We start from the raw sequence: 72,089 nt of genomic DNA on the forward strand, positions 1-72,089 counted from the left end.
GCCATTTTTATATAGCATTCGTATACGTTTGTTTTCCAATTTATACTTGTTTCGCCACTAATAATAACAAGTTTTTATTGATGTCAAAAAGAATCATATTCTTTATAAACACAATATTTATTTTTCATATATTTTCTTTATATATGCACATTTCATTCTAAAATATCATTTTTGTTCGACATACATAATATATTGTATCCACACATGTACAATTTTTGTTTAACCAATATAAGATATTGAGTTAATCATTTGTATTTTGACGATAGATTTAAAATTTATCTATATATATCCATATAAGTCTCTGGTAATATATAAAATAGAACCGAGTGTATATATATAATTATTACTACTATATTTATTTCTTAAATAATATATACTTATATATTATTTATATATATACTCTTTATTATATATTATATAATTTCTTAAATAACTCTCTTAATAGCTATTTTTTATTATCAACAATATAAGTTGATATTAATATTGAAAATGTATTCATAATTACATTTTTATATTTCTTTGGTAGACTTTTATGTACTATTATTATTTAATAATACACATATAATATAAATCATGTTAGCCTACCTCCTAAAATTAACGATAAAATTCGGAAACAATTTGTTATTCTATGTACAATAGAAACTTGGCCTTTGTTTCAACGTTATTATCTTTGGGCTTAAAATATTAACCGCGGAGCCAAGTCTCGTATTCAAATAAATGAATAAAGAAACAAATTTGACGGATAATATCTTCTCTACTGACATATGTCAATAGCAGACGGCCGGCCCATTGACCATCCTATAGTAGTTTTTGGACACGCTGTCTCCCATTCGAGTATATTCAATTTACTTTGCCACTCACCCATATAGTGTTCTCTTATATAATAAGACAACGCACTTTTATATTCATTATATGGATATATTGCCTTCCTCATATTTGCCACACCACCTATAGTAGTTTTTGGACACGCTGTCTCCCATTCGGGTATATTCAATTTACTTTGCCACTCACCCATATAGTGTTCTCTTATATAATAAGAAAACGCACTTTTATTTTCATTATATGGATATATTGCCTTCCTCATATTTGCCACACCACCTATAGTAGTTTTTGGACACGCTGTCTCCCATTCGGGTATATTCAATTTACTTTGCCACTCACCCATATAGTGTTCTCTTATATAATAAGAAAACGCACTTTTATTTTCATTATATGGATATATTGCCTTCCTCATATTTGCCACACCACCTATAGTAGTTTTTGGACACGCTGTCTCCCATTCGGGTATATTCAATTCTCTTTGCCACTCACCCTTATAGTATTCTCTTATTTAATAAGAATACTAAAATACTTCTCATATTATAGATGTAATCTATTAACTTGTCAATATCCATACGGTTTATGTATGGTATTGACAAAATCCTATGCATTTGCATAAGATTTATTTTGCCACAATTTATAGTACTAGTGCCGCCCTCACTAGGTATAAATATCTCATTTCGCTAGTAGTGTATGGGGAAATTCTACTAGCTATTCTCATAAATATGTCACTTATATGCCATATCTATACAATTCATGCACTTTTATATGTATATTTGCTATATTATACATTATTATGCCTTATAGGTATTATACCTATAAGCCACATCCATACGATTGCTTAATATAAATATATGTATAATTTTTTATACATATTTTTTTTTTATTTATGTATTGGTTTTTTATTCATATCCATATACTGTATTCACTTTTATATGGATATGATTGGCGTTTTATATAGTATTGACAAAATCATAAGTTTGACCAATACGAGGAGAGGTCCGCCAACGACCACCTCCCTATAGGTGTTTTTGGACACGCTGTCTCCCATTCGACTGCTTACTATACTAGGGGCTACCCGCTCCGTATGATATTCTCTCATATAACAAGAGAAATATTCGTATTTTATGAATATAATCCATTTATTTTTCAATATCCATACGTTTTACTTAGTTTTTTGTACGGTATTGACAAAATCCTATGCATTTGCATAAGATTTATTTTGCCACAATTTATAGTACTAGTGCCGCCCTCACTAGGTATAAATATCTCATTTCGCTAGTAGTGTATGGGCAAATTCTACTAGCTATTCTCATAAATGCCTTCTTTATGCCATATCTATACAATTTATGCACTTTTATATGTATATTTGCTAATATTATACATTATTATGCCTTATAGGTATTATACCTATAAGCCATATACATACGATTTCATTTTTTTATTTATATATGGTTTTGTATTTATAACCATATACCGTATTTACTTTTATAAGGATATGATTGGCGTTTTATATAGTATTGACAAAATTATAAGTTTGACAAACACTTTTTTAAGTCTTTTAGTTAAAATTGTCATTTTTAATTGACTATCTAAACACTAGATATATTTGCACATGGAGCAAAGAGTATAAAAATTGGTCGCGTCACTAATAATATCGCGATACATTTTTACTACCATCAAAATACCACATACGTTTATATGTCCTCTTTATTTAATTTGGTTTCTAAACCTCAGGAATAGTTTTAATTATATGTGCGCTCTAAGTTGAATGAATTTCTTGAATCTCTTTACTTGAATTTCTAAGACTTAAAAATATTTATAAATAGATGTCCTATTGCATAATATTTTTTTATCGCTTCACTTATAAAATAACGATCCTGCCTTTCTACCTTTGAATAAACATTCATATAAACATGGAGAAAAAAACGTTCGCGTCACTAACAGTATGTGACGATAAAATTTTGCTAACATTAAAAGGAACATATTTTTATATGTCAACTCTTAGTTGAATTGGTCTATTGCTTAAGATTCTAGACCTTAGGAATATTTTTATATTATATGTTTGCCAATCTTCGCGTCACTAAAAAGATGACGATTCATATTGTTATTATTAGATGGTCGAGTTGTACTTATATTGATATGTTAATCAAATTGGTCTCTTACTTGAAAATCTAGACCTTAGGAATATTTTTATATTATATGTTTGCCAATCTTCGCGTCACTAAAAAGATGACGATTCATATTGTTATTATTAGATGGTCGAGTTGTACTTATATTGATATGTTAATCAAATTGGTCTCTTACTTGAAAATCTAGACCTTAGGAATATTTTTATATTATATGTTTGCCAATCTTCGCGTCACTAATAAGATGACGATTCATATTGTTATTATTAGATGGTCGAGTTGTACTTATATTGATATGTTAATCAAATTGGTCTCTTACTTGAAAATCTAGACCTTAGGAATATTTGTATATTATATGTTTGCCAATCTTCGCGTCAGTAATAAGATGACGATTCATATTGTTATTATTAGATGGTCGAGTTGTACTTATATTGATATGTTAATCAAATTGGTCTCTTACTTGAAAATCTAGACCTTAGGAATATTTTTATATTATATGTTTGCCAATCTTCGCGTCACTAATAAGATGACGATTCATATTGTTATTATTAGATGGTCGAGTTGTACTTATATTGATATGTTAATCAAATTGGTCTCTTACTTGAAAATCTAGACCTTAGGAATATTTTTATATTATATGTTTGCCAATCTTCGCGTCACTAAAAAGATGACGATTCATATTGTTATTATTAGATGGTCGAGTTGTACTTATATTGATATGTTAATCAAATTGGTCTCTTACTTGAAAATCTAGACCTTAGGAATATTTTTATATTATATGTTTGCCAATCTTCGCGTCACTAATAAGATGACGATTCATATTGTTATTATTAGATGGTCGAGTTGTACTTATATTGATATGTTAATCAAATTGGTCTCTTACTTGAAAATCTAGACCTTAGGAATATTTGTATATTATATGTTTGCCAATCTTCGCGTCAGTAATAAGATGACGATTCATATTGTTATTATTAGATGGTCGAGTTGTACTTATATTGATATGTTAATCAAATTGGTCTCTTACTTGAAAATCTAGACCTTAGGAATATTTTTATATTATATGTTTGCCAATCTTCGCGTCACTAATAAGATGACGATTCATATTGTTATTATTAGATGGTCGAGTTGTACTTATATTGATATGTTAATCAAATTGGTCTCTTACTTGAAAATCTAGACCTTAGGAATATTTTTATATTATATGTTTGCCAATCTTCGCGTCACTAATAAGATGACGATTCATATTGTTATTATTAGATGGTCGAGTTGTACTTATATTGATATGTTAATCAAATTGGTCTCTTACTTGAAAATCTAGACCTTAGGAATATTTTTATATTATATGTTTGCCAATCTTCGCGTCACTAATAAGATGACGATTCATATTGTTATTATTAGATGGTCGAGTTGTACTTATATTGATATGTTAATCAAATTGGTCTCTTACTTGAAAATCTAGACCTTAGGAATATTTTTATATTATATGTTTGCCAATCTTCGCGTCACTAATAAGATGACGATTCATATTGTTATTATTAGATGGTCGAGTTGTACTTATATTGATATGTTAATCAAATTGGTCTCTTACTTGAAAATCTAGACCTTAGGAATATTTTTATATTATATGTTTGCCAATCTTCGCGTCACTAATAAGATGACGATTCATATTGTTATTATTAGATGGTCGAGTTGTACTTATATTGATATGTTAATCAAATTGGTCTCTTACTTGAAAATCTAGACCTTAGGAATATTTTTATATTATATGTTTGCCAATCTTCGCGTCACTAAAAAGATGACGATTCATATTGTTATTATTAGATGGTCGAGTTGTACTTATATTGATATGTTAATCAAATTGGTCTCTTACTTGAAAATCTAGACCTTAGGAATATTTTTATATTATATGTTTGCCAATCTTCGCGTCACTAATAAGATGACGATTCATATTGTTATTATTAGATGGTCGAGTTGTACTTATATTGATATGTTAATCAAATTGGTCTCTTACTTGAAAATCTAGACCTTAGGAATATTTGTATATTATATGTTTGCCAATCTTCGCGTCAGTAATAAGATGACGATTCATATTGTTATTATTAGATGGTCGAGTTGTACTTATATTGATATGTTAATCAAATTGGTCTCTTACTTGAAAATCTAGACCTTAGGAATATTTTTATATTATATGTTTGCCAATCTTCGCGTCACTAATAAGATGACGATTCATATTGTTATTATTAGATGGTCGAGTTGTACTTATATTGATATGTTAATCAAATTGGTCTCTTACTTGAAAATCTAGACCTTAGGAATATTTTTATATTATATGTTTGCCAATCTTCGCGTCACTAATAAGATGACGATTCATATTGTTATTATTAGATGGTCGAGTTGTACTTATATTGATATGTTAATCAAATTGGTCTCTTACTTGAAAATCTAGACCTTAGGAATATTTTTATATTATATGTTTGCCAATCTTCGCGTCACTAATAAGATGACGATTCATATTATTATTAGATGGTCGAGTTGTACTTATATTGATATGTTAATCAAATTGGTCTCTTACTTGAAAATCTAGACCTTAGGAATATTTTTATATTATATGTTTGCCAATCTTCGCGTCACTAATAAGATGACGATTCATATTGTTATTATTAGATGGTCGAGTTGTACTTATATTGATATGTTAATCAAATTGGTCTCTTACTTGAAAATCTAGACCTTAGGAATATTTTTATATTATATGTTTGCCAATCTTCGCGTCACTAATAAGATGACGATTCATATTGTTATTATTAGATGGTCGAGTTGTACTTATATTGATATGTTAATCAAATTGGTCTCTTACTTGAAAATCTAGACCTTAGGAATATTTTTATATTATATGTTTGCCAATCTTCGCGTCACTAATAAGATGACGATTCATATTGTTATTATTAGATGGTCGAGTTGTACTTATATTGATATGTTAATCAAATTGGTCTCTTACTTGAAAATCTAGACCTTAGGAATGTTATATATAAAGGATTAAAAATTCGCCACAAAGCCAAGCAAACAATCAATGCATACAAATAGATTGTTGGTTGAACTTTATATAAGAAGTTCAACACAACAAATAAATTATGCAATTTTATTATCGAATCATCAAGCAAAGGATAAGCTTCAGTGGATCGCAGTATGGCAGCTGCTCAACCACTTACAACACCTTGCCTGTTACAAAAGTCGTTTACAATTGATTCTAGGCTTTGTCATTGTATTAAATAATGCTTTTATATGTAACTAGCGCGGCATCAGGTGATCAAAGATCCTCCCAATTTACTATGTTACAAATTACATTGGCATCACATCCATTGTCGTTTAAAAAGTAAATTATAAACTTTAAATGGTTTAGAAGCCATACAATGCAAATTGCCCCTTATTTATCATTGCAGTCCAGCACGGATACGACCTTAGAGGCGTTCAGGCATAATCCAACGGACGTAGCGTCATACCACTGTTCGCTCGAACAAGTATTGTGCCATTGGTCCGTACCTGCGGTTCCTCTCGTACTACGCAGGAATGCTGTCGCAACAACGTTTTGTCATTAGTAGGGTAAAACTAACCTGTCTCACGACGGTCTAAACCCAGCTCACGTTCCCTTGCATGGGTGAACAATCCAACGCTTGGTGAATTTTGCTTCACAATGATAGGAAGAGCCGACATCGAAGGATCAAAAAGCGACGTCGCTATGAACGCTTGGCCGCCACAAGCCAGTTATCCCTATGGTAACTTTTCTGACACCTCTTGTTAAAAACTCTTTAAACCAAAAGGATCGATAGGCCGAGCTTTTGCTGTCCCTGTGTGTACTGAACACCGAGATCAAGTCAGCATTTGCCCTTTTGCTCTATGTGTGGTTTCTGTCCGCACTGAGCTGGCCTTGGGACACCTCCGTTATTATTTGAGAGATGTACCGCCCCAGTCAAACTCCCTACCTGGCAATGTCCTTGAATTGGATCATACCTGAGTAATTGGAGTTATACCAAATTTTCAAATCAAAAATACATAAATGCACCGTTTTATTAAAGAATTTGTTTGCGATTATATAACAAACTCGTGATACTTTGATCAAGAAGCTTGCATCAAAACCCAATACCATAAGATATAATAAATATATCCGTATAATGGCTAGGAAATGATACACGTTCCATTTAATCAAGTAAGTAAGGAAACAATAAGAGTAGTGGTATTTCATTGGCGATACCAAACCGAGGTCTAATATCTCCCACTTATTCTACACCTCTTATGTCTCCTTACACTGCCAGATTAGAGTCAAGCTCAAAAGGGTCTTCTTTCCCCGCTAATTATTCCAAGCCCGTTCCCTTGGCTGTGGTTTCGCTAGATAGTAGATAGGGACAGGTGTGTCTCGGATCCCTCCGAACTTATTTAACGTGACGTGTTCCGCACTGAAGGGATTACAGCCACGGCATTCTAATATACCCACAAGGGAGTATATAATGCAAGGGTCTGGGTTAAGCGCCAAACCAACGCCCTGGACTAGAAGCTATAGCTATGTACATAGCAACCACCCCAGTAGCAATTTAAGTACTTGCTTGTCGGGCAAGCACTCCCCCTTGCATAGGGGCGAGATCTATCTAAAATCTCTACTGTTCTTTGGGTCGCAGCACCCGAGTTGTATTAACGCAACATCCACGTCGAGCCCGGGGACTCTACCCGCGATATAGGTGTCAACCACAGCCACCACGAAACTCCCACTAGGGGGCCGACCTCAATGAGTAGCCTTGGAGAACCACTCAACCCGTGGCACCGAAATTTCAGGCTCGGTGGGCCTCACCCCTTCAGCTCCGACAAGCTCGGATGGGGCAACCATGTCATATTAGTCGCCTCCTACGACAAGCAATGACAAGCTGTGGCAGTATTCTTCGCCGTTGCCACACGGCAAGGGGGTTTTGGGACTATTGTCCCGGCGCCTGCGGTTCATCCCTCGTCGCTTCCATCCTACGCCTCGAGAAGGCAGCATCAGCAAAAGCTCCTAGGAGACGCATCCGTTCTGGGGTCTCGACTACTCCTGCGACGTTCCATCGTTCTTGGACTCGAACAATGCCAAGGGCATCCAAGTCACGCAAATCGCTATAGAGGCGGCACTCACATAGTACGTGAAGCCAGTCCTCACTCTCCTCTCCACATGAGCATGCGGTTGTGGTGCTGAGGGTTCTACCATGGAGGAAAGCGTTGAACGACCCGTGTCCTGTCAGCAAGAATCCGGCTCTTAAGGTGAAGACAAAGTCCTTCCTCTTGTAGACGAACGCTGCCTCTGGGAAAAACTGGCGAGTCACAAAACCGTGAGCCGCTTGGTCCCATCTGAGTTGCCACTCATTTAGCAGACATTCGTCTAGCAGAGCCATCTTGGATTTCCAGTCCAACACAGACAAGTCCTGTCCATAGAGCCAGTCGCTCTCGTCCAGGGGAACGTGCTTTCTGAGCTTAAACTTCACTGCCATCCTGTGAGCATCTAAATCCATTGGAGGAGCACCAGCAAGCACCTGCAGTGCCACCGTGGACACTGTGCGGCATACCGGTAGGCATCCTAATAGGATGGTCCTCTGGCACGAGGTGAGGAGTCTTAAGGACTTGCCCTTGCTCGCCGCCTTGTACCAGACCGAGGCACCGAAGAGTGCACAGGGGACCATGAGTCCGCTGTATATCGTCCTCTTAGCACGGGAGCTGAGCCCCCAATCGACTCGGAGCACCCGTGCTAGCCCTCCGGCAACTCCAGCCAGCCGATCTCTGAGAGCAGAAATATGCGGGAGAAAGCTCATCCGCTCGCCGACTAAGATGCCAAGGTACCGGCATTTGGTGACGTATGGCAGGCTTGCTCCAGCAAACCGTACCGTCGGTCTCCTAGTGTCTGAAAGATTCCCTTTCAGCAACATGATTGCCGTCTTGCTGGTTGACACACTCACTCCAACCTCAGCTCCCCAGGCTCCCACGATGTCCATCAACTGCTCGCCCTTTCGCTCCAGATCGGCACGGGAATTCCCATCGACGAAAAGTAGCAAGTCATCTGCAAACGCGCTCAGAGCACAATGTGGCTCCAGGCGCTGAAGCAGCACATCCATCAGTAGGTTCCAAATAAATGGACCACTGACGGACCCTTGCGGGCAGCCCCGTGTAACCGACACTGTGGCCGCTTCGTAACTGCTGATGATACTGGCACTTCGACCGGAGAAATAACTTTTCCACAAGTCTATCTCTCGACAGCCGACGTCGATAAGCCGATCCAGCACCGCGTTCCACTCAACATTGTCGAAGGCACCCTTGAAATCAACAAAGATTCCCAGCACCCTCCTCTCGCGGCTGGTGGAAACGGTGTTTTTAGCGTGCATCCACGCATCCTCAACGCAGCGTCCAGGCCGAAATCCAAATTGCCATCTGCAGCCATCCGGTAGCACATCCTTCAGTCGATTCACCATGATCCCTTCCAGCACCTTTCCGAACACTGGCAAAAGGCATATGCCACGATAAGAGGCAGGATCGCTCCTGTCCTTATCTGGCCCCTTTACCAGCGGTATCACTCTCGGGTGTTTCCACTCGGCAGGAAAATATCCTTCCGAGAGTCATCGAGAGTACAACTTCGTCAGGTGCTGAGGGATAGCACGCCATACCTCCTTGACGATCCCACCCGTGATGCCGTCCATTCCCGGCGATCGCCGGCTTCTCAGCTTCGCGACGCTGGTTGCCACCTCGAAGGCTTCGAGGGTCGGTGGAGCAGCAGGAGTTATACCCTCACGCACTGTGGATTCCGCAACAGGGAAGAAGTTGCGGAGGAGTATATCTGCGCAGTCGTGCCATGTCGTAAGTAGCGCGCCGTTCGACCTAAGACATCCAAGATCGGTTGTCTTTTTCCGGCCTCGGCATATTCGGTAGGCGTGCCCCCATGGATCATCCTTGTGCCGTCCCACGAAGTCCCGCCAGTTTTGTTCCTTTGTCATCAGGATAAGCTTCTTATACTGGCCTGAGGCAAGCCTTAATCCAGCGGCAAGTCGCTCAACATCGCCGGTGCCACTCCGACGAGCTGCCTGCAGCCTGCGCCTCAGTCTCCTGACCTCTTGGCGCTTGGTACTCAGTTCAGGATTCCACCATATTACGTTTCCCCTTGCTGCAGGTATCCTGCGCCCTATTACCCTGTCGCACACTTCGTGTACGATGGAGCGAAGGGCTGACACATGATCATCCAACGGCGATTCCTCCAGTTCCTCGAGACATTCAGCTACATCCCTTAGTTCTACTCTGAATCTTCGCCAACTTGCATTGGAGAGCCTCCATTGCGGTACCGGAGCTAGGCTCTCAACGGTACTGCTTGGATCTGGAGTAACCTCAACAGTGATGATGTTGTGGTCACTCAGCTCCCAGAAGTCAACTCTCCATTCGTATGTTGCCCACACACGCGCTGCTTCGTTGGTGAAGGTCACGTCGATATCACTTCTGGAGCGGTGATTATCGAACGTGAACACCTGGCTGGCCGTATTAAGCACACAGACACCGCTTGCGATGATCCACTCGTCCATGTGCTGTCCCCGTTCGCGATTCAGGCGGTCTCCAGAGTTAGCTGGAGTTTTGCTGAACCACATCGGGGAAACCGCATTCGCATCAAGTCCGAGGATTGTCGGTGTCCTGCTGGCTAGCAGCAGAACCGTATCCAGGTAGTCAGTGTAGGGCTGCAGGGCAGCTGAGTACTGGCAGTATACGGAGGACAGAAAAATGGTGCCGTATTTTCCTGTGACACTCACGCACACTCCATAATCCGTCGTCAATGTCTCGATGGGCATGCAGATGGCAGACGGGTCGTCCACGATGATGGCAGCTTTCTTCCTTTTGTCAGCGAAGATTCTCATGCCTCCAGGGAGTCCAGTGAGACGCTTGCCTGCGTCCACATAGGGCTCCTGAATGAGTGCGAACAGGTGGCCAGCATCTCTCATCCGCTTTGCAAGCTCGATGACAGCGCAACGGCCTCGACCACAATTCGCTTGGATGAAGCTGAACATGTTAATGTCTAGCTTGCACCCTGGCTAGCACAGCGCTATATATCGGGCATCCACCCGAGAGCATATAGTGCCCCGAGGGTAGCCCTTTATGGCGGCAGTTACGGCAGTCCACCGCATTTTTGCACTTCGCCGCGACGTGGTCGTTCTGTCCGCACTGGCGGCAGACCTGGTTTTCTCTAGCGTACCGACACTCGCTGACTTTGTGGTCAAAACCAAGGCATCGGTGGCACGCATAGGTGCGCACTTGAGAGCGGCAGCGGTAAGAGAACCACTTGATATACACCCTCCCGCTTTCGAGAACGGCCAACGCCTGATCATCTACTTCCAGCGTCACGTTTATAGTGGCGCTGTTAGCTGCTGACCAGGGCTTGGTCGCCAGGACTACCGCCTTCTGGAACTCCTTCAGCGACATCTCCTCGAAGTTTTTCTCTTTTAACTCCATCATGAACTCATCCGGCGTCACAGTGGTGTCCACATCCTGTACCGTCACCCTGGGTTTTGCGGCAGTGTTTTTGGACACCTTAAGGCCCACCTCAGCGAATTTTGCGGAGGCAACGATTTTCGACATCTCCGCCTGCGATGGCGTGCGAATAATCGCGCCGCCCCGCTTCAACTCTCGCACCTCATGCACTCTGACGCCCAAAGCAGGCGCTACCTCTTTGCGGACCTTGTCCGCAATTTGCCTCCCTGATAAGGCCGGATCATCACATGCAACGACTGCCGACCAGGTCTCCCGGATTTTCCGCGGTGCGGCTACAGGGGCATAGGGGGCGACAGGGGCAGCAGGTGAGGCGATAAGGTGCGCGCCTCTAGCAGCGGCGGCTGCGTATGAGACGGCCGAGGCAACCGGTGCCTGCTTCTTAAGGCGGTCCTCAAGCACTCCAATCCGTATAAGGAGGGCTGCAACAACCTCCTCGTAGCGGTTGGCTACGGACTGCACCTTCACATTTGTGGCCGGGTTGGCATAGGAGACCATGAACATCCTACCGATCTCCGATCGGATGTCCCCCATCTCGGCAGCGACGGCACCATTACCTCTCCACTCCCTATCCGAGAAGGATTTTAGAGGACTGGCTGGTGCAACGAAGGTCTTCTCGTGTTCAGCAGAGGATGCAGCAGCGGCGGGGGCTGCGGGAGCGGCAGGGGCTGCGGCAAGGGCAGCGACAGGGGCAGCGGCAGCGGCAGCAGCAGGGGCAGCGGCAGCGGCAGCGGCAGCGGCAGGGGCTGTCGCAGTGTCAGCGGCAGTTGCATCCAGTGCCATCAACTTGCACCTAGAGGCGTCCCTCAGCGGCGCTTTATTGCGCTTACCTCTGGGTCGTCCTCTGCCCCCACTGCTTCCCCTACTACTAGCACTCTCACTGCCAGAATCTCCAACATCCATTTTGGGTGGCGCCATCCGCCGGTTATCGGCAGTTCCAACCCAAAAGCTTTTCCACCAAGGACTTACCCCTTTATTATCAGCTGGTCGGAAAGCTCTATCAGCTGATCAGCTGATAAAAGTTTAGCAATGACACAAACCGCACAGCTGTTTTAGGCAAAATGTGCCTAAATAAGCCTAACGCCTCTCTCAAGAGAGCGCCTCTCTCGTGACACACGTGGCGCAATGGAAAATTTCCAATGGGAAAAACCCAATTTCACCCAGTTTCACCACTTTTACACAGGGAAAACACGCGCACTGGGTTCGCAGGCACAAAACACGAATTTTCGTGCTGTTTCTAGCTTCGTATCTGGTCTCTATCAGTCAATATTGGCTACACTCGCGGAGCGTACGGAAAACACGTCTGTTCGCACGAGCAATCTAACACCGACCAGTGAGTAGATAGGGACAGTAGGAATCTCGTTAATCCATTCATGCGCGTCACTAATTAGATGACGAGGCATTTGGCTACCTTAAGAGAGTCATAGTTACTCCCGCCGTTGACCCGCGCTTACTTGAATTTCTTCACTTTGACATTCAGAGCACTGGGCAGAAATCACATTGTGTCAACACCCGCTAGGGCCATCACAATGCTTTGTTTTAATTAGACAGTCGGATTCCCCAAGTCCGTGCCAGTTCTGAATTGATTGTTAATTGATAATCGTTATAATTAATAAGAACTAATTGGTTTAACCCAATTAGTATTCTTAAAAATTTTAGCAAGAAAGTTCTACAATTGGCTACGTAACTAAACTATCCGGGGAACAAGTAACTAACATAAATGCTAGAAACTCTATTTACCCAGAACGAGCACATAAACCATGTTATTGTTTCCCCATCAAGCCCGACTATCTCAATCTTCAGAGCCAATCCTTATCCCGAAGTTACGGATCTAATTTGCCGACTTCCCTTACCTACATTATTCTATCGACTAGAGACTCTTCACCTTGGAGACCAGCTGCGGATATTGGTACGGCCTGTTGAGAAGTTTGCGTGTCCCCACCATAAATTTTCAAGGTCCGAGGAGAAAATATCGACACAACAGTATATGTCATGCTCTTCTAGCCCATCTACCATATCTCTCTGCGAAAGACTTCCATGGTAGTACGGCTATAAAACAGAAAAGAAAACTCTTCCGATATCTCTCGACGGCTTCTTTATGGTCGTTCCTGTTGCCAGGATGAGCACGAGGCCCATATTTAATAACAAACGGATACTCAACAGGTTACGGAATTGGAACCGTATTCCCTTTCGTTCAAAATTATTCAAGTATATTAATTTAGCTAGATTTTTTATAATATATATATTTGTTTGGCATTTGTATTTTACTTGAAAATTTTCGGCTTTCGCCTTGAACTTAGGACCGACTAACTCGTGATCAACCACTGTTCACACGAAACCCTTCTCCACTTCAGTCCTCCAAGGTCTCGATTATTCGATTATTTGCTACTACCACCAAGATCTGTACCAATGGCAGCTCCATGCAGGCTTACGCCAAACACTTCTACGCATACCATTGTACCTTCCTACTCACTAAAGTTTCAAAATTTATATTACAAGTAATATAAATCATCTACTTTAGCGGTAATGTATAGGTATACAACTTAAGCGCCATCCATTTTAAGGGCTAGTTGCTTCGGCAGGTGAGTTGTTACACACTCCTTAGCGGATTTCGACTTCCATGATCACCGTCCTGCTGTTTTAAGCAACCAACGCCTTTCATGGTATCTGCATGAGTTGTTAATTTGGGCACCGTAACATTACGTTTGGTTCATCCCACAGCGCCAGTTCTGCTTACCAAAAGTGGCCCACTGGGCACATTATATCATAACCTTGAACTTCATATCAAGAAAGTTAAGGTTCTTACCCATTTAAAGTTTGAGAATAGGTTAAGATCGTTTCGACCCTAAGGCCTCTAATCATTCGCTTTACCAGATAAGATTATTTTATATAATATTAAAATGCACCAGCTATCCTGAGGGAAACTTCGGAAGGAACCAGCTACTAGATGGTTCGATTGGTCTTTCGCCCCTATACTCAATTCTGACAATCGATTTGCACGTCAGAACTGTTTCGGTCTTCCATCAGGGTTTCCCCTGACTTCAACCTGATCAAGTATAGTTCACCATCTTTCGGGTCACAGCATATATGCTCAAGGTACGTTCCAGTTAGAGGCATAAATAATATAAATATCATTATACATAACTATATAGAACGCCCCGGGATTGTGTTAATTAGCTATAAATAGTTAAAAAACTAATCCCATTATTAGTCAAGTTAATTACGCTATTAGGTTTATATCCCAATAACTTGCACATATGTTAGACTCCTTGGTCCGTGTTTCAAGACGGGTCCCGAAGGTATCCTGAATCTTTCGCATTGTTAATCCTACAAGTGCATATAATAAACACAAAAATCAATGATAATTATGCCATTATATAATTCCGAAAAATTAACGCACTGTATTCATATAAATCTATCAGCACTTTATCAAATTAATAACATTTATTCTGTGTTAAAATGCAAGCAAATTAATTTGAATAAACTATAAGTTATATTTTATGATAAATTTGGTATGCTAATAGATTACAATGTCCTTATATGGAAAAAATGCACACTATTATCATAATATTGTTTAAATATTACAATTCTAATGATGAATTTTCCATAACGGATATTCAGGTTCATCGGGCTTAACCTCTAAGCAGTTTCACGTACTGTTTAACTCTCTATTCAGAGTTCTTTTCAACTTTCCCTCACGGTACTTGTTTACTATCGGTCTCATGGTTATATTTAGTTTTAGATGGAGTTTACCACCCACTTAGTGCTGCACTATCAAGCAACACGACTCTTTGGAAACATCATCTAGTAATCATTAACGTTATACGGGCCTGGCACCCTCTATGGGTAAATGGCCTCATTTAAGAAGGACTTAAATCGTTAATTTCTCATACTAGAATATTGACGCTCCATACACTGCATCTCACATTTGCCATATAGACAAAGTGACTTAGTGCTGAACTGATTTCTTTTCGCTCGCCGCTACTAAGAAAATCCTTGTTAGTTTCTTTTCCTCCCCTAATTAATATGCTTAAATTCAGGGGGTAGTCCCATATGAGTTGAGGTTGTGTATAACTTTTATATGCAATTAATTCTTTATATATAATGATAAAACATTTTATTAAATTCGTTATATTAATAATATCTGTATATAAATGGCATTTGTTTGATTTAACGAATCAACGAAGAACAATAATATTGTCAACGGTTTTCTATTTTCTAATCATTAATAAGAGACAATTCTAGATAAATTTTTATGCTAGACATTTCTCAGTATCATTTGATTGAAAAAGAAAATATTTCTCTTCGTTTTTCACATTCAAATTATTTACTAATGTGAGATAATGTTTTTCATATATTTTTTAATATTATGAATAAAATAATTAAATTATTATTATCCAATAATATACCATATGCTTATAAAATTTCATTATAAAATTTGTATAAGCAACTTAATTAGCATAGTCTTACAACCCTCAACCATATGTAGTCCAAGCAGCACTATAAAATTAATTAAAGTACATAACAGCATGGACTGCGATATGCGTTCAAAATGTCGATGTTCATGTGTCCTGCAGTTCACACGATGACGCACAGTTTGCTGCGTTCTTCATCGACCCATGAGCCGAGTGATCCACCGCTTAGAGTTTTATAAATTGGTTTCTTAATTTTGTCAAATATGTTTTTATTGAAAGAAATTAAAAATACACCATTTTACTGGCATATATCAATTCCTTCAATAAATTTATTTTTATACCTAAAACGAATGCTGCGAAATGTCTTAGTTTTATATAACCAATATATATCAAAGTATTTCTTTTTAAATTGCATTTATTGTAAATAAATATATATATATATATATTAATACTTTTTTAGCGATATAAATTGAAATTTATATAAAACATTAACCTGTATAAAACCAGGTACAACATTGTACATTTTAGGTTGTTGCATTATCCAATGTATGCGCATAACTGAGATGAACAATACATATCGCAACGCGTGTATATTATGGTCCATATACACACAGTATTTTAATTGTGTTTATATACAATAATAATTTAATATTATTATTTTAATAATTCGATTTGCTTGTTCGAATTTTTATTTGTTTGTTTTGGCTGCTTATTATTTCTCTCATATGTATTAAATACAATATATAATTCTAATATTTGCATTATTTCGATTTGCTTGTTCGAAATTTCATTTGATCTATATTAGATCATATACATTTTGGCAATTCATATTTTATTTGTATTACTATAATGTATTTATTATAATATAAACAAATATTTTATTAACGGTAAGGATATACAATAATAATTTAATATTATTATTTTAATAATTCGATTTGCTTGTTCGAATTTTTATTTGTTTGCTTTGGCTGCTTATTATTTCTCTCATATGTATTAAATACAATATATAATTTTAATATTTGCATTATTTCGATTTGCTTGTTCGAAATTTTATTTGATCTATATTAGATCTCATATACATTTTGGCAATTCATATTTTATTTGTATTATTATAATGTATTTATTATAATATAAACAAATATTTTATTAACGGTAAGGATATACAATAATAATTTAATATTATTATTTTAATAATTCGATTTGCTTGTTCGAATTTTTATTTGTTTGCTTTGGCTGCTTATTAATTTCTCTCATATGTATTAAATACAATATATAATTTTAATATTTGCATTATTTCGATTTGCTTGTTCGAAATTTCATTTGATCTATAATAGATCTCATATACATTTTGGCAATTCATATTTTATTTGTAATACTATAATGTATTTATTATAATATAAACAAATATTTTATTAACGGTAAGGATATTAAAACATTAATGATCCTTCCGCAGGTTCACCTACGGAAACCTTGTTACGACTTTTACTTCCTCTAAATAATCAAGTTCGGTCAACTTTTGCGAAACAACCGTAACACGCAAGGCGTCACAGTGATCACGTCCGGAGACCTCACTAAATAATTCAATCGGTAGTAGCGACGGGCGGTGTGTACAAAGGGCATGGACGTAATCAATGCGAGTTAATGACTCACACTTACTGGGAATTCCAAGTTCATGTGAACAGTTTCAGTTCACAATCCCAAGCATGAAAGTGGTTCAGCGGTTTACCCGGACCTCTCGGTCTAGGAAATACACGTTGATACTTTCATTGTAGCGCGCGTGCAGCCCAGGACATCTAAGGGCATCACAGACCTGTTATTGCTCAATCTCATTATTGCTAGACGCAATTTGTCCATTTAAGAAGCTAGTGTCCTTATAATGGGACAAACCAACAGGTACGGCTCCACTTATATAAACACATTCAAACACAATAAACATTTTACTGCCACCATGAATGAAGGCTATATAAGCTTCAACACCATAATCCTGAAGATATCTATTTAATATATTTGAGTCTCGTTCGTTATCGGAATTAACCAGACAAATCACTCCACGAACTAAGAACGGCCATGCACCACCACCCATAGATTCGAGAAAGAGCTATCAATCTGTCTTACACACTTATGTTCGGACCTGGTAAGTTTTCCCGTGTTGAGTCAAATTAAGCCGCAGGCTCCACTCCTGGTGGTGCCCTTCCGTCAATTCCTTTAAGTTTCAGCTTTGCAACCATACTTCCCCCGGAGCCCAAAAGCTTTGGTTTCCCGGGAAGCGACTGAGAGAGCCATAAAAGTAGCTACACCCAATTGCTAGCTGGCATCGTTTATGGTTAGAACTAGGGCGGTATCTGATCGCCTTCGAACCTCTAACTTTCGTTCTTGATTAATGAAAACATCTTTGGCAAATGCTTTCGCTTAAGTTAGTCTTACGACGGTCCAAGAATTTCACCTCTCACGTCGTAATACTAATGCCCCCAAACTGCTTCTATTAATCATTACCTCTTGATCTGAAAACCAATGAAAGCAGAACAGAGGTCTTATTTCATTATCCCATGCACAGAATATTCAGGCATTTGAAGCCTGCTTTAAGCACTCTAATTTGTTCAAAGTAATTGTACCGGCCCACAATAACACTCGTTTAAGAGCACTAATGCAGGTTTTTAAATAGGAGGAACATATGAAAAAATACAAGTATCTAAGCACATGTAAGAACTCCACCGGTAATACGCTTACATACATAAAGGTATAGTACTAACCACAATTGTAAGTTGTACTACCCGTATGAAGCACAAGTTCAACTACGAACGTTTTAACCGCAACAACTTTAATATACGCTATTGGAGCTGGAATTACCGCGGCTGCTGGCACCAGACTTGCCCTCCAATTGGTCCTTGTTAAAGGATTTAAAGTGTACTCATTCCAATTACAGGGCCTCGGATATGAGTCCTGTATTGTTATTTTTCGTCACTACCTCCCCGAGCTGGGAGTGGGTAATTTACGCGCCTGCTGCCTTCCTTAGATGTGGTAGCCGTTTCTCAGGCTCCCTCTCCGGAATCGAACCCTGATTCCCCGTTACCCGTTGCAACCATGGTAGTCCTAGATACTACCATCAAAAGTTGATAGGGCAGACATTTGAAAGATCTGTCGTCGGTACAAGACCATACGATCTGCATGTTATCTAGAGTTCAACCAATATAACGATCTTGCGATCGCTTGGTTTTAGCCTAATAAAAGCACATGTTCCATAAGGTTCATGTTTTAATTGCATGTATTAGCTCTAGAATTACCACAGTTATCCAAGTAACTGTTAACGATCTAAGGAACCATAACTGATATAATGAGCCTTTTGCGGTTTCACTTTTAATTCGTGTGTACTTAGACATGCATGGCTTAATCTTTGAGACAAGCATATAACTACTGGCAGGATCAACCAGAATAATGTTTTTATTCATATTTCATTCATATTTTTTGAATAGAAATTAGCAATATATATGTTGTTATAGATTTTATTTCTATCGAATACGGCAATTTTTATATAGCATTCGTATACGTTTGTTTTCCAATTTATACTTGTTTCGCCACTAATAATAACAAGTTTTTATTGATGTCAAAAAGAATCATATTCTTTATAAACACAATATTTATTTTTCATATATTTTCTTTATATATGCACATTTCATTCTAAAATATCATTTTTGTTCGACATACATAATATATTGTATCCACACATGTACAATTTTTGTTTAACCAATATAAGATATTGAGTTAATCATTTGTATTTTGACGATAAATTTAAAATTTATCTATATATATCCATATAAGTCTCTGGTAATATATAAAATAGAACCGAGTGTATATATATAATTATTACTACTATATTTATTTCTTAAATAATATATACTTACATATTATTTATATATATACTCTTTATTATATATTATATAATTTCTTAAATAACTCTCTTAATAGCTATTTTTTATTATCAACAATATAAGTTGATATTAATATTGAAAATGTATTCATAATTACATTTTTATATTTCTTTGGTAGACTTTTATGTACTATTATTATTTAATAATACACATATAATATAAATCATGTTAGCCTACCTCCTAAAATTAACGATAAAATTCGGAAACAATTTGTTATTCTATGTACAATAGAAACTTGGCCTTTGTTTCAACGTTATTATCTTTGGGCTTAAAATATTAACCGCGGAGCCAAGTCTCGTATTCAAATAAATGAATAAAGAAACAAATTTGACGGATAATATCTTCTCTACTGACATATGTCAATAGCAGACGGCCGGCCCATTGACCATCCTATAGTAGTTTTTGGACACGCTGTCTCCCATTCGGGTATATTCAATTTACTTTGCCACTCACCCATATAGTGTTCTCTTATATAATAAGACAACGCACTTTTATATTCATTATATGGATATATTGCCTTCCTCATATTTGCCACACCACCTATAGTAGTTTTTGGACACGCTGTCTCCCATTCGGGTATATTCAATTTACTTTGCCACTCACCCATATAGTGTTCTCTTATATAATAAGAAAACGCACTTTTATTTTCATTATATGGATATATTGCCTTCCTCATATTTGCCACACCACCTATAGTAGTTTTTGGACACGCTGTCTCCCATTCGGGTATATTCAATTTACTTTGCCACTCACCCATATAGTGTTCTCTTATATAATAAGAAAACGCACTTTTATTTTCATTATATGGATATATTGCCTTCCTCATATTTGCCACACCACCTATAGTAGTTTTTGGACACGCTGTCTCCCATTCGGGTATATTCAATTCTCTTTGCCACTCACCCTTATAGTATTCTCTTATTTAATAAGAATACTAAAATACTTCTCATATTATAGATGTAATCTATTAACTTCTCAATATCCATACGGTTTATGTATGGTATTGACAAAATCCTATGCATTTGCATAAGATTTATTTTGCCACAATTTATAGTACTAGTGCCGCCCTCACTAGGTATAAATATCTCATTTCGCTAGTAGTGTATGGGGAAATTCTACTAGCTATTCTCATAAATATGTCACTTATATGCCATATCTATACAATTCATGCACTTTTATATGTATATTTGCTATATTATACATTATTATGCCTTATAGGTATTATACCTATAAGCCACATCCATACGATTGCTTAATATAAATATATGTATAATTTTTTATACATATTTTTTTTTTATTTATGTATGGTTTTTTATTCATATCCATATACTGTATTCAATTTTATATGGATATGATTGGCGTTTTATATAGTATTGACAAAATCATAAGTTTGACCAATACGAGGAGAGGTCCGCCAACGACCACCTCCCTATAGGTGTTTTTGGACACGCTGTCTCCCATTCGACTGCTTACTATACTAGGGGCTACCCGCTCCGTATGATATTCTCTCATATAACAAGAGAATGCAAGAAATATTCGTATTTTATGAATATAATCCATTTATTTTTCAATATCCATACGTTTTACTTAGTTTTTTGTACGGTATTGACAAAATCCTATGCATTTGCATAAGATTTATTTTGCCACAATTTATAGTACTAGTGCCGCCCTCACTAGGTATAAATATCTCATTTCGCTAGTAGTGTATGGGCAAATTCTACTAGCTATTCTCATAAATATGTCACTTATATGCCATATCTATACAATTCATGCACTTTTATATGTATATTTGCTATATTATACATTATTATGCCTTATAGGTATTATACCTATAAGCCACATCCATACGATTGCTTAATATAAATATATGTATAATTTTTTATACATATTTTTTTTTATTTATGTATGGTTTTTTATTCATATCCATATACTGTATTCACTTTTATATGGATATGATTGGCGTTTTATATAGTATTGACAAAATCATAAGTTTGACCAATACGAGGAGAGGTCCGCCAACGACCACCTCCCTATAGGTGTTTTTGGACACGCTGTCTCCCATTCGACTGCTTACTATACTAGGGGCTACCCGCTCCGTATGATATTCTCTCATATAACAAGAGAATGCAAGAAATATTCGTATTTTATGAATATAATCCATTTATTTTTCAATATCCATACGTTTTACTTAGTTTTTTGTACGGTATTGACAAAATCCTATGCATTTGCATAAGATTTATTTTGCCACAATTTATAGTACTAGTGCCGCCCTCACTAGGTATAAATATCTCATTTCGCTAGTAGTGTATGGGGAAATTCTACTAGCTATTCTCATAAATATGTCACTTATATGCCATATCTATACAATTCATGCACTTTTATATGTATATTTGCTATATTATACATTATTATGCCTTATAGGTATTATACCTATAAGCCACATCCATACGATTGCTTAATATAAATATATGTATAATTTTTTATACATATTTTTTTTTTTATTTATGTATGGTTTTTTATTCATATCCATATACTGTATTCACTTTTATATGGATATGATTGGCGTTTTATATAGTATTGACAAAATCATAAGTTTGACCAATACGAGGAGAGGTCCGCCAACGACCACCTCCCTATAGGTGTTTTTGGACACGCTGTCTCCCATTCGACTGCTTACTATACTAGGGGCTGCCCGCTCCGTATGATATTCTCTCGTATAACAAGAGAATGCAAGAAATATTCGTATTTTATGAATATAATCCATTTATTTTTCAATATCCATACGTTTTACTTAGTTTTTTGTACGGTATTGACAAAATCCTATGCATTTGCATAAGATTTATTTTGCCACAATTTATAGTACTAGTGCCGCCCTCACTAGGTATAAATATCTCATTTCGCTAGTAGTGTATGGGCAAATTCTACTAGCTATTCTCATAAATGCCTTCTTTATGCCATATCTATACAATTTATGCACTTTTATATGTATATTTGCTAATATTATACATTATTATGCCTTATAGGTATTATACCTATAAGCCATATACATACGATTTCATTTTTTTATTTATATATGGTTTTGTATTTATAACCATATACCGTATTTACTTTTATAAGGATATGATTGGCGTTTTATATAGTATTGACAAAATTATAAGTTTGACAAACACTTTTTTAAGTCTTTTAGTTAAAATTGTCATTTTTAATTGACTATCTAAACACTAGATATATTTGCACATGGAGCAAAGAGTATAAAAATTGGTCGCGTCACTAATAATATCGCGATACATTTTTACTACCATCAAAATACCACATACGTTTATATGTCCTCTTTATTTAATTTGATTTCTAAACCTCAGGAATAGTTTTAATTATATGTGCGCTCTAAGTTGAATGAATTTCTTGAATCTCTTTACTTGAATTTCTAAGACTTAAAAATATTTATAAATAGATGTCCTATTGCATAATATTTTTTTATCGCTTCACTTATAAAATAACGATCCTGCCTTTCTACCTTTGAATAAACATTCATATAAACATGGAAAAAAAAACGTTCGCGTCACTAACAGTATGTGACGATAAAATTTTGCTAACATTAAAAGGAACATATTTTTATATGTCAACTCTTAGTTGAATTGGTCTATTGCTTAAGATTCTAGACCTTAGGAATATTTTTATATTATATGTTTGCCAATCTTCGCGTCACTAAAAAGATGACGATTCATATTGTTATTATTAGATGGTCGAGTTGTACTTATATTGATATGTTAATCAAATTGGTCTCTTACTTGAAAATCTAGACCTTAGGAATATTTTTATATTATATGTTTGCCAATCTTCGCGTCACTAATAAGATGACGATTCATATTGTTATTATTAGATGGTCGAGTTGTACTTATATTGATATGTTAATCAAATTGGTCTCTTACTTGAAAATCTAGACCTTAGGAATATTTGTATATTATATGTTTGCCAATCTTCGCGTCAGTAATAAGATGACGATTCATATTGTTATTATTAGATGGTCGAGTTGTACTTATATTGATATGTTAATCAAATTGGTCTCTTACTTGAAAATCTAGACCTTAGGAATATTTTTATATTATATGTTTGCCAATCTTCGCGTCACTAATAAGATGACGATTCATATTGTTATTATTAGATGGTCGAGTTGTACTTATATTGATATGTTAATCAAATTGGTCTCTTACTTGAAAATCTAGACCTTAGGAATATTTTTATATTATATGTTTGCCAATCTTCGCGTCACTAATAAGATGACGATTCATATTGTTATTATTAGATGGTCGAGTTGTACTTATATTGATATGTTAATCAAATTGGTCTCTTACTTGAAAATCTAGACCTTAGGAATATTTTTATATTATATGTTTGCCAATCTTCGCGTCACTAATAAGATGACGATTCATATTGTTATTATTAGATGGTCGAGTTGTACTTATATTGATATGTTAATCAAATTGGTCTCTTACTTGAAAATCTAGACCTTAGGAATATTTTTATATTATATGTTTGCCAATCTTCGCGTCACTAATAAGATGACGATTCATATTGTTATTATTAGATGGTCGAGTTGTACTTATATTGATATGTTAATCAAATTGGTCTCTTACTTGAAAATCTAGACCTTAGGAATATTTTTATATTATATGTTTGCCAATCTTCGCGTCACTAATAAGATGACGATTCATATTGTTATTATTAGATGGTCGAGTTGTACTTATATTGATATGTTAATCAAATTGGTCTCTTACTTGAAAATCTAGACCTTAGGAATATTTTTATATTATATGTTTGCCAATCTTCGCGTCACTAATAAGATGACGATTCATATTGTTATTATTAGATGGTCGAGTTGTACTTATATTGATATGTTAATCAAATTGGTCTCTTACTTGAAAATCTAGACCTTAGGAATATTTTTATATTATATGTTTGCCAATCTTCGCGTCACTAATAAGATGACGATTCATATTGTTATTATTAGATGGTCGAGTGTTACTTATATTGATATGTTAATCAAATTGGTCTCTTACTTGAAAATCTAGACCTTAGGAATATTTTTATATTATATGTTTGCCAATCTTCGCGTCACTAATAAGATGACGATTCATATTGTTATTATTAGATGGTCGAGTTGTACTTATATTGATATGTTAATCAAATTGGTCTCTTACTTGAAAATCTAGACCTTAGGAATGTAATATATAAAGGATTAAAAATTCGCCACAAAGCCAAGCAAACAATCAATGCATACAAATAGATTGTTGGTTGAACTTTATATAAGAAGTTCAACACAACAAATAAATTATGCAATTTTATTATCGAATCATCAAGCAAAGGATAAGCTTCAGTGGATCGCAGTATGGCAGCTGCTCAACCACTTACAACACCTTGCCTGTTACAAAAGTCGTTTACAATTGATTCTAGGCTTTGTCATTGTATTAAATAATGCTTTTATATGTAACTAGCGCGGCATCAGGTGATCAAAGATCCTCCCAATTTACTATGTTACAAATTACATTGGCATCACATCCATTGTCGTTTAAAAAGTAAATTATAAACTTTAAATGGTTTAGAAGCCATACAATGCAAATTGCCCCTTATTTATCATTGCAGTCCAGCACGGATACGACCTTAGAGGCGTTCAGGCATAATCCAACGGACGTAGCGTCATACCACTGTTCGCTCGAACAAGTATTGTGCCATTGGTCCGTACCTGCGGTTCCTCTCGTACTACGCAGGAATGCTGTCGCAACAACGTTTTGTCATTAGTAGGGTAAAACTAACCTGTCTCACGACGGTCTAAACCCAGCTCACGTTCCCTTGCATGGGTGAACAATCCAACGCTTGGTGAATTTTGCTTCACAATGATAGGAAGAGCCGACATCGAAGGATCAAAAAGCGACGTCGCTATGAACGCTTGGCCGCCACAAGCCAGTTATCCCTATGGTAACTTTTCTGACACCTCTTGTTAAAAACTCTTTAAACCAAAAGGATCGATAGGCCGAGCTTTTGCTGTCCCTGTGTGTACTGAACACCGAGATCAAGTCAGCATTTGCCCTTTTGCTCTATGTGTGGTTTCTGTCCGCACTGAGCTGGCCTTGGGACACCTCCGTTATTATTTGAGAGATGTACCGCCCCAGTCAAACTCCCTACCTGGCAATGTCCTTGAATTGGATCATACCTGAGTAATTGGAGTTATACCAAATTTTCAAATCAAAAATACATAAATGCACCGTTTTATTAAAGAATTTGTTTGCGATTATATAACAAACTCGTGATACTTTGATCAAGAAGCTTGCATCAAAACCCAATACCATAAGATATAATAAATATATCCGTATAATGGCTAGGAAATGATACACGTTCCATTTAATCAAGTAAGTAAGGAAACAATAAGAGTAGTGGTATTTCATTGGCGATACCAAACCGAGGTCTAATATCTCCCACTTATTCTACACCTCTTATGTCTCCTTACACTGCCAGATTAGAGTCAAGCTCAAAAGGGTCTTCTTTCCCCGCTAATTATTCCAAGCCCGTTCCCTTGGCTGTGGTTTCGCTAGATAGTAGATAGGGACAGGTGTGTCTCGGATCCCTCCGAACTTATTTAACGTGACGTGTTCCGCACTGAAGGGATTACAGCCACGGCATTCTAATATACCCACAAGGGAGTATATAATGCAAGGGTCTGGGTTAAGCGCCAAACCAACGCCCTGGACTAGAAGCTATAGCTATGTACATAGCAACCACCCCAGTAGCAATTTAAGTACTTGCTTGTCGGGCAAGCACTCCCCCTTGCATAGGGGCGAGATCTATCTAAAATCTCTACTGTTCTTTGGGTCGCAGCACCCGAGTTGTATTAACGCAACATCCACGTCGAGCCCGGGGACTCTACCCGCGATATAGGTGTCAACCACAGCCACCACGAAACTCCCACTAGGGGGCCGACCTCAATGAGTAGCCTTGGAGAACCACTCAACCCGTGGCACCGAAATTTCAGGCTCGGTGGGCCTCACCCCTTCAGCTCCGACAAGCTCGGATGGGGCAACCATGTCATATTAGTCGCCTCCTACGACAAGCAATGACAAGCTGTGGCAGTATTCTTCGCCGTTGCCACACGGCAAGGGGGTTTTGGGACTATTGTCCCGGCGCCTGCGGTTCATCCCTCGTCGCTTCCATCCTACGCCTCGAGAAGGCTGCATCAGCAAAAGCTCCTAGGAGACGCATCCGTTCTGGGGTCTCGACTACTCCTGCGACGTTCCATCGTTCTTGGACTCGAACAATGCCAAGGGCATCCAAGTCACGCAAATCGCTATAGAGGCGGCACTCACATAGTACGTGAAGCCAGTCCTCACTCTCCTCTCCACATGAGCATGCGGTTGTGGTGCTGAGGGTTCTACCATGGAGGAAAGCGTTGAACGACCCGTGTCCTGTCAGCAAGAATCCGGCTCTTAAGGTGAAGACAAAGTCCTTCCTCTTGTAGACGAACGCTGCCTCTGGGAAAAACTGGCGAGTCACAAAACCGTGAGCCGCTTGGTCCCATCTGAGTTGCCACTCATTTAGCAGACATTCGTCTAGCAGAGCCATCTTGGATTTCCAGTCCAACACAGACAAGTCCTGTCCATAGAGCCAGTCGCTCTCGTCCAGGGGAACGTGCTTTCTGAGCTTAAACTTCACTGCCATCCTGTGAGCATCTAAATCCATTGGAGGAGCACCAGCAAGCACCTGCAGTGCCACCGTGGACACTGTGCGGCATACCGGTAGGCATCCTAATAGGATGGTCCTCTGGCACGAGGTGAGGAGTCTTAAGGACTTGCCCTTGCTCGCCGCCTTGTACCAGACCGAGGCACCGAAGAGTGCACAGGGGACCATGAGTCCGCTGTATATCGTCCTCTTAGCACGGGAGCTGAGCCCCCAATCGACTCGGAGCACCCGTGCTAGCCCTCCGGCAACTCCAGCCAGCCGATCTCTGAGAGCAGAGATATGCGGGAGAAAGCTCATCCGCTCGCCGACTAAGATGCCAAGGTACCGGCATTTGGTGACGTATGGCTGGCTTGCTCCAGCAAACCGTACGGTCGGTCTCCTAGTGTCTGAAAGATTCCCTTTCAGCAACATGATTGCCGTCTTGCTGGTTGACACACTCACTCCAACCTCAGCTCCCCAGGCTCCCACGATGTCCATCAACTGCTCGCCCTTTCGCTCCAGATCGGCACGGGAATTCCCATCGACGAAAAGTAGCAAGTCATCTGCAAACGCGCTCAGAGCACAATGTGGCTCCAGGCGCTGAAGCAGCACATCCATCAGTAGGTTCCAAATAAATGGACCACTGACGGACCCTTGCGGGCAGCCCCGTGTAACCGACACTGTGGCCGCTTCGTAACTGCTGATGATACTGGCACTTCGACCGGAGAAATAACTTTTCCACAAGTCTATGTCTCGACAGCCGACGTCGATAAGCCGATCCAGCACCGCGTTCCACTCAACATTGTCGAAGGCACCCTTGAAATCAACAAAGATTCCCAGCACCCTCCTCTCGCGGCTGGTGGAAACGGTGTTTTTAGCGTGCATCCACGCATCCTCAACGCAGCGTCCAGGCCGAAATCCAAATTGCCATCTGCAGCCATCCGGTAGCACATCCTTCAGTCGATTCACCATGATCCCTTCCAGCACCTTTCCGAACACTGGCAAAAGGCATATGCCACGATAAGAGGCAGGATCGCTCCTGTCCTTATCTGGCCCCTTTACCAGCGGTATCACTCTCGGGTGTTTCCACTCGGCAGGAAAATATCCTTCCGAGAGGCATCGAGAGTACAACTTCGTCAGGTGCTGAGGGATAGCACGCCATACCTCCTTGACGATCCCACCCGTGATGCCGTCCATTCCCGGCGATCGCCGGCTTCTCAGCTTCGCGACGCTGGTTGCCACCTCGAAGGCTTCGAGGGTCGGTGGAGCAGCAGGAGTTATACCCTCACGCACTGTGGATTCCGCAACAGGGAAGAAGTTGCGGAGGAGTATATCTGCGCAGTCGTGCCATGTCGTAAGTAGCGCGCCGTTCGACCTAAGACATCCAAGATCGGTTGTCTTTTTCCGGCCTCGGCATATTCGGTAGGCGTGCCCCCATGGATCATCCTTGTGCCGTCCCACGAAGTCCCGCCAGTTTTGTTCCTTTGTCATCAGGATAAGCTTCTTATACTGGCCTGAGGCAAGCCTTAATCCAGCGGCAAGTCGCTCAACATCGCCGGTGCCACTCCGACGAGCTGCCTGCAGCCTGCGCCTCAGTCTCCTGACCTCTTGGCGCTTGGTACTCAGTTCAGGATTCCACCATATTACGTTTCCCCTTGCTGCAGGTATCCTGCGCCCTATTACCCTGTCGCACACTTCGTGTACGATGGAGCGAAGGGCTGACACATGATCATCCAACGGCGATTCCTCCAGTTCCTCGAGACATTCAGCTACATCCCTTAGTTCTACTCTGAATCTTCGCCAACTTGCATTGGAGAGCCTCCATTGCGGTACCGGAGCTAGGCTCTCAACGGTACTGCTTGGATCTGGAGTAACCTCAACAGTGATGATGTTGTGGTCACTCAGCTCCCAGAAGTCAACTCTCCATTCGTATGTTGCCCACACACGCGCTGCTTCGTTGGTGAAGGTCACGTCGATATCACTTCTGGAGCGGTGATTATCGAACGTGAACACCTGGCTGGCCGTATTAAGCACACAGACACCGCTTGCGATGATCCACTCGTCCATGTGCTGTCCCCGTTCGCGATTCAGACGGTCTCCAGAGTTAGCTGGAGTTTTGCTGAACCACATCGGGGAAACCGCATTCGCATCAAGTCCGAGGATTGTCGGTGTCCTGCTGGCTAGCAGCAGAACCGTATCCAGGTAGTCAGTGTAGGGCTGCAGGGCAGCTGAGTACTGGCAGTATACGGAGGACAGAAAAATGGTGCCGTATTTTCCTGTGACACTCACGCACACTCCATAATCCGTCGTCAATGTCTCGATGGGCATGCAGATGGCAGACGGGTCGTCCACGATGATGGCAGCTTTCTTCCTTTTGTCAGCGAAGATTCTCATGTCTCCAGGGAGTCCAGTGAGACGCTTGCCTGCGTCCACATAGGGCTCCTGAATGAGTGCGAACAGGTGGCCAGCATCTCTCATCCGCTTTGCAAGCTCGATGACAGCGCAACGGCCTCGACCACAATTCGCTTGGATGAAGCTGAACATGTTAATGTCTAGCTTGCACCCTGGCTAGCACAGCGCTATATATCGGGCATCCACCCGAGAGCATATAGTGCCCCGAGGGTAGCCCTTTATGGCGGCAGTTACGGCAGTCCACCGCATTTTTGCACTTCGCCGCGACGTGGTCGTTCTGTCCGCACTGGCGGCAGACCTGGTTTTCTCTAGCGTACCGACACTCGCTGACTTTGTGGTCAAAACCAAGGCATCGGTGGCACGCATAGGTGCGCACTTGAGAGCGGCAGCGGTAAGAGAACCACTTGATATACACCCTCCCGCTTTCGAGAACGGCCAACGCCTGATCATCTACTTCCAGCGTCACGTTTATAGTGGCGCTGTTAGCTGCTGACCAGGGCTTGGTCGCCAGGACTACCGCCTTCTGGAACTCCTTCAGCGACATCTCCTCGAAGTTTTTCTCTTTTAACTCCATCATGAACTCATCCGGCGTCACAGTGGTGTCCACATCCTGTACCGTCACCCTGGGTTTTGCGGCAGTGTTTTTGGACACCTTAAGGCCCACCTCAGCGAATTTTGCGGAGGCAACGATTTTCGACATCTCCGCCTGCGATGGCGTGCGAATAATCGCGCCGCCCCGCTTCAACTCTCGCACCTCATGCACTCTGACGCCCAAAGCAGGCGCTACCTCTTTGCGGACCTTGTCCGCAATTTGCCTCCCTGATAAGGCCGGATCATCACATGCAACGACTGCCGACCAGGTCTCCCGGATTTTCCGCGGTGCGGCTACAGGGGCATAGGGGGCGACAGGGGCAGCAGGTGAGGCGATAAGGTGCGCGCCTCTAGCAGCGGCGGCTGCGTATGAGACGGCCGAGGCAACCGGTGTCTGCTTCTTAAGGCGGTCCTCAAGCACTCCAATCCGTATAAGGAGGGCTGCAACAACCTCCTCGTAGCGGTTGGCTACGGACTGCACCTTCACATTTGTGGCCGGGTTGGCATAGGAGACCATGAACATCCTACCGATCTCCGATCGGATGTCCCCCATCTCGGCAGCGACGGCACCATTACCTCTCCACTCCCTATCCGAGAAGGATTTTAGAGGACTGGCTGGTGCAACGAAGGTCTTCTCGTGTTCAGCAGAGGATGCAGCAGCGGCGGGGGCTGCGGGAGCGGCAGGGGCTGCGGCAAGGGCAGCGACAGGCGCAGCGGCAGCGGCAGCAGCAGGGGCAGCGGCAGCGGCAGCGGCAGGGGCTGTCGCAGTATCAGCGGCAGTTGCATCCAGTGCCATCAACTTGCACCTAGAGGCGTCCCTCAGCGGCGCTTTATTGCGCTTACCTCTGGGTCGTCCTCTGCCCCCACTGCTTCCCCTACTACTAGCACTCTCACTGCCAGAATCTCCAACATCCATTTTGGGTGGCGCCATCCGCCGGTTATCGGCAGTTCCAACCCAAAAGCTTTTCCACCAAGGACTTACCCCTTTATTATCAGCTGGTCGGAAAGCTCTATCAGCTGATCAGCTGATAAAAGTTTAGCGATGACACAAACCGCACAGCTGTTTTAGGCAAAATGTGCCTAAATAAGCCTAACTCCTCTCTCAAGAGAGCGCCTCTCTCGTGACACACGTGGCGCAATGGAAAATTTCCAATGGGAAAAACCCAATTTCACCCGGTTTCACCACTTTTACACAGGGAAAACACGCGCACTGGGTTCGCAGGCACAAAACACGAATTTTCGTGCTGTTTCTAGCTTCGTATCTGGTCTCTATCAGTCAATATTGGCTACACTCGCGGAGCGTACGGAAAACACGTCTGTTCGCACGAGCAATCTAACACCGACTGTGGGTAGATAGGGACAGTAGGAATCTCGTTAATCCATTCATGCGCGTCACTAATTAGATGACGAGGCATTTGGCTACCTTAAGAGAGTCATAGTTACTCCCGCCGTTGACCCGCGCTTACTTGAATTTCTTCACTTTGACATTCAGAGCACTGGGCAGAAATCACATTGTGTCAACACCCGCTAGGGCCATCACAATGCTTTGTTTTAATTAGACAGTCGGATTCCCCAAGTCCGTGCCAGTTCTGAATTGATTGTTAATTGATAATCGTTATAATTAATAAGAACTAATTGGTTTAACCCAATTAGTATTCTTAAAAATTTTAGCAAGAAAGTTCCACAATTGGCTACGTAACTAAACTATCCGGGGAACAAGTAACTAACATAAATGCTAGAAACTCTATTTACCCAGAACGAGCACATAAACCATGTTATTGTTTCCCAATCAAGCCCGACTATCTCAATCTTCAGAGCCAATCCTTATCCCGAAGTTACGGATCTAATTTGCCGACTTCCCTTACCTACATTATTCTATCGACTAGAGACTCTTCACCTTGGAGACCAGCTGCGGATATTGGTACGGCCTGTTGAGAAGTTTGCGTGTCCCCACCATAAATTTTCAAGGTCCGAGGAGAAAATATCGACACAACAGTATATGTCATGCTCTTCTAGCCCATCTACCATATCTCTCTGCGAAAGACTTCCATGGTAGTACGGCTATAAAACAGAAAAGAAAACTCTTCCGATATCTCTCGACGGCTTCTTTATGGTCGTTCCTGTTGCCAGGATGAGCACGAGGCCCATATTTAATAACAAACGGATACTCAACAGGTTACGGAATTGGAACCGTATTCCCTTTCGTTCAAAATTATTCAAGTATATTAATTTAGCTAGATTTTATATAATATATATATTTGTTTGGCATTTGTATTTTACTTGAAAATTTTCGGCTTTCGCCTTGAACTTAGGACCGACTAACTCGTGATCAACCACTGTTCACACGAAACCCTTCTCCACTTCAGTCCTCCAAGGTCTCATTCGATTATTTGCTACTACCACCAAGATCTGTACCAATGGCAGCTCCATGCAGGCTTACGCCAAACACTTCTACGCATACCATTGTACCTTCCTACTCACTAAAGTTTCAAAATTTATATTACAAGTAATATAAATCATCTACTTTAGCGGTAATGTATAGGTATACAACTTAAGCGCCATCCATTTTAAGGGCTAGTTGCTTCGGCAGGTGAGTTGTTACACACTCCTTAGCGGATTTCGACTTCCATGATCACCGTCCTGCTGTTTTAAGCAACCAACGCCTTTCATGGTATCTGCATGAGTTGTTAATTTGGGCACCGTAACATTACGTTTGGTTCATCCCACAGCGCCAGTTCTGCTTACCAAAAGTGGCCCACTGGGCACATTATATCCTAACCTTGAACTTCATATCAAGAAAGTTAAGGTTCTTACCCATTTAAAGTTTGAGAATAGGTTAAGATCGTTTCGACCCTAAGGCCTCTAATCATTCGCTTTACCAGATAAGATTATTTTATATAATATTAAAATGCACCAGCTATCCTGAGGGAAACTTCGGAAGGAACCAGCTACTAGATGGTTCGATTGGTCTTTCGCCCCTATACTCAATTCTGACAATCGATTTGCACGTCAGAACTGTTTCGGTCTTCCATCAGGGTTTCCCCTGACTTCAACCTGATCAAGTATAGTTCACCATCTTTCGGGTCACAGCATATATGCTCAAGGTACGTTCCAGTTAGAGGCATAAATAATATAAATATCATTATACATAACTATATAGAACGCCCCGGGATTGTGTTAATTAGCTATAAATAGTTAAAAAACTAATCCCATTATTAGTCAAGTTAATTACGCTATTAGGTTTATATCCCAATAACTTGCACATATGTTAGACTCCTTGGTCCGTGTTTCAAGACGGGTCCCGAAGGTATCCTGAATCTTTCGCATTGTTAATCCTACAAGTGCATATAATAAACACAAAAATCAATGATAATTATGCCATTATATAATTCCGAAAAATTAACGCACTGTATTCATATAAATCTATCAGCACTTTATCAAATTAATAACATTTATTCTGTGTTAAAATGCAAGCAAATTAATTTGAATAAACTATAAGTTATATTTTATGATAAATTTGGTATGCTAATAGATTACAATGTCCTTATATGGAAAAAATGCACACTATTATCATAATATTGTTTAAATATTACAATTCTAATGATGAATTTTCCATAACGGATATTCAGGTTCATCGGGCTTAACCTCTAAGCAGTTTCACGTACTGTTTAACTCTCTATTCAGAGTTCTTTTCAACTTTCCCTCACGGTACTTGTTTACTATCGGTCTCATGGTTATATTTAGTTTTAGATGGAGTTTACCACCCACTTAGTGCTGCACTATCAAGCAACACGACTCTTTGGAAACATCATCTAGTAATCATTAACGTTATACGGGCCTGGCACCCTCTATGGGTAAATGGCCTCATTTAAGAAGGACTTAAATCGTTAATTTCTCATACTAGAATATTGACGCTCCATACACTGCATCTCACATTTGCCATATAGACAAAGTGACTTAGTGCTGAACTGATTTCTTTTCGCTCGCCGCTACTAAGAAAATCCTTGTTAGTTTCTTTTCCTCCCCTAATTAATATGCTTAAATTCAGGGGGTAGTCCCATATGAGTTGAGGTTGTGTATAACTTTTATATGCAATTAATTCTTTATATATAATGATAAAACATTTTATTAAATTCGTTATATTAATAATATCTGTATATAAATGGCATTTGTTTGATTTAACGAATCAACGAAGAACAATAATATTGTCAACGGTTTTCTATTTTCTAATCATTAATAAGAGACAATTCTAGATAAATTTTTATGCTAGACATTTCTCAGTATCATTTGATTGAAAAAGAAAATATTTCTCTTCGTTTTTCACATTCAAATTATTTACTAATGTGAGATAATGTTTTTCATATATTTTTTAATATTATGAATAAAATAATTAAATTATTATTATCCAATAATATACCATATGCTTATAAAATTTCATTATAAAATTTGTATAAGCAACTTAATTAGCATAGTCTTACAACCCTCAACCATATGTAGTCCAAGCAGCACTATAAAATTAATTAAAGTACATAACAGCATGGACTGCGATATGCGTTCAAAATGTCGATGTTCATGTGTCCTGCAGTTCACACGATGACGCACAGTTTGCTGCGTTCTTCATCGACCCATGAGCCGAGTGATCCACCGCTTAGAGTTTTATAAATTTGTTTCTTAATTTTGTCAAATATGTTTTTATTGAAAGAAATTAAAAATACACCATTTTACTGGCATATATCAATTCCTTCAATAAATTTATTTTTATACCTAAAACGAATGCTGCGAAATGTCTTAGTTTTATATAACCAATATATATCAAAGTATTTCTTTTTAAATTGCATTTATTGTAAATAAATATATATATATATATATTAATACTTTTTTAGCGATATAAATTGAAATTTATATAAAACATTAACCTGTATAAAACCAGGTACAACATTGTACATTTTAGGTTGTTGCATTATCCAATGTATGCGCATAACTGAGATGAACAATACATATCGCAACGCGTGTATATTATGGTCCATATACACACAGTATTTTAATTGTGTTTATATACAATAATAATTTAATATTATTATTTTAATAATTCGATTTGCTTGTTCGAATTTTTATTTGTTTGTTTTGGCTGCTTATTATTTCTCTCATATGTATTAAATACAATATATAATTTTAATATTTGCATTATTTCGATTTGCTTGTTCGAAATTTCATTTGATCTATATTAGATCATATACATTTTGGCAATTCATATTTTATTTGTATTACTATAATGTATTTATTATAATATAAACAAATATTTTATTAACGGTAAGGATATACAATAATAATTTAATATTATTATTTTAATAATTCGATTTGCTTGTTCGAATTTTTATTTGTTTGCTTTGGCTGCTTATTATTTCTCTCATATGTATTAAATACAATATATAATTTTAATATTTGCATTATTTCGATTTGCTTGTTCGAAATTTTATTTGATCTATATTAGATCTCATATACATTTTGGCAATTCATATTTTATTTGTATTATTATAATGTATTTATTATAATATAAACAAATATTTTATTAACGGTAAGGATATACAATAATAATTTAATATTATTATTTTAATAATTCGATTTGCTTGTTCGAATTTTTATTTGTTTGCTTTGGCTGCTTATTAATTTCTCTCATATGTATTAAATACAATATATAATTTTAATATTTGCATTATTTCGATTTGCTTGTTCGAAATTTCATTTGATCTATAATAGATCTCATATACATTTTGGCAATTCATATTTTATTTGTAATACTATAATGTATTTATTATAATATAAACAAATATTTTATTAACGGTAAGGATATTAAAACATTAATGATCCTTCCGCAGGTTCACCTACGGAAACCTTGTTACGACTTTTACTTCCTCTAAATAATCAAGTTCGGTCAACTTTTGCGAAACAACCGTAACACGCAAGGCGTCACAGTGATCACGTCCGGAGACCTCACTAAATAATTCAATCGGTAGTAGCGACGGGCGGTGTGTACAAAGGGCAGGGACGTAATCAATGCGAGTTAATGACTCACACTTACTGGGAATTCCAAGTTCATGTGAACAGTTTCAGTTCACAATCCCAAGCATGAAAGTGGTTCAGCGGTTTACCCGGACCTCTCGGTCTAGGAAATACACGTTGATACTTTCATTGTAGCGCGCGTGCAGCCCAGGACATCTAAGGGCATCACAGACCTGTTATTGCTCAATCTCATTATTGCTAGACGCAATTTGTCCATTTAAGAAGCTAGTGTCCTTATAATGGGACAAACCAACAGGTACGGCTCCACTTATATAAACACATTCAAACACAATAAACATTTTACTGCCACCATGAATGAAGGCTATATAAGCTTCAACACCATAATCCTGAAGATATCTATTTAATATATTTGAGTCTCGTTCGTTATCGGAATTAACCAGACAAATCACTCCACGAACTAAGAACGGCCATGCACCACCACCCATAGATTCGAGAAAGAGCTATCAATCTGTCTTACACACTTATGTTCGGACCTGGTAAGTTTTCCCGTGTTGAGTCAAATTAAGCCGCAGGCTCCACTCCTGGTGGTGCCCTTCCGTCAATTCCTTTAAGTTTCAGCTTTGCAACCATACTTCCCCCGGAGCCCAAAAGCTTTGGTTTCCCGGGAAGCGACTGAGAGAGCCATAAAAGTAGCTACACCCAATTGCTAGCTGGCATCGTTTATGGTTAGAACTAGGGCGGTATCTGATCGCCTTCGAACCTCTAACTTTCGTTCTTGATTAATGAAAACATCTTTGGCAAATGCTTTCGCTTAAGTTAGTCTTACGACGGTCCAAGAATTTCACCTCTCGCGTCGTAATACTAATGCCCCCAAACTGCTTCTATTAATCATTACCTCTTGATCTGAAAACCAATGAAAGCAGAACAGAGGTCTTATTTCATTATCCCATGCACAGAATATTCAGGCATTTGAAGCCTGCTTTAAGCACTCTAATTTGTTCAAAGTAATTGTACCGGCCCACAATAACACTCGTTTAAGAGCACTAATGCAGGTTTTTAAATAGGAGGAACATATGAAAAAATACAAGTATCTAAGCACATGTAAGAACTCCACCGGTAATACGCTTACATACATAAAGGTATAGTACTAACCACAATTGTAAGTTGTACTACCCGTATGAAGCACAAGTTCAACTACGAACGTTTTAACCGCAACAACTTTAATATACGCTATTGGAGCTGGAATTACCGCGGCTGCTGGCACCAGACTTGCCCTCCAATTGGTCCTAGTTAAAGGATTTAAAGTGTACTCATTCCAATTACAGGGCCTCGGATATGAGTCCTGTATTGTTATTTTTCGTCACTACCTCCCCGAGCTGGGAGTGGGTAATTTACGCGCCTGCTGCCTTCCTTAGATGTGGTAGCCGTTTCTCAGGCTCCCTCTCCGGAATCGAACCCTGATTCCCCGTTACCCGTTGCAACCATGGTAGTCCTAGATACTACCATCAAAAGTTGATAGGGCAGACATTTGAAAGATCTGTCGTCGGTACAAGACCTTACGATCTGCATGTTATCTAGAGTTCAACCAATATAACGATCTTGCGATCGCTTGGTTTTAGCCTAATAAAAGCACATGTTCCATAAGGTTCATGTTTTAATTGCATGTATTAGCTCTAGAATTACCACAGTTATCCAAGTAACTGTTAACGATCTAAGGAACCATAACTGATATAATGAGCCTTTTGCGGTTTCACTTTTAATTCGTGTGTACTTAGACATGCATGGCTTAATCTTTGAGACAAGCATATAACTACTGGCAGGATCAACCAGAATAATGTTTTTATTCATATTTCATTCATATTTTTTGAATAGAAATTAGCAATATATATGTTGTTATAGATTTTATTTCTATCGAATACGGCCATTTTTATATAGCATTCGTATACGTTTGTTTTCCAATTTATACTTGTTTCGCCACTAATAATAACAAGTTTTTATTGATGTCAAAAAGAATCATATTCTTTATAAACACAATATTTATTTTTCATATATTTTCTTTATATATGCACATTTCATTCTAAAATATCATTTTTGTTCGACATACATAATATATTGTATCCACACATGTACAATTTTTGTTTAACCAATATAAGATATTGAGTTAATCATTTGTATTTTGACGATAAATTTAAAATTTATCTATATATATCCATATAAGTCTCTGGTAATATATAAAATAGAACCGAGTGTATATATATAATTATTACTACTATATTTATTTCTTAAATAATATATACTTATATATTATTTATATATATACTCTTTATTATATATTATATAATTTCTTAAATAACTCTCTTAATAGCTATTTTTTATTATCAACAATATAAGTTGATATTAATGTTGAAAATGTATTCATAATTACATTTTTATATTTCTTTGGTAGACTTTTATGTACTATTATTATTTAATAATACACATATAATATAAATCATGTTAGCCTACCTCCTAAAATTAACGATAAAATTCGGAAACAATTTGTTATTCTATGTACAATAGAAACTTGGCCTTTGTTTCAACGTTATTATCTTTGGGCTTAAAATATTAACCGCGGAGCCAAGTCTCGTATTCAAATAAATGAATAAAGAAACAAATTTGACGGATAATATCTTCTCTACTGACATATGTCAATAGCAGACGGCCGGCCCATTGACCATCCTATAGTAGTTTTTGGACACGCTGTCTCCCATTCGGGTATATTCAATTTACTTTGCCACTCACCCATATAGTGTTCTCTTATATAATAAGACAACGCACTTTTATATTCATTATATGGATATATTGCCTTCCTCATATTTGCCACACCACCTATAGTAGTTTTTGGACACGCTGTCTCCCATTCGGGTATATTCAATTTACTTTGCCACTCACCCATATAGTGTTCTCTTATATAATAAGAAAACGCACTTTTATTTTCATTATATGGATATATTGCCTTCCTCATATTTGCCACACCACCTATAGTAGTTTTTGGACACGCTGTCTCCCATTCGGGTATATTCAATTCTCTTTGCCACTCACCCTTATAGTATTCTCTTATTTAATAAGAATACTAAAATACTTCTCATATTATAGATGTAATCTATTAACTTCTCAATATCCATACGGTTTATGTATGGTATTGACAAAATCCTATGCATTTGCATAAGATTTATTTTGCCACAATTTATAGTACTAGTGCCGCCCTCACTAGGTATAAATATCTCATTTCGCTAGTAGTGTATGGGCAAATTCTACTAGCTATTCTCATAAATATGTCACTTATATGCCATATCTATACAATTCATGCACTTTTATATGTATATTTGCTATATTATACATTATTATGCCTTATAGGTATTATACCTATAAGCCACATCCATACGATTGCTTAATATAAATATATGTATAATTTTTTATACATATTTTTTTTTTTATTTATGTATGGTTTTTTATTCATATCCATATACTGTATTCACTTTTATATGGATATGATTGGCGTTTTATATAGTATTGACAAAATCATAAGTTTGACCAATACGAGGAGAGGTCCGCCAACGACCACCTCCCTATAGGTGTTTTTGGACACGCTGTCTCCCATTCGACTGCTTACTATACTAGGGGCTACCCGCTCCGTATGATATTCTCTCATATAACAAGAGAATGCAAGAAATATTCGTAATTTTATGAATAAAATCCATTTATTTTTCAATATCCATACGTTTTACTTAGTTTTTTGTACGGTATTGACAAAATCCTATGCATTTGCATAAGATTTATTTTGCCACAATTTATAGTACTAGTGCCGCCCTCACTAGGTATAAATATCTCATTTCGCTAGTAGTGTATGGGGAAATTCTACTAGCTATTCTCATAAATATGTCACTTATATGCCATATCTATACAATTCATGCACTTTTATATGTATATTTGCTATATTATACATTATTATGCCTTATAGGTATTATACCTATAAGCCACATCCATACGATTGCTTAATATAAATATATGTATAATTTTTTATACATATTTTTTTTTTATTTATGTATGGTTTTTTATTCATATCCATATACTGTATTCAATTTTATATGGATATGATTGGCGTTTTATATAGTATTGACAAAATCATAAGTTTGACCAATACGAGGAGAGGTCCGCCAACGACCACCTCCCTATAGGTGTTTTTGGACACGCTGTCTCCCATTCGACTGCTTACTATACTAGGGGCTACCCGCTCCGTATGATATTCTCTCATATAACAAGAGAATGCAAGAAATATTCGTATTTTATGAATATAATCCATTTATTTTTCAATATCCATACGTTTTACTTAGTTTTTTGTACGGTATTGACAAAATCCTATGCATTTGCATAAGATTTATTTTGCCACAATTTATAGTACTAGTGCCGCCCTCACTAGGTATAAATATCTCATTTCGCTAGTAGTGTATGGGCAAATTCTACTAGCTATTCTCATAAATATGTCACTTATATGCCATATCTATACAATTCATGCACTTTTATATGTATATTTGCTATATTATACATTATTATGCCTTATAGGTATTATACCTATAAGCCACATCCATACGATTGCTTAATATAAATATATGTATAATTTTTTATACATATTTTTTTTTATTTATGTATGGTTTTTTATTCATATCCATATACTGTATTCACTTTTATATGGATATGATTGGCGTTTTATATAGTATTGACAAAATCATAAGTTTGACCAATACGAGGAGAGGTCCGCCAACGACCACCTCCCTATAGGTGTTTTTGGACACGCTGTCTCCCATTCGACTGCTTACTATACTAGGGGCTACCCGCTCCGTATGATATTCTCTCATATAACAAGAGAATGCAAGAAATATTCGTATTTTATGAATATAATCCATTTATTTTTCAATATCCATACGTTTTACTTAGTTTTTTGTACGGTATTGACAAAATCCTATGCATTTGCATAAGATTTATTTTGCCACAATTTATAGTACTAGTGCCGCCCTCACTAGGTATAAATATCTCATTTCGCTAGTAGTGTATGGGGAAATTCTACTAGCTATTCTCATAAATATGTCACTTATATGCCATATCTATACAATTCATGCACTTTTATATGTATATTTGCTATATTATACATTATTATGCCTTATAGGTATTATACCTATAAGCCACATCCATACGATTGCTTAATATAAATATATGTATAATTTTTTATACATATTTTTTTTTTTATTTATGTATGGTTTTTTATTCATATCCATATACTGTATTCACTTTTATATGGATATGATTGGCGTTTTATATAGTATTGACAAAATCATAAGTTTGACCAATACGAGGAGAGGTCCGCCAACGACCACCTCCCTATAGGTGTTTTTGGACACGCTGTCTCCCATTCGACTGCTTACTATACTAGGGGCTGCCCGCTCCGTATGATATTCTCTCGTATAACAAGAGAATGCAAGAAATATTCGTATTTTATGAATATAATCCATTTATTTTTCAATATCCATACGTTTTACTTAGTTTTTTGTACGGTATTGACAAAATCCTATGCATTTGCATAAGATTTATTTTGCCACAATTTATAGTACTAGTGCCGCCCTCACTAGGTATAAATATCTCATTTCGCTAGTAGTGTATGGGCAAATTCTACTAGCTATTCTCATAAATGCCTTCTTTATGCCATATCTATACAATTTATGCACTTTTATATGTATATTTGCTAATATTATACATTATTATGCCTTATAGGTATTATACCTATAAGCCATATACATACGATTTCATTTTTTTATTTATATATGGTTTTGTATTTATAACCATATACCGTATTTACTTTTATAAGGATATGATTGGCGTTTTATATAGTATTGACAAAATTATAAGTTTGACAAACACTTTTTTAAGTCTTTTAGTTAAAATTGTCATTTTTAATTGACTATCTAAACACTAGATATATTTGCACATGGAGCAAAGAGTATAAAAATTGGTCGCGTCACTAATAATATCGCGATACATTTTTACTACCATCAAAATACCACATACGTTTATATGTCCTCTTTATTTAATTTGGTTTCTAAACCTCAGGAATAGTTTTAATTATATGTGCGCTCTAAGTTGAATGAATTTCTTGAATCTCTTTACTTGAATTTCTAAGACTTAAAAATATTTATAAATAGATGTCCTATTGCATAATATTTTTTTATCGCTTCACTTATAAAATAACGATCCTGCCTTTCTACCTTTGAATAAACATTCATATAAACATGGAGAAAAAAACGTTCGCGTCACTAACAGTATGTGACGATAAAATTTTGCTAACATTAAAAGGAACATATTTTTATATGTCAACTCTTAGTTGAATTGGTCTATTGCTTAAGATTCTAGACCTTAGGAATATTTTTATATTATATGTTTGCCAATCTTCGCGTCACTAAAAAGATGACGATTCATATTGTTATTATTAGATGGTCGAGTTGTACTTATATTGATATGTTAATCAAATTGGTCTCTTACTTGAAAATCTAGACCTTAGGAATATTTTTATATTATATGTTTGCCAATCTTCGCGTCACTAATAAGATGACGATTCATATTGTTATTATTAGATGGTCGAGTTGTACTTATATTGATATGTTAATCAAATTGGTCTCTTACTTGAAAATCTAGACCTTAGGAATATTTGTATATTATATGTTTGCCAATCTTCGCGTCAGTAATAAGATGACGATTCATATTGTTATTATTAGATGGTCGAGTTGTACTTATATTGATATGTTAATCAAATTGGTCTCTTACTTGAAAATCTAGACCTTAGGAATATTTTTATATTATATGTTTGCCAATCTTCGCGTCACTAATAAGATGACGATTCATATTGTTATTATTAGATGGTCGAGTTGTACTTATATTGATATGTTAATCAAATTGGTCTCTTACTTGAAAATCTAGACCTTAGGAATATTTTTATATTATATGTTTGCCAATCTTCGCGTCACTAATAAGATGACGATTCATATTGTTATTATTAGATGGTCGAGTTGTACTTATATTGATATGTTAATCAAATTGGTCTCTTACTTGAAAATCTAGACCTTAGGAATATTTTTATATTATATGTTTGCCAATCTTCGCGTCACTAATAAGATGACGATTCATATTGTTATTATTAGATGGTCGAGTTGTACTTATATTGATATGTTAATCAAATTGGTCTCTTACTTGAAAATCTAGACCTTAGGAATATTTTTATATTATATGTTTGCCAATCTTCGCGTCACTAATAAGATGACGATTCATATTGTTATTATTAGATGGTCGAGTTGTACTTATATTGATATGTTAATCAAATTGGTCTCTTACTTGAAAATCTAGACCTTAGGAATATTTTTATATTATATGTTTGCCAATCTTCGCGTCACTAATAAGATGACGATTCATATTATTATTAGATGGTCGAGTTGTACTTATATTGATATGTTAATCAAATTGGTCTCTTACTTGAAAATCTAGACCTTAGGAATATTTTTATATTATATGTTTGCCAATCTTCGCGTCACTAATAAGATGACGATTCATATTGTTATTATTAGATGGTCGAGTTGTACTTATATTGATATGTTAATCAAATTGGTCTCTTACTTGAAAATCTAGACCTTAGGAATATTTTTATATTATATGTTTGCCAATCTTCGCGTCACTAATAAGATGACGATTCATATTGTTATTATTAGATGGTCGAGTTGTACTTATATTGATATGTTAATCAAATTGGTCTCTTACTTGAAAATCTAGACCTTAGGAATATTTTTATATTATATGTTTGCCAATCTTCGCGTCACTAATAAGATGACGATTCATATTGTTATTATTAGATGGTCGAGTTGTACTTATATTGATATGTTAATCAAATTGGTCTCTTACTTGAAAATCTAGACCTTAGGAATGTAATATATAAAGGATTAAAAATTCGCCACAAAGCCAAGCAAACAATCAATGCATACAAATAGATTGTTGGTTGAACTTTATATAAGAAGTTCAACACAACAAATAAATTATGCAATTTTATTATCGAATCATCAAGCAAAGGATAAGCTTCAGTGGATCGCAGTATGGCAGCTGCTCAACCACTTACAACACCTTGCCTGTTACAAAAGTCGTTTACAATTGATTCTAGGCTTTGTCATTGTATTAAATAATGCTTTTATATGTAACTAGCGCGGCATCAGGTGATCAAAGATCCTCCCAATTTACTATGTTACAAATTACATTGGCATCACATCCATTGTCGTTTAAAAAGTAAATTATAAACTTTAAATGGTTTAGAAGCCATACAATGCAAATTGCCCCTTATTTATCATTGCAGTCCAGCACGGATACGACCTTAGAGGCGTTCAGGCATAATCCAACGGACGTAGCGTCATACCACTGTTCGCTCGAACAAGTATTGTGCCATTGGTCCGTACCTGCGGTTCCTCTCGTACTACGCAGGAATGCTGTCGCAACAACGTTTTGTCATTAGTAGGGTAAAACTAACCTGTCTCACGACGGTCTAAACCCAGCTCACGTTCCCTTGCATGGGTGAACAATCCAACGCTTGGTGAATTTTGCTTCACAATGATAGGAAGAGCCGACATCGAAGGATCAAAAAGCGACGTCGCTATGAACGCTTGGCCGCCACAAGCCAGTTATCCCTATGGTAACTTTTCTGACACCTCTTGTTAAAAACTCTTTAAACCAAAAGGATCGATAGGCCGAGCTTTTGCTGTCCCTGTGTGTACTGAACACCGAGATCAAGTCAGCATTTGCCCTTTTGCTCTATGTGTGGTTTCTGTCCGCACTGAGCTGGCCTTGGGACACCTCCGTTATTATTTGAGAGATGTACCGCCCCAGTCAAACTCCCTACCTGGCAATGTCCTTGAATTGGATCATACCTGAGTAATTGGAGTTATACCAAATTTTCAAATCAAAAATACATAAATGCACCGTTTTATTAAAGAATTTGTTTGCGATTATATAACAAACTCGTGATACTTTGATCAAGAAGCTTGCATCAAAACCCAATACCATAAGATATAATAAATATATCCGTATAATGGCTAGGAAATGATACACGTTCCATTTAATCAAGTAAGTAAGGAAACAATAAGAGTAGTGGTATTTCATTGGCGATACCAAACCGAGGTCTAATATCTCCCACTTATTCTACACCTCTTATGTCTCCTTACACTGCCAGATTAGAGTCAAGCTCAAAAGGGTCTTCTTTCCCCGCTAATTATTCCAAGCCCGTTCCCTTGGCTGTGGTTTCGCTAGATAGTAGATAGGGACAGGTGTGTCTCGGATCCCTCCGAACTTATTTAACGTGACGTGTTCCGCACTGAAGGGATTACAGCCACGGCATTCTAATATACCCACAAGGGAGTATATAATGCAAGGGTCTGGGTTAAGCGCCAAACCAACGCCCTGGACTAGAAGCTATAGCTATGTACATAGCAACCACCCCAGTAGCAATTTAAGTACTTGCTTGTCGGGCAAGCACTCCCCCTTGCATAGGGGCGAGATCTATCTAAAATCTCTACTGTTCTTTGGGTCGCAGCACCCGAGTTGTATTAACGCAACATCCACGTCGAGCCCGGGGACTCTACCCGCGATATAGGTGTCAACCACAGCCACCACGAAACTCCCACTAGGGGGCCGACCTCAATGTGTAGCCTTGGAGAACCACTCAACCCGTGGCACCGAAATTTCAGGCTCGGTGGGCCTCACCCCTTCAGCTCCGACAAGCTCGGATGGGGCAACCATGTCATATTAGTCGCCTCCTACGACAAGCAATGACAAGCTGTGGCAGTATTCTTCGCCGTTGCCACACGGCAAGGGGGTTTTGGGACTATTGTCCCGGCGCCTGCGGTTCATCCCTCGTCGCTTCCATCCTACGCCTCGAGAAGGCAGCATCAGCAAAAGCTCCTAGGAGACGCATCCGTTCTGGGGTCTCGACTACTCCTGCGACGTTCCATCGTTCTTGGACTCGAACAATGCCAAGGGCATCCAAGTCACGCAAATCGCTATAGAGGCGGCACTCACATAGTACGTGAAGCCAGTCCTCACTCTCCTCTCCACATGAGCATGCGGTTGTGGTGCTAAGGGTTCTACCATGGAGGAAAGCGTTGAACGACCCGTGTCCTGTCAGCAAGAATCCGGCTCTTAAGGTGAAGACAAAGTCCTTCCTCTTGTAGACGAACGCTGCCTCTGGGAAAAACTGGCGAGTCACAAAACCGTGAGCCGCTTGGTCCCATCTGAGTTGCCACTCATTTAGCAGACATTCGTCTAGCAGAGCCATCTTGGATTTCCAGTCCAACACAGACAAGTCCTGTCCATAGAGCCAGTCGCTCTCGTCCAGGGGAACGTGCTTTCTGAGCTTAAACTTCACTGCCATCCTGTGAGCATCTAAATCCATTGGAGGAGCACCAGCAAGCACCTGCAGTGCCACCGTGGACACTGTGCGGCATACCGGTAGGCATCCTAATAGGATGGTCCTCTGGCACGAGGTGAGGAGTCTTAAGGACTTGCCCTCGCTCGCCGCCTTGTACCAGACCGAGGCACCGAAGAGTGCACAGGGGACCATGAGTCCGCTGTATATCGTCCTCTTAGCACGGGAGCTGAGCCCCCAATCGACTCGGAGCACCCGTGCTAGCCCTCCGGCAACTCCAGCCAGCCGATCTCTGAGAGCAGAGATATGCGGGAGAAAGCTCATCCGCTCGCCGACTAAGATGCCAAGGTACCGGCATTTGGTGACGTATGGCAGGCTTGCTCCAGCAAACCGTACCGTCGGTCTCCTAGTGTCTGAAAGATTCCCTTTCAGCAACATGATTGCCGTCTTGCTGGTTGACACACTCACTCCAACCTCAGCTCCCCAGGCTCCCACGATGTCCATCAACTGCTCACCCTTTCGCTCCAGATCGGCACGGGAATTCCCATCGACGAAAAGTAGCAAGTCATCTGCAAACGCGCTCAGAGCACAATGTGGCTCCAGGCGCTGAAGCAGCACATCCATCAGTAGGTTCCAAATAAATGGACCACTGACCGACCCTTGCGGGCAGCCCCGTGTAACCGACACTGTGGCCGCTTCGTAACTGCTGATGATACTGGCACTTCGACCGGAGAAATAACTTTTCCACAAGTCTATCTCTCGACAGCCGACGTCGATAAGCCGATCCAGCACCGCGTTCCACTCAACATTGTCGAAGGCACCCTTGAAATCAACAAAGATTCCCAGCACCCTCCTCTCGCGGCTGGTGGAAACGGTGTTTTTAGCGTGCATCCACGCATCCTCAACGCAGCGTCCAGGCCGAAATCCAAATTGCCATCTGCAGCCATCCGGTAGCACATCCTTCAGTCGATTCACCATGATCCCTTCCAGCACCTTTCCGAACACTGGCAAAAGGCATATGCCACGATAAGAGGCAGGATCGCTCCTGTCCTTATCTGGCCCCTTTACCAGCGGTATCACTCTCGGGTGTTTCCACTCGGCAGGAAAATATCCTTCCGAGAGGCATCGAGAGTACAACTTCGTCAGGTGCTGAGGGATAGCACGCCATACCTCCTTGACGATCCCACCCGTGATGCCGTCCATTCCCGGCGATCGCCGGCTTCTCAGCTTCGCGACGCTGGTTGCCACCTCGAAGGCTTCGAGGGTCGGTGGAGCAGCAGGAGTTATACCCTCACGCACTGTGGATTCCGCAACAGGGAAGAAGTTGCGGAGGAGTATATCTGCGCAGTCGTGCCATGTCGTAAGTAGCGCGCCGTTCGACCTAAGACATCCAAGATCGGTTGTCTTTTTCCGGCCTCGGCATATTCGGTAGGCGTGCCCCCATGGATCATCCTTGTGCCGTCCCACGAAGTCCCGCCAGTTTTGTTCCTTTGTCATCAGGATAAGCTTCTTATACTGGCCTGAGGCAAGCCTTAATCCAGCGGCAAGTCGCTCAACATCGCCGGTGCCACTCCGACGAGCTGCCTGCAGCCTGCGCCTCAGTCTCCTGACCTCTTGGCGCTTGGTACTCAGTTCAGGATTCCACCATATTACGTTTCCCCTTGCTGCAGGTATCCTGCGCCCTATTACCCTGTCGCACACTTCGTGTACGATGGAGCGAAGGGCTGACACATGATCATCCAACGGCGATTCCTCCAGTTCCTCGAGACATTCAGCTACATCCCTTAGTTCTACTCTGAATCTTCGCCAACTTGCATTGGAGAGCCTCCATTGCGGTACCGGAGCTAGGCTCTCAACAGTACTGCTTGGATCTGGAGTAACCTCAACAGTGATGATGTTGTGGTCACTCAGCTCCCAGAAGTCAACTCTCCATTCGTATGTTGCCCACACACGCGCTGCTTCGTTGGTGAAGGTCACGTCGATATCACTTCTGGAGCGGTGATTATCGAACGTGAACACCTGGCTGGCCGTATTAAGCACACAGACACCGCTTGCGATGATCCACTCGTCCATGTGCTGTCCCCGTTCGCGATTCAGACGGTCTCCAGAGTTAGCTGGAGTTTTGCTAAACCACATCGGGGAAACCGCATTCGCATCAAGTCCGAGGATTGTCGGTGTCCTGCTGGCTAGCAGCAGAACCGTATCCAGGTAGTCAGTGTAGGGCTGCAGGGCAGCTGAGTACTGGCAGTATACGGAGGACAGAAAAATGGTGCCGTATTTTCCTGTGACACTCACGCACACTCCATAATCCGTCGTCAATGTCTCGATGGGCATGCAGATGGCAGACGGGTCGTCCACGATGATGGCAGCTTTCTTCCTTTTGTCAGCGAAGATTCTCATGCCTCCAGGGAGTCCAGTGAGACGCTTGCCTGCGTCCACATAGGGCTCCTGAATGAGTGCGAACAGGTGGCCAGCATCTCTCATCCGCTTTGCAAGCTCGATGACAGCGCAACGGCCTCGACCACAATTCGCTTGGATGAAGCTGAACATGTTAATGTCTAGCTTGCACCCCGGCTAGCACAGCGCTATATATCGGGCATCCACCCGAGAGCATATAGTGCCCCGAGGGTAGCCCTTTATGGCGGCAGTTACGGCAGTCCACCACATTTTTGCACTTCGCCGCGACGTGGTCGTTCTGTCCGCACTGGCGGCAGACCTGGTTTTCTCTAGCGTACCGACACTCGCTGACTTTGTGGTCAAAACCAAGGCATCGGTGGCACGCATAGGTGCGCACTTGAGAGCGGCAGCGGTAAGAGAACCACTTGATATACACCCTCCCGCTTTCGAGAACGGCCAACGCCTGATCATCTACTTCCAGCGTCACGTTTATAGTGGCGCTGTTAGCTGCTGACCAGGGCTTGGTCGCCAGGACTACCGCCTTCTGGAACTCCTTCAGCGACATCTCCTCGAAGTTTTTCTCTTTTAACTCCATCATGAACTCATCCGGCGTCACAGTGGTGTCCACATCCTGTACCGTCACCCTGGGTTTTGCGGCAGTGTTTTTGGACACCTTAAGGCCCACCTCAGCGAATTTTGCGGAGGCAACGATTTTCGACATCTCCGCCTGCGATGGCGTGCGAATAATCGCGCCGCCCCGCTTCAACTCTCGCACCTCATGCACTCTGACGCCCAAAGCAGGCGCTACCTCTTTGCGGACCTTGTCCGCAATTTGCCTCCCTGATAAGGCCGGATCATCACATGCAACGACTGCCGACCAGGTCTCCCGGATTTTCCGCGGTGCGGCTACAGGGGCATAGGGGGCGACAGGGGCAGCAGGTGAGGCGATAAGGTGCGCGCCTCTAGCAGCGGCGGCTGCGTATGAGACGGCCGAGGCAACCGGTGTCTGCTTCTTAAGGCGGTCCTCAAGCACTCCAATCCGTATAAGGAGGGCTGCAACAACCTCCTCGTAGCGGTTGGCTACGGACTGCACCTTCACATTTGTGGCCGGGTTGGCATAGGAGACCATGAACATCCTACCGATCTCCGATCGGATGTCCCCCATCTCGGCAGCGACGGCACCATTACCTCTCCACTCCCTATCCGAGAAGGATTTTAGAGGACTGGCTGGTGCAACGAAGGTCTTCTCGTGTTCAGCATAGGATGCAGCAGCGGCGGGGGCTGCGGGAGCGGCAGGGGCTGCGGCAAGGGCAGCGACAGGGGCAGCGGCAGCGGCAGCAGCAGGGGCAGCGGCAGCGGCAGCGGCAGGGGCTGTCGCAGTGTCAGCGGCAGTTGCATCCAGTGCCATCAACTTGCACCTAGAGGCGTCCCTCAGCGGCGCTTTATTGCGCTTACCTCTGGGTCGTCCTCTGCCCCCACTGCTTCCCCTACTACTAGCACTCTCACTGCCAGAATCTCCAACATCCATTTTGGGTGGCGCCATCCGCCGGTTATCGGCAGTTCCAACCCAAAAGCTTTTCCACCAAGGACTTACCCCTTTATTATCAGCTGGTCGGAAAGCCCTATCAGCTGATCAGCTGATAAAAGTTTAGCGATGACACAAACCGCACAGCTGTTTTAGGCAAAATGTGCCTAAATAAGCCTAACGCCTCTCTCAAGAGAGCGCCTCTCTCGTGACACACGTGGCGCAATGGAAAATTTCCAATGGGAAAAACCCAATTTCACCCGGTTTCACCACTTTTACACAGGGAAAACACGCGCACTGGGTTCGCAGGCACAAAACACGAATTTTCGTGCTGTTTCTAGCTTCGTATCTGGTCTCTATCAGTCAATATTGGCTACACTCGCGGAGCGTACGGAAAACACGTCTGTTCGCACGAGCAATCTAACACCGACTGTGAGTAGATAGGGACAGTAGGAATCTCGTTAATCCATTCATGCGCGTCACTAATTAGATGACGAGGCATTTGGCTACCTTAAGAGAGTCATAGTTACTCCCGCCGTTGACCCGCGCTTACTTGAATTTCTTCACTTTGACATTCAGAGCACTGGGCTGAAATCACATTGTGTCAACACCCGCTAGGGCCATCACAATGCTTTGTTTTAATTAGACAGTCGGATTCCCCAAGTCCGTGCCAGTTCTGAATTGATTGTTAATTGATAATCGTTATAATTAATAAGAACTAATTGGTTTAACCCAATTAGTATTCTTAAAAATTTTAGCAAGAAAGTTCCACAATTGGCTACGTAACTAAACTATCCGGGGAACAAGTAACTAACATAAATGCTAGAAACTCTATTTACCCAGAACGAGCACATAAACCATGTTATTGTTTCCCAATCAAGCCCGACTATCTCAATCTTCAGAGCCAATCCTTATCCCGAAGTTACGGATCTAATTTGCCGACTTCCCTTACCTACATTATTCTATCGACTAGAGACTCTTCGCCTTGGAGACCAGCTGCGGATATTGGTACGGCCTGTTGAGAAGTTTGCGTGTCCCCACCATAAATTTTCAAGGTCCGAGGAGAAAATATCGACACAACAGTATATGTCATGCTCTTCTAGCCCATCACCATATCTCTCTGCGAAAGACTTCCATGGTAGTACGGCTATAAAACAGAAAAGAAAACTCTTCCGATATCTCTCGACGGCTTCTTTATGGTCGTTCCTGTTGCCAGGATGAGCACGAGGCCCATATTTAATAACAAACGGATACTCAACAGGTTACGGAATTGGAACCGTATTCCCTTTCGTTCAAAATTATTCAAGTATATTAATTTAGCTAGATTTTATATAATATATATATTTGTTTGGCATTTGTATTTTACTTGAAAATTTTCGGCTTTCGCCTTGAACTTAGGACCGACTAACTCGTGATCAACCACTGTTCACACGAAACCCTTCTCCACTTCAGTCCTCCAAGGTCTCATTCGATTATTTGCTACTACCACCAAGATCTGTACCAATGGCAGCTCCATGCAGGCTTACGCCAAACACTTCTACGCATACCATTGTACCTTCCTACTCACTAAAGTTTCAAAATTTATATTACAAGTAATATAAATCATCTACTTTAGCGGTAATGTATAGGTATACAACTTAAGCGCCATCCATTTTAAGGGCTAGTTGCTTCGGCAGGTGAGTTGTTACACACTCCTTAGCGGATTTCGACTTCCATGATCACCATCCTGCTGTTTTAAGCAACCAACGCCTTTCATGGTATCTGCATGAGTTGTTAATTTGGGCACCGTAACATTACGTTTGGTTCATCCCACAGCGCCAGTTCTGCTTACCAAAAGTGGCCCACTGGGCACATTATATCATAACCTTGAACTTCATATCAAGAAAGTTAAGGTTCTTACCCATTTAAAGTTTGAGAATAGGTTAAGATCGTTTCGACCCTAAGGCCTCTAATCATTCGCTTTACCAGATAAGATTATTTTATATAATATTAAAATGCACCAGCTATCCTGAGGGAAACTTCGGAAGGAACCAGCTACTAGATGGTTCGATTGGTCTTTCGCCCCTATACTCAATTCTGACAATCGATTTGCACGTCAGAACTGTTTCGGTCTTCCATCAGGGTTTCCCCTGACTTCAACCTGATCAAGTATAGTTCACCATCTTTCGGGTCACAGCATATATGCTCAAGGTACGTTCCAGTTAGAGGCATAAATAATATAAATATCATTATACATAACTATATAGAACGCCCCGGGATTGTGTTAATTAGCTATAAATAGTTAAAAAACTAATCCCATTATTAGTCAAGTTAATTACGCTATTAGGTTTATATCCCAATAACTTGCACATATGTTAGACTCCTTGGTCCGTGTTTCAAGACGGGTCCCGAAGGTATCCTGAATCTTTCGCATTGTTAATCCTACAAGTGCATATAATAAACACAAAAATCAATGATAATTATGCCATTATATAATTCCGAAAAATTAACGCACTGTATTCATATAAATCTATCAGCACTTTATCAAATTAATAACATTTATTCTGTGTTAAAATGCAAGCAAATTAATTTGAATAAACTATAAGTTATATTTTATGATAAATTTGGTATGCTAATAGATTACAATGTCCTTATATGGAAAAAATGCACACTATTATCATAATATTGTTTAAATATTACAATTCTAATGATGAATTTTCCATAACGGATATTCAGGTTCATCGGGCTTAACCTATAAGCAGTTTCACGTACTGCTTAACTCTCTATTCAGAGTTCTTTTCAACTTTCCCTCACGGTACTTGTTTACTATCGGTCTCATGGTTATATTTAGTTTTAGATGGAGTTTACCACCCACTTAGTGCTGCACTATCAAGCAACACGACTCTTTGGAAACATCATCTAGTAATCATTAACGTTATACGGGCCTGGCACCCTCTATGGGTAAATGGCCTCATTTAAGAAGGACTTAAATCGTTAATTTCTCATACTAGAATATTGACGCTCCATACACTGCATCTCACATTTGCCATATAGACAAAGTGACTTAGTGCTGAACTGATTTCTTTTCGCTCGCCGCTACTAAGAAAATCCTTGTTAGTTTCTTTTCCTCCCCTAATTAATATGCTTAAATTCAGGGGGTAGTCCCATATGAGTTGAGGTTGTGTATAACTTTTATATGCAATTAATTCTTTATATATAATGATAAAACATTTTATTAAATTCGTTATATTAATAATATCTGTATATAAATGGCATTTGTTTGATTTAACGAATCAACGAAGAACAATAATATTGTCAACGGTTTTCTATTTTCTAATCATTAATAAGAGACAATTCTAGATAAATTTTTATGCTAGACATTTCTCAGTATCATTTGATTGAAAAAGAAAATATTTCTCTTCGTTTTTCACATTCAAATTATTTACTAATGTGAGATAATGTTTTTCATATATTTTTTAATATTATGAATAAAATAATTAAATTATTATTATCCAATAATATACCATATGCTTATAAAATTTCATTATAAAATTTGTATAAGCAACTTAATTAGCATAGTCTTACAACCCTCAACCATATGTAGTCCAAGCAGCACTATAAAATTAATTAAAGTACATAACAGCATGGACTGCGATATGCGTTCAAAATGTCGATGTTCATGTGTCCTGCAGTTCACACGATGACGCACAGTTTGCTGCGTTCTTCATCGACCCATGAGCCGAGTGATCCACCGCTTAGAGTTTTATAAATTTGTTTCTTAATTTTGTCAAATATGTTTTTATTGAAAGAAATTAAAAATACACCATTTTACTGGCATATATCAATTCCTTCAATAAATTTATTTTTATACCTAAAACGAATGCTGCGAAATGTCTTAGTTTTATATAACCAATATATATCAAAGTATTTCTTTTTAAATTGCATTTATTGTAAATAAATATATATATATATATATTAATACTTTTTTAGCGATATAAATTGAAATTTATATAAAACATTAACCTGTATAAAACCAGGTACAACATTGTACATTTTAGGTTGTTGCATTATCCAATGTATGCGCATAACTGAGATGAACAATACATATCGCAACGCGTGTATATTATGGTCCATATACACACAGTATTTCAATTGTGTTTATATACAATAATAATTTAATATTATTATTTTAATAATTCGATTTGCTTGTTCGAATTTTTATTTGTTTGTTTTGGCTGCTTATTATTTCTCTCATATGTATTAAATACAATATATAATTTTAATATTTGCATTATTTCGATTTGCTTGTTCGAAATTTCATTTGATCTATATTAGATCATATACATTTTGGCAATTCATATTTTATTTGTATTACTATAATGTATTTATTATAATATAAACAAATATTTTATTAACGGTAAGGATATTAAAACATTAATGATCCTTCCGCAGGTTCACCTACGGAAACCTTGTTACGACTTTTACTTCCTCTAAATAATCAAGTTCGGTCAACTTTTGCGAAACAACCGTAACACGCAAGGCGTCACAGTGATCACGTCCGGAGACCTCACTAAATAATTCAATCGGTAGTAGCGACGGGCGGTGTGTACAAAGGGCAGGGACGTAATCAATGCGAGTTAATGACTCACACTTACTGGGAATTCCAAGTTCATGTGAACAGTTTCAGTTCACAATCCCAAGCATGAAAGTGGTTCAGCGGTTTACCCGGACCTCTCGGTCTAGGAAATACACGTTGATACTTTCATTGTAGCGCGCGTGCAGCCCAGGACATCTAAGGGCATCACAGACCTGTTATTGCTCAATCTCATTATTGCTAGACGCAATTTGTCCATTTAAGAAGCTAGTGTCCTTATAATGGGACAAACCAACAGGTACGGCTCCACTTATATAAACACATTCAAACACAATAAACATTTTACTGCCACCATGAATGAAGGCTATATAAGCTTCAACACCATAATCCTGAAGATATCTATTTAATATATTTGAGTCTCGTTCGTTATCGGAATTAACCAGACAAATCACTCCACGAACTAAGAACGGCCATGCACCACCACCCATAGATTCGAGAAAGAGCTATCAATCTGTCTTACACACTTATGTTCGGACCTGGTAAGTTTTCCCGTGTTGAGTCAAATTAAGCCGCAGGCTCCACTCCTGGTGGTGCCCTTCCGTCAATTCCTTTAAGTTTCAGCTTTGCAACCATACTTCCCCCGGAGCCCAAAAGCTTTGGTTTCCCGGGAAGCGACTGAGAGAGCCATAAAAGTAGCTACACCCAATTGCTAGCTGGCATCGTTTATGGTTAGAACTAGGGCGGTATCTGATCGCCTTCGAACCTCTAACTTTCGTTCTTGATTAATGAAAACATCTTTGGCAAATGCTTTTGCTTAAGTTAGTCTTTCGACGGTCCAAGAATTTCACCTCTCGCGTCGTAATACTAATGCCCCCAAACTGCTTCTATTAATCATTACCTCTTGATCTGAAAACCAATGAAAGCAGAACAGAGGTCTTATTTCATTATCCCATGCACAGAATATTCAGGCATTTGAAGCCTGCTTTAAGCACTCTAATTTGTTCAAAGTAATTGTACCGGCCCACAATAACACTCGTTTAAGAGCACTAATGCAGGTTTTTAAATAGGAGGAACATATGAAAAAATACAAGTATCTAAGCACATGTAAGAACTCCACCGGTAATACGCTTACATACATAAAGGTATAGTACTAACCACAATTGTAAGTTGTACTACCCGTATGAAGCACAAGTTCAACTACGAACGTTTTAACCGCAACAACTTTAATATACGCTATTGGAGCTGGAATTACCGCGGCTGCTGGCACCAGACTTGCCCTCCAATTGGTCCTAGTTAAAGGATTTAAAGTGTACTCATTCCAATTACAGGGCCTCGGATATGAGTCCTGTATTGTTATTTTTCGTCACTACCTCCCCGAGCTGGGAGTGGGTAATTTACGCGCCTGCTGCCTTCCTTAGATGTGGTAGCCGTTTCTCAGGCTCCCTCTCCGGAATCGAACCCTGATTCCCCGTTACCCGTTGCAACCATGGTAGTCCTAGATACTACCATCAAAAGTTGATAGGGCAGACATTTGAAAGATCTGTCGTCGGTACAAGACCATACGATCTGCATGTTATCTAGAGTTCAACCAATATAACGATCTTGCGATCGCTTGGTTTTAGCCTAATAAAAGCACATGTTCCATAAGGTTCATGTTTTAATTGCATGTATTAGCTCTAGAATTACCACAGTTATCCAAGTAACTGTTAACGATCTAAGGAACCATAACTGATATAATGAGCCTTTTGCGGTTTCACTTTTAATTCGTGTGTACTTAGACATGCATGGCTTAATCTTTGAGACAAGCATATAACTACTGGCAGGATCAACCAGAATAATGTTTTTATTCATATTTCATTCATATTTTTTGAATAGAAATTAGCAATATATATGTTGTTATAGATTTTATTTCTATCGAATACGGCCATTTTTATATAGCATTCGTATACGTTTGTTTTCCAATTTATACTTGTTTCGCCACTAATAATAACAAGTTTTTATTGATGTCAAAAAGAATCATATTCTTTATAAACACAATATTTATTTTTCATATATTTTCTTTATATATGCACATTTCATTCTAAAATATCATTTTTGTTCGACATACATAATATATTGTATCCACACATGTACAATTTTTGTTTAACCAATATAAGATATTGAGTTAATCATTTGTATTTTGACGATAAATTTAAAATTTATCTATATATATCCATATAAGTCTCTGGTAATATATAAAATAGAACCGAGTGTATATATATAATTATTACTACTATATTTATTTCTTAAATAATATATACTTATATATTATTTATATATATACTCTTTATTATATATTATATAATTTCTTAAATAACTCTCTTAATAGCTATTTTTTATTATCAACAATATAAGTTGATATTAATGTTGAAAATGTATTCATAATTACATTTTTATATTTCTTTGGTAGACTTTTATGTACTATTATTATTTAATAATACGCATATAATATAAATCATGTTAGCCTACCTCCTAAAATTAACGATAAAATTCGGAAACAATTTGTTATTCTATGTACAATAGAAACTTGGCCTTTGTTTCAACGTTATTATCTTTGGGCTTAAAATATTAACCGCGGAGCCAAGTCTCGTATTCAAATAAATGAATAAAGAAACAAATTTGACGGATAATATCTTCTCTACTGACATATGTCAATAGCAGACGGCCGGCCCATTGACCATCCTATAGTAGTTTTTGGACACGCTGTCTCCCATTCGGGTATATTCAATTTACTTTGCCACTCACCCATATAGTGTTCTCTTATATAATAAGACAACGCACTTTTATATTCATTATATGGATATCATTCTCATAAATATGTCACTTATATGCCATATCTATACAATTCATGCACTTTTATATGTATATTTGCTATATTATACATTATTATGCCTTATAGGTATTATACCTATAAGCCACATCCATACGATTGCTTAATATAAATATATGTATAATTTTTTATACATATTTTTTTTTTTATTTATGTATGGTTTTTTATTCATATCCATATACTGTATTCACTTTTATATGGATATGATTGGCGTTTTATATAGTATTGACAAAATCATAAGTTTGACCAATACGAGGAGAGGTCCGCCAACGACCACCTCCCTATAGGTGTTTTTGGACACGCTGTCTCCCATTCGACTGCTTACTATACTAGGGGCTACCCGCTCCGTATGATATTCTCTCATATAACAAGAGAATGCAAGAAATATTCGTATTTTATGAATATAATCCATTTATTTTTCAATATCCATACGTTTTACTTAGTTTTTTGTACGGTATTGACAAAATCCTATGCATTTGCATAAGATTTATTTTGCCACAATTTATAGTACTAGTGCCGCCCTCACTAGGTATAAATATCTCATTTCGCTAGTAGTGTATGGGGAAATTCTACTAGCTATTCTCATAAATATGTCACTTATATGCCATATCTATACAATTCATGCACTTTTATATGTATATTTGCTATATTATACATTATTATGCCTTATAGGTATTATACCTATAAGCCACATCCATACGATTGCTTAATATAAATATATGTATAATTTTTTATACATATTTTTTTTTTATTTATGTATGGTTTTTTATTCATATCCATATACTGTATTCAATTTTATATGGATATGATTGGCGTTTTATATAGTATTGACAAAATCATAAGTTTGACCAATACGAGGAGAGGTCCGCCAACGACCACCTCCCTATAGGTGTTTTTGGACACGCTGTCTCCCATTCGACTGCTTACTATACTAGGGGCTACCCGCTCCGTATGATATTCTCTCATATAACAAGAGAATGCAAGAAATATTCGTATTTTATGAATATAATCCATTTATTTTTCAATATCCATACGTTTTACTTAGTTTTTTGTACGGTATTGACAAAATCCTATGCATTTGCATAAGATTTATTTTGCCACAATTTATAGTACTAGTGCCGCCCTCACTAGGTATAAATATCTCATTTCGCTAGTAGTGTATGGGCAAATTCTACTAGCTATTCTCATAAATATGTCACTTATATGCCATATCTATACAATTCATGCACTTTTATATGTATATTTGCTATATTATACATTATTATGCCTTATAGGTATTATACCTATAAGCCACATCCATACGATTGCTTAATATAAATATATGTATAATTTTTTATACATATTTTTTTTTATTTATGTATGGTTTTTTATTCATATCCATATACTGTATTCACTTTTATATGGATATGATTGGCGTTTTATATAGTATTGACAAAATCATAAGTTTGACCAATACGAGGAGAGGTCCGCCAACGACCACCTCCCTATAGGTGTTTTTGGACACGCTGTCTCCCATTCGACTGCTTACTATACTAGGGGCTACCCGCTCCGTATGATATTCTCTCATATAACAAGAGAATGCAAGAAATATTCGTATTTTATGAATATAATCCATTTATTTTTCAATATCCATACGTTTTACTTAGTTTTTTGTACGGTATTGACAAAATCCTATGCATTTGCATAAGATTTATTTTGCCACAATTTATAGTACTAGTGCCGCCCTCACTAGGTATAAATATCTCATTTCGCTAGTAGTGTATGGGGAAATTCTACTAGCTATTCTCATAAATATGTCACTTATATGCCATATCTATACAATTCATGCACTTTTATATGTATATTTGCTATATTATACATTATTATGCCTTATAGGTATTATACCTATAAGCCACATCCATACGATTGCTTAATATAAATATATGTATAATTTTTTATACATATTTTTTTTTTTATTTATGTATGGTTTTTTATTCATATCCATATACTGTATTCACTTTTATATGGATATGATTGGCGTTTTATATAGTATTGACAAAATCATAAGTTTGACCAATACGAGGAGAGGTCCGCCAACGACCACCTCCCTATAGGTGTTTTTGGACACGCTGTCTCCCATTCGACTGCTTACTATACTAGGGGCTGCCCGCTCCGTATGATATTCTCTCGTATAACAAGAGAATGCAAGAAATATTCGTATTTTATGAATATAATCCATTTATTTTTCAATATCCATACGTTTTACTTAGTTTTTTGTACGGTATTGACAAAATCCTATGCATTTGCATAAGATTTATTTTGCCACAATTTATAGTACTAGTGCCGCCCTCACTAGGTATAAATATCTCATTTCGCTAGTAGTGTATGGGCAAATTCTACTAGCTATTCTCATAAATGCCTTCTTTATGCCATATCTATACAATTTATGCACTTTTATATGTATATTTGCTAATATTATACATTATTATGCCTTATAGGTATTATACCTATAAGCCATATACATACGATTTCATTTTTTTATTTATATATGGTTTTGTATTTATAACCATATACCGTATTTACTTTTATAAGGATATGATTGGCGTTTTATATAGTATTGACAAAATTATAAGTTTGACAAACACTTTTTTAAGTCTTTTAGTTAAAATTGTCATTTTTAATTGACTATCTAAACACTAGATATATTTGCACATGGAGCAAAGAGTATAAAAATTGGTCGCGTCACTAATAATATCGCGATACATTTTTACTACCATCAAAATACCACATACGTTTATATGTCCTCTTTATTTAATTTGGTTTCTAAACCTCAGGGATAGTTTTAATTATATGTGCGCTCTAAGTTGAATGAATTTCTTGAATCTCTTTACTTGAATTTCTAAGACTTAAAAATATTTATAAATAGATGTCCTATTGCATAATATTTTTTTATCGCTTCACTTATAAAATAACGATCCTGCCTTTCTACCTTTGAATAAACATTCATATAAACATGGAGAAAAAAACGTTCGCGTCACTAACAGTATGTGACGATAAAATTTTGCTAACATTAAAAGGAACATATTTTTATATGTCAACTCTTAGTTGAATTGGTCTATTGCTTAAGATTCTAGACCTTAGGAATATTTTTATATTATATGTTTGCCAATCTTCGCGTCACTAAAAAGATGACGATTCATATTGTTATTATTAGATGGTCGAGTTGTACTTATATTGATATGTTAATCAAATTGGTCTCTTACTTGAAAATCTAGACCTTAGGAATATTTTTATATTATATGTTTGCCAATCTTCGCGTCACTAATAAGATGACGATTCATATTGTTATTATTAGATGGTCGAGTTGTACTTATATTGATATGTTAATCAAATTGGTCTCTTACTTGAAAATCTAGACCTTAGGAATATTTGTATATTATATGTTTGCCAATCTTCGCGTCAGTAATAAGATGACGATTCATATTGTTATTATTAGATGGTCGAGTTGTACTTATATTGATATGTTAATCAAATTGGTCTCTTACTTGAAAATCTAGACCTTAGGAATATTTTTATATTATATGTTTGCCAATCTTCGCGTCACTAATAAGATGACGATTCATATTGTTATTATTAGATGGTCGAGTTGTACTTATATTGATATGTTAATCAAATTGGTCTCTTACTTGAAAATCTAGACCTTAGGAATATTTTTATATTATATGTTTGCCAATCTTCGCGTCACTAATAAGATGACGATTCATATTGTTATTATTAGATGGTCGAGTTGTACTTATATTGATATGTTAATCAAATTGGTCTCTTACTTGAAAATCTAGACCTTAGGAATATTTTTATATTATATGTTTGCCAATCTTCGCGTCACTAATAAGATGACGATTCATATTGTTATTATTAGATGGTCGAGTTGTACTTATATTGATATGTTAATCAAATTGGTCTCTTACTTGAAAATCTAGACCTTAGGAATATTTTTATATTATATGTTTGCCAATCTTCGCGTCACTAATAAGATGACGATTCATATTGTTATTATTAGATGGTCGAGTTGTACTTATATTGATATGTTAATCAAATTGGTCTCTTACTTGAAAATCTAGACCTTAGGAATATTTTTATATTATATGTTTGCCAATCTTCGCGTCACTAATAAGATGACGATTCATATTATTATTAGATGGTCGAGTTGTACTTATATTGATATGTTAATCAAATTGGTCTCTTACTTGAAAATCTAGACCTTAGGAATATTTTTATATTATATGTTTGCCAATCTTCGCGTCACTAATAAGATGACGATTCATATTGTTATTATTAGATGGTCGAGTTGTACTTATATTGATATGTTAATCAAATTGGTCTCTTACTTGAAAATCTAGACCTTAGGAATATTTTTATATTATATGTTTGCCAATCTTCGCGTCACTAATAAGATGACGATTCATATTGTTATTATTAGATGGTCGAGTTGTACTTATATTGATATGTTAATCAAATTGGTCTCTTACTTGAAAATCTAGACCTTAGGAATATTTTTATATTATATGTTTGCCAATCTTCGCGTCACTAATAAGATGACGATTCATATTGTTATTATTAGATGGTCGAGTTGTACTTATATTGATATGTTAATCAAATTGGTCTCTTACTTGAAAATCTAGACCTTAGGAATGTAATATATAAAGGATTAAAAATTCGCCACAAAGCCAAGCAAACAATCAATGCATACAAATAGATTGTTGGTTGAACTTTATATAAGAAGTTCAACACAACAAATAAATTATGCAATTTTATTATCGAATCATCAAGCAAAGGATAAGCTTCAGTGGATCGCAGTATGGCAGCTGCTCAACCACTTACAACACCTTGCCTGTTACAAAAGTCGTTTACAATTGATTCTAGGCTTTGTCATTGTATTAAATAATGCTTTTATATGTAACTAGCGCGGCATCAGGTGATCAAAGATCCTCCCAATTTACTATGTTACAAATTACATTGGCATCACATCCATTGTCGTTTAAAAAGTAAATTATAAACTTTAAATGGTTTAGAAGCCATACAATGCAAATTGCCCCTTATTTATCATTGCAGTCCAGCACGGATACGACCTTAGAGGCGTTCAGGCATAATCCAACGGACGTAGCGTCATACCACTGTTCGCTCGAACAAGTATTGTGCCATTGGTCCGTACCTGCGGTTCCTCTCGTACTACGCAGGAATGCTGTCGCAACAACGTTTTGTCATTAGTAGGGTAAAACTAACCTGTCTCACGACGGTCTAAACCCAGCTCACGTTCCCTTGCATGGGTGAACAATCCAACGCTTGGTGAATTTTGCTTCACAATGATAGGAAGAGCCGACATCGAAGGATCAAAAAGCGACGTCGCTATGAACGCTTGGCCGCCACAAGCCAGTTATCCCTATGGTAACTTTTCTGACACCTCTTGTTAAAAACTCTTTAAACCAAAAGGATCGATAGGCCGAGCTTTTGCTGTCCCTGTGTGTACTGAACACCGAGATCAAGTCAGCATTTGCCCTTTTGCTCTATGTGTGGTTTCTGTCCGCACTGAGCTGGCCTTGGGACACCTCCGTTATTATTTGAGAGATGTACCGCCCCAGTCAAACTCCCTACCTGGCAATGTCCTTGAATTGGATCATACCTGAGTAATTGGAGTTATACCAAATTTTCAAATCAAAAATACATAAATGCACCGTTTTATTAAAGAATTTGTTTGCGATTATATAACAAACTCGTGATACTTTGATCAAGAAGCTTGCATCAAAACCCAATACCATAAGATATAATAAATATATCCGTATAATGGCTAGGAAATGATACACGTTCCATTTAATCAAGTAAGTAAGGAAACAATAAGAGTAGTGGTATTTCATTGGCGATACCAAACCGAGGTCTAATATCTCCCACTTATTCTACACCTCTTATGTCTCCTTACACTGCCAGATTAGAGTCAAGCTCAAAAGGGTCTTCTTTCCCCGCTAATTATTCCAAGCCCGTTCCCTTGGCTGTGGTTTCGCTAGATAGTAGATAGGGACAGGTGTGTCTCGGATCCCTCCGAACTTATTTAACGTGACGTGTTCCGCACTGAAGGGATTACAGCCACGGCATTCTAATATACCCACAAGGGAGTATATAATGCAAGGGTCTGGGTTAAGCGCCAAACCAACGCCCTGGACTAGAAGCTATAGCTATGTACATAGCAACCACCCCAGTAGCAATTTAAGTACTTGCTTGTCGGGCAAGCACTCCCCCTTGCATAGGGGCGAGATCTATCTAAAATCTCTACTGTTCTTTGGGTCGCAGCACCCGAGTTGTATTAACGCAACATCCACGTCGAGCCCGGGGACTCTACCCGCGATATAGGTGTCAACCACAGCCACCACGAAACTCCCACTAGGGGGCCGACCTCAATGAGTAGCCTTGGAGAACCACTCAACCCGTGGCACCGAAATTTCAGGCTCGGTGGGCCTCACCCCTTCAGCTCCGACAAGCTCGGATGGGGCAACCATGTCATATTAGTCGCCTCCTACGACAAGCAATGACAAGCTGTGGCAGTATTCTTCGCCGTTGCCACACGGCAAGGGGGTTTTGGGACTATTGTCCCGGCGCCTGCGGTTCATCCCTCGTCGCTTCCATCCTACGCCTCGAGAAGGCAGCATCAGCAAAAGCTCCTAGGAGACGCATCCGTTCTGGGGTACGTGAAGCCAGTCCTCACTCTCCTCTCCACATGAGCATGCGGTTGTGGTGCTAAGGGTTCTACCATGGAGGAAAGCGTTGAACGACCCGTGTCCTGTCAGCAAGAATCCGGCTCTTAAGGTGAAGACAAAGTCCTTCCTCTTGTAGACGAACGCTGCCTCTGGGAAAAACTGGCGAGTCACAAAACCGTGAGCCGCTTGGTCCCATCTGAGTTGCCACTCATTTAGCAGACATTCGTCTAGCAGAGCCATCTTGGATTTCCAGTCCAACACAGACAAGTCCTGTCCATAGAGCCAGTCGCTCTCGTCCAGGGGAACGTGCTTTCTGAGCTTAAACTTCACTGCCATCCTGTGAGCATCTAAATCCATTGGAGGAGCACCAGCAAGCACCTGCAGTGCCACCGTGGACACTGTGCGGCATACCGGTAGGCATCCTAATAGGATGGTCCTCTGGCACGAGGTGAGGAGTCTTAAGGACTTGCCCTCGCTCGCCGCCTTGTACCAGACCGAGGCACCGAAGAGTGCACAGGGGACCATGAGTCCGCTGTATATCGTCCTCTTAGCACGGGAGCTGAGCCCCCAATCGACTCGGAGCACCCGTGCTAGCCCTCCGGCAACTCCAGCCAGCCGATCTCTGAGAGCAGAGATATGCGGGAGAAAGCTCATCCGCTCGCCGACTAAGATGCCAAGGTACCGGCATTTGGTGACGTATGGCAGGCTTGCTCCAGCAAACCGTACCGTCGGTCTCCTAGTGTCTGAAAGATTCCCTTTCAGCAACATGATTGCCGTCTTGCTGGTTGACACACTCACTCCAACCTCAGCTCCCCAGGCTCCCACGATGTCCATCAACTGCTCACCCTTTCGCTCCAGATCGGCACGGGAATTCCCATCGACGAAAAGTAGCAAGTCATCTGCAAACGCGCTCAGAGCACAATGTGGCTCCAGGCGCTGAAGCAGCACATCCATCAGTAGGTTCCAAATAAATGGACCACTGACCGACCCTTGCGGGCAGCCCCGTGTAACCGACACTGTGGCCGCTTCGTAACTGCTGATGATACTGGCACTTCGACCGGAGAAATAACTTTTCCACAAGTCTATCTCTCGACAGCCGACGTCGATAAGCCGATCCAGCACCGCGTTCCACTCAACATTGTCGAAGGCACCCTTGAAATCAACAAAGATTCCCAGCACCCTCCTCTCGCGGCTGGTGGAAACGGTGTTTTTAGCGTGCATCCACGCATCCTCAACGCAGCGTCCAGGCCGAAATCCAAATTGCCATCTGCAGCCATCCGGTAGCACATCCTTCAGTCGATTCACCATGATCCCTTCCAGCACCTTTCCGAACACTGGCAAAAGGCATATGCCACGATAAGAGGCAGGATCGCTCCTGTCCTTATCTGGCCCCTTTACCAGCGGTATCACTCTCGGGTGTTTCCACTCGGCAGGAAAATATCCTTCCGAGAGGCATCGAGAGTACAACTTCGTCAGGTGCTGAGGGATAGCACGCCATACCTCCTTGACGATCCCACCCGTGATGCCGTCCATTCCCGGCGATCGCCGGCTTCTCAGCTTCGCGACGCTGGTTGCCACCTCGAAGGCTTCGAGGGTCGGTGGAGCAGCAGGAGTTATACCCTCACGCACTGTGGATTCCGCAACAGGGAAGAAGTTGCGGAGGAGTATATCTGCGCAGTCGTGCCATGTCGTAAGTAGCGCGCCGTTCGACCTAAGACATCCAAGATCGGTTGTCTTTTTCCGGCCTCGGCATATTCGGTAGGCGTGCCCCCATGGATCATCCTTGTGCCGTCCCACGAAGTCCCGCCAGTTTTGTTCCTTTGTCATCAGGATAAGCTTCTTATACTGGCCTGAGGCAAGCCTTAATCCAGCGGCAAGTCGCTCAACATCGCCGGTGCCACTCCGACGAGCTGCCTGCAGCCTGCGCCTCAGTCTCCTGACCTCTTGGCGCTTGGTACTCAGTTCAGGATTCCACCATATTACGTTTCCCCTTGCTGCAGGTATCCTGCGCCCTATTACCCTGTCGCACACTTCGTGTACGATGGAGCGAAGGGCTGACACATGATCATCCAACGGCGATTCCTCCAGTTCCTCGAGACATTCAGCTGCATCCCTTAGTTCTACTCTGAATCTTCGCCAACTTGCATTGGAGAGCCTCCATTGCGGTACCGGAGCTAGGCTCTCAACGGTACTGCTTGGATCTGGAGTAACCTCAACAGTGATGATGTTGTGGTCACTCAGCTCCCAGAAGTCAACTCTCCATTCGTATGTTGCCCACACACGCGCTGCTTCGTTGGTGAAGGTCACGTCGATATCACTTCTGGAGCGGTGATTATCGAACGTGAACACCTGGCTGGCCGTATTAAGCACACAGACACCGCTTGCGATGATCCACTCGTCCATGTGCTGTCCCCGTTCGCGATTCAGACGGTCTCCAGAGTTAGCTGGAGTTTTGCTGAACCACATCGGGGAAACCGCATTCGCATCAAGTCCGAGGATTGTCGGTGTCCTGCTGGCTAGCAGCAGAACCGTATCCAGGTAGTCAGTGTAGGGCTGCAGGGCAGCTGAGTACTGGCAGTATACGGAGGACAGAAAAATGGTGCCGTATTTTCCTGTGACACTCACGCACACTCCATAATCCGTCGTCAATGTCTCGATGGGCATGCAGATGGCAGACGGGTCGTCCACGATGATGGCAGCTTTCTTCCTTTTGTCAGCGAAGATTCTCATGCCTCCAGGGAGTCCAGTGAGACGCTTGCCTGCGTCCACATAGGGCTCCTGAATGAGTGCGAACAGGTGGCCAGCATCTCTCATCCGCTTTGCAAGCTCGATGACAGCGCAACGGCCTCGACCACAATTCGCTTGGATGAAGCTGAACATGTTAATGTCTAGCTTGCACCCTGGCTAGCACAGCGCTATATATCGGGCATCCACCCGAGAGCATATAGTGCCCCGAGGGTAGCCCTTTATGGCGGCAGTTACGGCAGTCCACCACATTTTTGCACTTCGCCGCGACGTGGTCGTTCTGTCCGCACTGGCGGCAGACCTGGTTTTCTCTAGCGTACCGACACTCGCTGACTTTGTGGTCAAAACCAAGGCATCGGTGGCACGCATAGGTGCGCACTTGAGAGCGGCAGCGGTAAGAGAACCACTTGATATACACCCTCCCGCTTTCGAGAACGGCCAACGCCTGATCATCTACTTCCAGCGTCACGTTTATAGTGGCGCTGTTAGCTGCTGACCAGGGCTTGGTCGCCAGGACTACCGCCTTCTGGAACTCCTTCAGCGACATCTCCTCGAAGTTTTTCTCTTTTAACTCCATCATGAACTCATCCGGCGTCACAGTGGTGTCCACATCCTGTACCGTCACCCTGGGTTTTGCGGCAGTGTTTTTGGACACCTTAAGGCCCACCTCAGCGAATTTTGCGGAGGCAACGATTTTCGACATCTCCGCCTGCGATGGCGTGCGAATAATCGCGCCGCCCCGCTTCAACTCTCGCACCTCATGCACTCTGACGCCCAAAGCAGGCGCTACCTCTTTGCGGACCTTGTCCGCAATTTGCCTCCCTGATAAGGCCGGATCATCACATGCAACGACTGCCGACCAGGTCTCCCGGATTTTCCGCGGTGCGGCTACAGGGGCATAGGGGGCGACAGGGGCAGCAGGTGAGGCGATAAGGTGCGCGCCTCTAGCAGCGGCGGCTGCGTATGAGACGGCCGAGGCAACCGGTGTCTGCTTCTTAAGGCGGTCCTCAAGCACTCCAATCCGTATAAGGAGGGCTGCAACAACCTCCTCGTAGCGGTTGGCTACGGACTGCACCTTCACATTTGTGGCCGGGTTGGCATAGGAGACCATGAACATCCTACCGATCTCCGATCGGATGTCCCCCATCTCGGCAGCGACGGCACCATTACCTCTCCACTCCCTATCCGAGAAGGATTTTAGAGGACTGGCTGGTGCAACGAAGGTCTTCTCGTGTTCAGCATAGGATGCAGCAGCGGCGGGGGCTGCGGGAGCGGCAGGGGCTGCGGCAAGGGCAGCGACAGGGGCAGCGGCAGCGGCAGCAGCAGGGGCAGCGGCAGCGGCAGCGGCAGGGGCTGTCGCAGTGTCAGCGGCAGTTGCATCCAGTGCCATCAACTTGCACCTAGAGGCGTCCCTCAGCGGCGCTTTATTGCGCTTACCTCTGGGTCGTCCTCTGCCCCCACTGCTTCCCCAACTACTAGCACTCTCACTGCCATAATCTCCAACATCCATTTTGGGTGGCGCCATCCGCCGGTTATCGGCAGTTCCAACCCAAAAGCTTTTCCACCAAGGACTTACCGCTTTATTATCAGCTGGTCGGAAAGCCCTATCAGCTGATCAGCTGATAAAAGTTTAGCGATGACACAAACCGCACAGCTGTTTTAGGCAAAATGTGCCTAAATAAGCCTAACGCCTCTCTCAAGAGAGCGCCTCTCTCGTGACACACGTGGCGCAATGGAAAATTTCCAATGGGAAAAACCCAATTTCACCCGGTTTCACCACTTTTACACAGGGAAAACACGCGCACTGGGTTCGCAGGCACAAAACACGAATTTTCGTGCTGTTTCTAGCTTCGTATCTGGTCTCTATCAGTCAATATTGGCTACACTCGCGGAGCGTACGGAAAACACGTCTGTTCGCACGAGCAATCTAACACCGACTGTGAGTAGATAGGGACAGTAGGAATCTCGTTAATCCATTCATGCGCGTCACTAATTAGATGACGAGGCATTTGGCTACCTTAAGAGAGTCATAGTTACTCCCGCCGTTGACCCGCGCTTACTTGAATTTCTTCACTTTGACATTCAGAGCACTGGGCAGAAATCACATTGTGTCAACACCCGCTAGGGCCATCACAATGCTTTGTTTTAATTAGACAGTCGGATTCCCCAAGTCCGTGCCAGTTCTGAATTGATTGTTAATTGATAATCGTTATAATTAATAAGAACTAATTGGTTTAACCCAATTAGTATTCTTAAAAATTTTAGCAAGAAAGTTCCACAATTGGCTACGTAACTAAACTATCCGGGGAACAAGTAACTAACATAAATGCTAGAAACTCTATTTACCCAGAACGAGCACATAAACCATGTTATTGTTTCCCAATCAAGCCCGACTATCTCAATCTTCAGAGCCAATCCTTATCCCGAAGTTACGGATCTAATTTGCCGACTTCCCTTACCTACATTATTCTATCGACTAGAGACTCTTCGCCTTGGAGACCAGCTGCGGATATTGGTACGGCCTGTTGAGAAGTTTGCGTGTCCCCACCATAAATTTTCAAGGTCCGAGGAGAAAATATCGACACAACAGTATATGTCATGCTCTTCTAGCCCATCACCATATCTCTCTGCGAAAGACTTCCATGGTAGTACGGCTATAAAACAGAAAAGAAAACTCTTCCGATATCTCTCGACGGCTTCTTTATGGTCGTTCCTGTTGCCAGGATGAGCACGAGGCCCATATTTAATAACAAACGGATACTCAACAGGTTACGGAATTGGAACCGTATTCCCTTTCGTTCAAAATTATTCAAGTATATTAATTTAGCTAGATTTTATATAATATATATATTTGTTTGGCATTTGTATTTTACTTGAAAATTTTCGGCTTTCGCCTTGAACTTAGGACCGACTAACTCGTGATCAACCACTGTTCACACGAAACCCTTCTCCACTTCAGTCCTCCAAGGTCTCATTCGATTATTTGCTACTACCACCAAGATCTGTACCAATGGCAGCTCCATGCAGGCTTACGCCAAACACTTCTACACATACCATTGTACCTTCCTACTCACTAAAGTTTCAAAATTTATATTACAAGTAATATAAATCATCTACTTTAGCGGTAATGTATAGGTATACAACTTAAGCGCCATCCATTTTAAGGGCTAGTTGCTTCGGCAGGTGAGTTGTTACACACTCCTTAGCGGATTTCGACTTCCATGATCACCGTCCTGCTGTTTTAAGCAACCAACGCCTTTCATGGTATCTGCATGAGTTGTTAATTTGGGCACCGTAACATTACGTTTGGTTCATCCCACAGCGCCAGTTCTGCTTACCAAAAGTGGCCCACTGGGCACATTATATCATAACCTTGAACTTCATATCAAGAAAGTTAAGGTTCTTACCCATTTAAAGTTTGAGAATAGGTTAAGATCGTTTCGACCCTAAGGCCTCTAATCATTCGCTTTACCAGATAAGATTATTTTATATAATATTAAAATGCACCAGCTATCCTGAGGGAAACTTCGGAAGGAACCAGCTACTAGATGGTTCGATTGGTCTTTCGCCCCTATACTCAATTCTGACAATCGATTTGCACGTCAGAACTGTTTCGGTCTTCCATCAGGGTTTCCCCTGACTTCAACCTGATCAAGTATAGTTCACCACCTTTCGGGTCACAGCATATATGCTCAAGGTACGTTCCAGTTAGAGGCATAAATAATATAAATATCATTATACATAACTATATAGAACGCCCCGGGATTGTGTTAATTAGCTATAAATAGTTAAAAAACTAATCCCATTATTAGTCAAGTTAATTACGCTATTAGGTTTATATCCCAATAACTTGCACATATGTTAGACTCCTTGGTCCGTGTTTCAAGACGGGTCCCGAAGGTATCCTGAATCTTTCGCATTGTTAATCCTACAAGTGCATATAATAAACACAAAAATCAATGATAATTATGCCATTATATAATTCCGAAAAATTAACGCACTGTATTCATATAAATCTATCAGCACTTTATCAAATTAATAACATTTATTCTGTGTTAAAATGCAAGCAAATTAATTTGAATAAACTATAAGTTATATTTTATGATAAATTTGGTATGCTAATAGATTACAATGTCCTTATATGGAAAAAATGCACACTATTATCATAATATTGTTTAAATATTACAATTCTAATGATGAATTTTCCATAACGGATATTCAGGTTCATC

The 72,089-nt window shown here is 39.7% G+C and overlaps 6 non-coding genes and 4 pseudogenes across 6 annotated transcripts; all 10 read right to left on the reverse strand.

Annotated features, from left to right (window-relative positions):
- Window positions 1-6,090: 6,090 nt before the first annotated feature.
- LOC127011991 (large subunit ribosomal RNA) lies at window positions 6,091-15,541 on the reverse strand (annotated as a pseudogene).
- Window positions 15,542-15,943: 402 nt separating this feature from the next.
- Window positions 15,944-16,122, reverse strand: LOC127012033 (5.8S ribosomal RNA). The gene has a single exon (XR_007765456.1). It is a non-coding gene; the product is annotated as a 5.8S ribosomal RNA (ribosomal RNA).
- A 1,203-nt stretch (window positions 16,123-17,325) lies between these two features.
- Window positions 17,326-19,320, reverse strand: LOC127011921 (small subunit ribosomal RNA). Its single transcript, XR_007765380.1, has one exon. It is a non-coding gene; the product is annotated as a small subunit ribosomal RNA (ribosomal RNA).
- Window positions 19,321-25,160: 5,840 nt separating this feature from the next.
- LOC127011978 (large subunit ribosomal RNA) lies at window positions 25,161-34,600 on the reverse strand (annotated as a pseudogene).
- A 402-nt stretch (window positions 34,601-35,002) lies between these two features.
- Window positions 35,003-35,181, reverse strand: LOC127012034 (5.8S ribosomal RNA). Its single transcript, XR_007765457.1, has one exon. It is a non-coding gene; the product is annotated as a 5.8S ribosomal RNA (ribosomal RNA).
- A 1,203-nt stretch (window positions 35,182-36,384) lies between these two features.
- On the reverse strand, window positions 36,385-38,379 carry LOC127011913 (small subunit ribosomal RNA). The gene has a single exon (XR_007765371.1). It is a non-coding gene; the product is annotated as a small subunit ribosomal RNA (ribosomal RNA).
- Window positions 38,380-44,670: 6,291 nt separating this feature from the next.
- Window positions 44,671-54,109, reverse strand: LOC127011995 (large subunit ribosomal RNA; annotated as a pseudogene).
- Window positions 54,110-54,511: 402 nt separating this feature from the next.
- LOC127011848 (5.8S ribosomal RNA) lies at window positions 54,512-54,690 on the reverse strand. Its single transcript, XR_007765309.1, has one exon. It is a non-coding gene; the product is annotated as a 5.8S ribosomal RNA (ribosomal RNA).
- Window positions 54,691-55,362: 672 nt separating this feature from the next.
- LOC127011922 (small subunit ribosomal RNA) lies at window positions 55,363-57,357 on the reverse strand. Its single transcript, XR_007765381.1, has one exon. It is a non-coding gene; the product is annotated as a small subunit ribosomal RNA (ribosomal RNA).
- Window positions 57,358-63,186: 5,829 nt separating this feature from the next.
- Window positions 63,187-72,089, reverse strand: part of LOC127011987 (large subunit ribosomal RNA) — a 9,342-nt pseudogene continuing 439 nt past the window's right edge.

Source organism: Drosophila biarmipes, unplaced genomic scaffold (assembly GCF_025231255.1).
Source record: "Drosophila biarmipes strain raj3 unplaced genomic scaffold, RU_DBia_V1.1 ptg000016l, whole genome shotgun sequence".
Classification (NCBI taxonomy): Eukaryota; Metazoa; Arthropoda; class Insecta; order Diptera; family Drosophilidae; genus Drosophila; species Drosophila biarmipes.